Below are 72,089 nucleotides of genomic sequence, written 5' to 3' on the forward strand. Positions count from 1 at the left end.
ACATATATTGATTTCTAATCACATAGTCCAATTTCTTAAAAATGCATACGCCCTTGGAAAGCCAAGAGATCCCAGTTCCACCTCTCTTCCTTTATTACCTTATGCAAGTCCTTCAAATGTTAGTACCTTTATCTATCATTCCTGTTTCCCAGAGTACTGTGGTGAGGATCAAACAAGGAAAGACATGGGACAGCCCTTCAAAAAGTTAAAAACAAATAAATAAGGCTATAGCCCTCAACCTTTTTATCCTACCAAAACACATATAACAGACAACATTAACATATACTATTAACTCCTATGGGAATATTGATATATTTTACAAACATTCACACAGCCCTTGCTATATTCCAGACAGCATTCTCAGCAATTTGTAAATAACAACTCATTTAATCCACAGCCCCCAAAAGTAGATGTCCTTATAATTTCTATTTTACAGATGAGGAAATTTAGGCACAGAGAGATTATGTAACTTGCCTAAGGTCACACAGGCTGGTGAGTCACAGAATTAAAATATAAACCTAACACCGTAACCCCTTAATTACCACAGGAATTTGTCTCTAACGGAAAAAGTTAATCATGCTGTAGTTTTTGTTTGTTTGCTTTTGAGTTTTCAGCAGTTATACAAACAAAGTCACAGGAGGGCTAAAGTCAGCTATTTGCAGACCCCAAATGGTAATTTTCCATGGAAAAAATAAAAGGCCTATTTAAAAAAAAAATAACCCTTTTCTAAAACGTCAGTTTTTAAAATCAATTTTCCCTTCTCCCCACCTCAGGGTAATACTAATGACAATCACTTGGGAGGCAGCTGGCAAAAGGAGTAGAGAGGGAAGGTTCTGAAATTAGACTTCAGAATGACTTAGCACTGGAATCTTTGAAAGATCTTGTAATTGAGAGACATGAGGATTTCAAAGAATAAGTTTAGTGATTTTCCTCATTCAACACCTGCTGCTGAATCCTTTCCCACTGAGTCAGGACCCCCAGGCCTCTCTTTTATCTATTCTACACGGGAGGAAAAGAATGGACAGAAAGCAGAATGATGTTTTTCAGACAATAACATAACATTCCTATGGTCTTTTTTGTTTTCTTTCTAATCAGAAAGATAACGTTCAACTCATAAATAACCAAAAAGAGCTCTTTCTTCCCAAGCAGAAGATCTAGTGATAGCTGCTGGTAATGTATTTAGTGAAGTTTAGGAACAATGGATTTCCTCTTCAGCTAGAGTTGTCACGGGCAGCTGCTCCATTCTGTGAATATTTCAGAAAAGGTAATGTCTCAGAATTGATGCCTTAACAATCTTGTATCCTTAAGAGAAACAAAGACCTAGAAACACTAGAGCAAGAAGAAGAACATTGCAGTTATTATTCTACAATAACCATTCATGCTAATCAATGTCTACTATGTGGCAGGTCCTGCCTCATTAGGGGACGGCGAAATAAATCATGGGACATGTCCTAAAAGAGTCCCCACAGCAGTGCTAGAAACAGTTGTGGGAGTAAATAACAACAGGATGATGTGATTCGTGTTCTGACACCGGCATTTAAAATATTGTGGGAACACTGCGGGTGAACAGCTCCATCATCCTGGGGAATCACTGATGAAATGACCTTTAGTTTTGCCTTGAAGGGCAGTAGCATTTTAATAGGTGCAGAAGGGAAGCAGAAGGTGTCGATATTTCAAGGAGGAGGAACAGCCCGAGAAAGGGCACAGAGGTATAATAGGCAATAATTTGTTTGTGGGACTGATGATAATTCTTAGTGGCTGGAGAACAGCGCCCATGGGAGGAGGCTGGTGGGAAATGAGACTGTAGAGGAGTATGGAGATGACTTGTGAAGAACCTTGTAGGGCATTTTAAGTTTATATTTTATGTCATAGACAAACAGGAGATTTTTTTTAAGTTTAAAAGCAAGCCAAATAATACTTTTAAAAAATTGGTGATAATGTGGAGGTTAGAGTAAAAGAAGAAATTAGAGATGGGAAGACCCACTAGAGTGCTTTAATAATCCTAATGGAAGATAATAAGGGAGCAGCCAAGGAGGTTAAGACGATGATCCGGGAGCACTTTCCTGATGTACAATCAGTGGTAGCCCGTGACCATTTGGTTAGTTGAGATGAGAGAAAGGATGACTCACTGGTTCGGGGTTTGTATCATTGATAGCACTAGCTAAGCTAGGGAGTATACAAAGATATAAATGTAACTGGAAAATAAAAACTGAAAACATACCTGGAACTCAGGCTCTGCAGGAAAAGAACAATAGGGAGTAACTGAATCAGAGTCTCCGAAAGGAGTGAACGCAAAGCACAGAGAAATAGGAGGGGCTAGCAATCAGAGGTTGAGACCCCAGAATGAATGCAGGAAGAAGGTGTGTATCTGTCTGTAGAAGTTACGTGGTGGTGGAAGCTGTGGGGCATTAAACACCATGCCTCTGAGAGGAGAGTGGAGAGAGTCAACTAACAGAGGCAAGAGCAATCGAAGCAGAGATGGTCCTCTGTGGCTCAGGCGCCTACAGAGCCCCTCCAGAGCAAGGTTGCTGGCTTTCATGAGAACAGCTTCTCAAGCTTCCCCTGGACCTCAGGAGTGCTGCAGGCCAACTGCAGAACAACTATGGAGCCCAGGGATTCCTGACCACAAGGCTGTTCCCGGTCTTCTGCTCTTTCCCATGCATTCTGACAACAAACACTGATCTCCCGAGTCAGCATGAGCATGTCCTTGTTTCTTGAAAACAAACAAATGAGCAAAAGACCAAGAATACAATTTGCAGCACCTTTGAAAGTCTTGGGACAATTATCCTTTTCTTTTTTTTTAATTTCTTATTTATTTATTTATTGGAGAGAGAGAGAGACAGACAGAGAGTGCGTGCGTGAGCAGGGGAGGAGGGGCAGAGGGAGAGGAGAGAGAGAGAATCCTAAGCAGGCTCTACACTCAGCTCAGCACACAGCCTGATGCCGGGCTCCAGCTCACAACCGTGAAGTCATGAGCTGAGCTGAAACCAAGAGTCGGATGCTTAAATGACTGAGCCACCCAGGTGCCCCAACAATTATACTTTTCAAATAGGAACTTACTTATTTCCTTTTTGGTGTTTTTTTGTTTTGTTTTGTTTTTATTTTGTTTTGTTTTGTCTTAATACAATGTTACCACACACACACAGAAAGGGACAATACACTTATTATTGGCTTTAAACCCACTGCATCAGATTTTCTTATCAAGCACCTCTAGAGATTTGATACAGTAGTATATGTAATGCTATTCAAGGAATAGACCCTTCTTAGAAATTAATTTCTGAAAAAGCTCTTGCTTTTGAGTTTGAAATTTCATGATCATATGGATATGATTTTAATGCCAATGAAACTTCAGTATATAAAAGTTATCCTTCAGACACTGTACATGGCTTGCTAATTATATCTGCCTATAAATTCTAATTCCTTTGCCTCTCATGTTAGACCAGGGGTAGCTATAAGCGCCGAGGTTTTATTTGAATCAAAATTAACAAAGAACTTGCTGTAGGAAAGTACAGGAAAAATGATGTGGTTGCTTCAACAAATAAATCACAAGGAAAAAAAAGAAAGAAAGGGTATGACACCCATAGACTGAGAGGCTTAAAATCATATTTATCATAATGTATGGGCCTGATTTAAATTATTTAAATATATTCAAGTAAAAATGCAAATAAATACAGAAAACTATGACATTTATAAGACACTTGGAAATTTGAACACTAACTGGATTTTGATGGTGAGAAAGAATATTGTTAGTTATATTTATTTGTGATAATGCTTTGTAGTTATGCTTTTTTAAAAAAGAATCCTTATCTTTTAGAAACACATACTAGTATCCGAGCTTTATTTCAAATAATACAGGAGGGGGAAAGTGGGTGAGAAAATAGATGAAAAAGATCGGTTATGAGATAATTAGTAAGGCTGGGGATGGAGATTTACACTATATTATAACTTCTTTTGTATATATTTTTAAATTTCTCACCATAAAAACTTCTAAAAAATCAATAATAACATTTAGCATCTGCCCTTTCTGAGCCTTGATATTATATAACATAAGCAAGAGAATTCTGTCTCCCTCCAAATGTGTGTTTATGTGTGTAAAAATATGATTAGAAATAAAATACCAAAAGATTAATAGTGACTATATGTCATGTTATGTGCTTTATACTTAATGTATCCTTCCCCCCACCAAAATTCATATGTGGAAACCTAATCCCCAATGTGATGGTGTTTGGAGGCAGGGCCTTTGGAAGGTGACTAGGTCATGAGGGTGGAGCCTTCATGAATGGGATTAGTGTCCTTATAAAAGAGACCCCAAAGAACTCCCCTGCTTCTTCAGCCATGTGAGGACACAGCAAGACGATGGTATCTATTATGGGGAAGCAGGTCCTCAATAGACACTGAATCTAATGACACCTTGACTTGATCTTTACCTACTTCCTATATATGTAGACATTCCCAACAATGAGACTCCTAGTGTATATATATATACACACACACTAAATTTGTGGGAATTAAGACAGAAACACAAGCAACTATAAATAAAAGGCAAATATAGTGGGGAAAATAAAGGAGGGACAGATTACTTCTGGTGAGATGCTTTTGGAATCTTCATGGAGTTGATGACATTTGAGCTGGGTCTTCAAATGTGGGTGGCGTATAATAAGCAGAAATGCTTATTGTATTTATGATTATATTATTGTCTAGAAAAAACACTTCTGTGTTTTCCTTTACTCATACATTTAATACTTCTGATACCAGATGTGTGGGTTTTCCACATATCGAGCAATTCTCTACACCACCAAGTGGATGCTCTGTAATTCAATTCAATTCTGGCACTATCTATTTGAAATGAACATCACATCCCCTAAGTTAAATGCTCAGTCCCACAAGACTGCCTCCATTTCAGACACCAGTCTTAAGTCCTAGATTGTCACCTGTACTTCTGACCCATTGTCTATTATTTGGGGTTCCCATGACCCCCTCCTTGGGCTCAACACTTTGTTAGAATGGCTCACAGAACTCAGGGAAACACATTTACTTGTTTATTATAAAGGATACTATAGAGGATATGCATGAACAGTCAGATGAAAAGACATACAGGGTGAGGTCTGGAAGGGTCCCAAGCACAGGAGTTTCTGTCCCCGTGGATGTGGGATGTAGATCCAAAACCTCTTCAAACCAGTATTATTGAGATTTTTATGGAGGTTTCATCATGTAGACATGATCAATAATTAACTCAATCTCCAGCTCCTCTCCCCTTTCCAGAGGATGGGGGTCGGGGGGTCACAGTGCTGAAAGTTCCAAGTTTCTTAATCACAGCTTGGTCTTTCTGGTGACCAGCCCCCATTCAGCTCACCAGAGGTTACCTCATTAGAACAAAAGGCTCTCCTATCACCCAGGAAATTCCAAGGGATTTAGGAGTCCTGTGTCAGGAACAAGGGTCAAAGATCAAATATTAGAACAAAACATGCTCCTAGTGTTCTTATCACTTAGGAAATGACAAAAGGTTTTAGGAGCTCTGTTCCAGGAACCAGTGGCAGTGACAAATATATATTTTCTATTATTTCATACTCTCTGATCAAGGGAAAAAACGAGAAGAAGCAGTCCAGTGGCACACAGCACTCAAGAGTCATGAGAGATAAGCCTGGAGAGATGAAGTAGTCAGTCACAGGCAGCCTTGGATGCCATATTGAGACCTCAATGCAGTTTTTAAAAAATGCAACTAAAAAATTAAATTTTACTCAGATGCAGTTTTATTGGTGTCATAATGGTTTCTAAATGTAATTGTCTAGTTAATGACCATAATCAATACCATTGAAAATTTTACTCGAGTGGACCCCTCAAAAACAATTGGACCCAATGCCTTGGCTGGATCAACTTAGCTTTCCACTGACAGGCTCATTGTTGGGAACATCTACATAGTTAGGAAATAGGTAAAACAGGGGGGAAACATGGACTAATTAAAGGAATAGCCCTCAAACTTCCTTTGAGGTTTTTGCTTAAAGCTCATGCTATACCTCTCCTCTCCATCACATGTCCTCCTCCTGTGTCTTACACATACATTTCCCTGACCTCCCAGTTCACATTCCTTCAACTCGCGTGGGTTCTCTATAGTCACTGGGCACAGTGACTATAGCTTGACTCTGAACAGGCCATATTCTGACATTCTTCAATAACTAAAGTTTTGTATCTAAGCTCATATGCGAAAGAAATACTCTCCTTCTAAGGACATAATTTTAATACTACCAGTGCCCCTGACAAATATTAAATTAATGGAATTCCACCACCACACATCCCAGGTGGATAGAATAGAAAGCATTGTACATGATCCATTCTTGAATAGAGCTGATGAAAGAACAACTCAGGCTGGTCTACGTTTATTGAGCGGACGCAACTAGGGGCAGAACAGAAAAGCCCAAAGTGAGAATTTTATGATCAACAGGTTTCTAAAACAAGCAATTTTGCAAAGCAGCCTTAGGTGGCAGTGTATACAACTATGTGTAAAAACAATGGGCAGTATTAAAATAAAATCCAAATGTCAGGCATAAGAATGCATTTTCTTACCTTATTCTGAAAGAATGCACCAGGGAGAAATTCAGCAAATAAAACCTGTTGAAAATATGAGCATTCCTGCAGGCTTATTTCCAGTGGGACATTAACACAGGCTTGCAGTAATACCTCTATTAATGAAGAGAATGTGTTCCAATGACACACTTATTCATCAGATATTTCACAAGCAAGACAGAAAAAAACACAAAAGATTGAGATGTTAGCTTCAGAACTTCATGTAGGAGGGTAAAAATATGACATATAATATAAAAATATGACAAAATACTAAGGAAAATAGCATCAAATCTGCTGGGAAACATGAAATAGGACTCCTACGGTTTAGTATAGAAGTAAATGAGGAGAAATCATGCTAACAGATTTTAGGAAATAAACCCAATAGCAGCCCCGTTGTCAAGACAGGGGAAGGCGTGGGGAAAGGTTGATGAGCAAAGGTGCCCCAGGTGACCTGCTGAAGGACAAGGCGGCATAGGTTTCAGGAGGTCACAGTGATGAAGGGCACAATTTCATCTAGATGCAGCCAACTGTCTACTTGCCACTGGTGACCCAGGGAAGTGGAAGGAAGGGGAGAGATCAGGAGGGGTGGTCTAGGGAAAAAACCAAAGTATCCAACAGGTGTAACTCAACTTCACTTTCATGACCTACAGACCTGTGACCTGAGTCTCTTACATACTTGCTTCCCAAGGTCTGATAATCTTTTAAGAGGAAACCAAATCTTTCCCTTCATAATTTGAATGAATAGGTAAAAAACTTAAGTTCATAAACTGTAAGTGCTATTTCGGATAAAACTGTCATTAAATACAAGAGTCAAAACAAATGCCCACAAGGGCCAGCAGATGAAGCGGTTGGGGGCGGGGGGGGAACCTAACTGCAGAGGACACGCCCTGTTGACAGTGGACAGATGTCACTCAGCTTTAACTGAGGGTGGCCAAGGGAAAGTCTGGATGGTTACAAGCCGGTTTTGTTTTTTTTTTTAAGATTTTTTATTTATTTATTCGACAGAGGTAGAGACAGCCAGCGAGAGAGGGAACACAAGCAGGGGGAGTGGGAGAGGAAGAAACAGGCTCCTAGCAGAGGAGCCTGATGTGGGGCTCGATCCCATAACACCGGGATCACACCCTGAGCTGAAGGCAGACGCTTAACCGCTGTGCCACCCAGGCCCCCCACAAGCTGGTTTAAGAGAGATGCTTATCCCTATTTTTATGTAAAATGTTTGTATCTTCAAACATTGGTAACTAACTCATAAAAGCCAACAAAACAAAACACTGCAAGGGCAAACAAAACAGTTTTGCCCGCCAAACTCAGGACATAGATGGCCATTTTGCAACGCGCTCGTCAAAAAGTATTTAGTCATCTAGGCAAGCTTGGAGAAGTGAGAGTTACTAAAGCTTTCTCTTTGGGCAAAGCTGAGAGTAAAGAGAACAAGAAGGCACTGGTTTAAGGGGGTAAAGCAAAAAGGAGGTGAAACATATTTGGAAAGCCTCACAATTTTGCTCATTGTAGCCCTGTCTGCCTGTATTTAGATGGAACAATTGGAAGCCGTGCAGTGCCATTTGTCAAGCCTTACCACATACAAAGCTTCACTTCCCACAGTTTTAATACTGCCAATTTCATTATAAAGGAGATTAGTTCCCAGAGTTTTCACTAATCAAGGTATCACACTATATGGTTTTTGGCACAAAGCGTACTTATGAATCACATTAAGTTCCATCTACAAGGATGATTTTTCCAAGATGCCAGAGACTGAGTGTGGTTTTAGATTCTGCAGCCCAAACAAGGATCTGAGGATCCTGGCATTTTTTTTTAAGGAATTAAATTGTAATCTGCAATGCAGCAATAATTTACTACAGAGCTTTGGGCAAAAAGCCGGCTGCAAATCGTCAGTCTGAAATGTTATTAACACATCAGCTATCAAGGTCAGGAAAAGACACTATAGAAGTTTCTTTTACTGTTCTTAGATAGTGGAATATATAAATCACTTAACTGGTGCACAGAAGTTGCTTTAAGCAAATAAATTCAACATTTGCTATCAATCAATTTCAAGGAAAGCCATACGCTGGTGAATAGTTCTTAGGATAGTAAGAATCCTAAAGCTTAGATTAGATAGTAAGAATCACCCACAAGGATACCTCAAGATACACGTGTACATTTGAGTAAAAGGGAAGTATATATGTTTATGGGTATGTGCGTGAGGTATCTGTAGTATATGTGTGAGTAAAGTATTTTCCTGGAGAAACTAGAAACATTCATATGGTCTCACTATAAATTTTTTAAAGCTAGTACTGCTTGCTTACATGCTTTTTGCACTCTGCTGTAAATTTATTTTTTATATAAATAAATATTATCTCATTACCAAGCATCTCCATTAGAATCTAGCAGACCATGAAATAGGCTTTGGAAGATCAAGCAATGCACTTAGGCCCAAAAAAACATTGTTTTGCCTTCTAGCTTAAAAACTCATGGAGAAATAAAATTTTACATAACAGTTTGGAGAACATACACTATATAATCCTTCCCAGTCAAAGGTATTTCTAAAAAGGAAAGCAGATTACTCATAACTGTGAAAAATAAATGTTTCTATTTCTACCTACCTCTTCTTTGTCTACCTTTCTAACTTTTACATTGTTTTCAACAATCGATATTTAAAAGAGCATATTTTTGCTAATGCAAAATAACTTAAGGACAAAGCATCCTGAGGTTTATTTAAATCTGCTAAGTTAAACACTAGGTTAAGTGATCAATCCACTCCTTCACTCATTTTAAGCATATAACTTCCAAGGATAATGCCACTAAAAATAGTATAAAATTCAAGAGCAAGTCAGTGGCCACATTCTAGATGCCATTCTGAAATGCTGCTAAAATATCAAGTCTAGCTCATATTCCATTAATTAAGAAAAAGATGCCCAAGGCCAACCACGGCAAATCTATGCAGTTGATAAGGGTTACAGGCATTTATTTAAATCTTTATTTAAATTGCATAAATTTTAGCACCTTTCATAGAGTACACGTGCTGAGTTCAAGTTCAAAAAGAATCTTTAAGTACTCTCCCAAAGAAACAAAGAGCTATATTTTTGCCCAGATTTTAAAGTGAGTGGGAAATGTAGCAACATAAATTGTTGCAGTAAGTTCTATTGCCAGGTTTAGGAACTGGCAAAAATCCAGCAACCATGAAAGAGGCTGGCAGAGAGGGAACGGTCAGTTTTGATTGGCAGAAAGTGAGCTTTGAGAGGCACAGGGAAACACACAAAAGCACACTTGTGTTCTATGTCCTGAGAGCCCCAGAAGAGAGGGAGTGTGATGGCCCCTGGACATTTAGACAGCAAAAGCCAGCAGTTCTGCAACATAAATGAAACGAATCAATATTTTTATTTAGCACAACACATAGGAAAATTTCAAAAGACTGAACTTATACTTGAAAAAAAAATCTGTTAAATCATTGGGTCTAATATCATGTTTCTATTGCTCATTCTAAGACATTGACTTTGGGGGGCTGTATTTCAGAGTCAAAGTATTTTTCACATACTCCAAGGGATTTCTAAAATTAAGTGTGTTTAAATATGAACTTATATAGACAGCTCTATTTTTTTAAAAAAGTGATCCATCTAAAAACTCAGCTACATGGTGGTGCTAAAGCACAGAGACTATAGGTTGGATGGGAGAAATGTGGTTTTGTGGGGAGGAATCTGGCTCCTCTTTGACTCAGGGGATCAGTCTTGGCATGATGTTGGAGGGGCAGCTGTACATCATGCACTTCCTAATGGGATGTGTTAGGAGCAGGTGGCTTCATTCATAAAATGTTTGTGCCCCAAATGTTCAACCTGAATCTAATCACACCTTAAAGATCGAACTTCTGGTTTATAGAAAAACAGGAGCTGGAAGAAGGCACTAAAACAGCACCACCAGGAATCAATTAAACAAATTTAAAAAATAGGTTGTTCTACAAGACAAGTGACCCAGTCTCATCATCAAGTTAATGTCACGGAGAGGGAAGGAAGGAAGGGAAGGAGGGAGGAAAAAGTGGGTGTTGCAGATGAAAACAGGCAAGAGACATCACAAAAAAATGAACTATGTGTCCCTCTGTTAGGATCCTGGTTTGAACAACTGGCTATAAAAGACATGTTGGGAACAGGACAGGATATTTTAATATGGGCTTCATACTAGATAGTGGAAGGTAATTATTATTATACTTCTAGTTGCAATAATAGAATTGTAAGTATGTGGGAAACTCCCTTCGTTTTCTAAAAAATCCACTCTGAAGTGGAATAAAATGTCATGATGTCTATATTTTACTTTAAAAGATTTTAGAAAAAAGAGGTGAAGCAAATATGGCAAAGTTTTTATCAATTTAAAAATACAAGTAGTAGGTATATGGGTGTTTATTATATATATATATGTATATATAAAATACATACAGTATTGTCTGTACTTTTGGGTATGTTTTGAAATCATAATAATAAATGTAAATAAGCAAAACAAAGTTACTTATTTTTTAAGTTGCTTCTGTTATATCCTTTCTTAACTTTAGATATTCAAAGCAAGATAGTCTCTATATTGTATTTAATTATCTTCCCGTCCCATAAGTTCTAATAAATAATATTTGATTTCTACTTATTCATATTCTTTAATGCTTTTCAAAACAGCAGCAGCTCTCTAGGCCTTAATTCAGTAACTTATACAGAACATGTAGGAGTATATCTTATTCTACTCCTCTAGATACATATTAAAAAATATGCATTTTAAAAGATAGCAAGTCACTCAATACCATCATCCCAAAATGACCGCTGTTAATTTTAATATTTTAGTCTTTTTTAATGTAGATATATTTCAATATACTCAAGATATTATTACATACAAGTTTTTATTGTCTTTTTCATGTATTGGGATAGAACCCAGGTAAAATAGTCTTTTTCTAAATATTTAAATTGTTTTAAAGGATTCTCTAACCACAGGGTAGATTTTACAACTACAGTGCACTTAAGCATAAGAAAGAATTTTTTTTTTTCCTAGCCACAGCAATCAGACAGCAAAAAGAAATAAAAAGCATCTGGATTGGTAGGAAGAAGTGAAACTTTCACTCTTTGCAGATGACATGATACTACATGAAGAAATTCCGAAAGATTCCACCAAAAAACTTCTAGAACTGATAAACAAATTCAGTAAAGTCACAGGCTACAAACTTGCATTTCTATACACCAATAATGAAGTAGCAGAAAGAGAAATTAAGAAAACAATCCCATATACAATTGCACCAAATATAATAAGATACTTAGGAATAAACCTAACCAAAGAGGTGAAAGACCTGTACTCTGAAAACTATAAAACATGGATGAAAGAAATAGAAGACAACACAAAGAAATGGAAAGACATTCCATGCTCATGGATTGGAAGAACAAATATTGTTAAAATGTCTACACTCCCCAAAGCAATCTACACATTTAATGCAATCCCTATCAAAATACCAACAGTAGTTTTCACAGAACAAGAACAAAGGATCCTAAAATTTGTATGGAACCACAAAAGATACTGAATAGCCAAAGCAATCTTGAAAAAGAAAAGCAAAGCTGGAGGCATCACAGTTCTAGACTTTAAGTTATATTACAAAGCTGTAGTAATCAAAACAATATGGCAGTGGCACAAAAATAGACACAGATCAATGGAACAGAATAGAAAACCCAGAAATAAACCCACAACTTTGTGGTCAATTAATCTTTGACAAAGCAGGAAAGAATATCCAGCGTGAAAAAAGTGTCTTCAACAAACGATGTTGGGAAAACTAGACAGCAACATGGAGAAGAATGACACTGGACCACTAACTTATAGCACACACACAAATAAATTCAAAATGGATTAAAGACCTAAATGTGAGATATAAAACCATAAAAATCCTAGAAAGAACACAGGCAGTAATTTCTGACAGGCTGTGGCAATTTTTTTTTCTAGATAGCGCCCCTGAGCAAAGGAAACAAAAGCAAAAATAAACTATTGGAACTACAACAAAATAAAAAGTTTCTGCACAGCAAAGGAAACAATCAACAAAACTAAATAGCAACCTACAGAATAGGAGAAGGTATTTGCAAATGACATATCCAATAAAAGGTTAGTGTCCAGAATATATAAGGGACTCATAAAACTCAACACCCCCCAAACAAATATCCAATTAAAATTGGGCAGAAGACACGAACAGACATTTCTTCAAAGAAGACATACAGATGGCCAACAGACACATGAAAAGATGCTCAAGATTACTTATCAGGGAAATACAAATCAAAACTACAATGAGATATCATCTCATACCTGTCAGAATGGCTAAAATCAATGACACAAGAACCAACCTGTGTTGGTGAGGATGTGGAGAAAAAGGAACCCTCTTGCACTGTTGGTGGGAATGCAAACAGATACAGCCACTGTGGACAACAATATCGAGGTTCCTCAAAAAGTTAAAAATAGAACTACCCTACAATCTAGTAATCACCCTACTGGGTGTTTACTCAAGATTACAAAACCACTAATTCAAAGGGATACAGGCACTCCTATGTTTATAGCATCATGATTTACAATAGCCAAATTATGGAGGCAACCTAAGTGTCCTTTGATAGATGAATGGATAAAGATGTGGTGTGTGTATACAGTGTGTATTCCACTACACATATACATATGTATATGTACAGTGGAATATTATTCAGCCATAAAGAAGAATGAAATCTCACCCTTTGCAACAACATGGATGGAGCTAGAGAGTATAATACTCATGAAATAAGTCAGTCAGAGAAAGACAAATAATATATGATTTCACTCATATGTGGAACTTAAGAAACAAAACAAATGAGCAAAGGAAAAAGAGAGAGAGGCAAATCAAGAAAGAGATTGTTAACTACAGAGAACAAACTGATGGTTACCAGAGGGGAGTGGGGTGGGAGATTAGTGAAACAGGTGATGGGGGATTAAGGAATACACTTGTGATGAGCACTTGGTGATTAAAATAAAAACTAAAAAAAAGAAAAAAGAAAAAGAAAAGAAAAAAGGAAATACCACTAGGGGAAAAAAATTTTTTTTAAGTCAACATTTAATTATCATTTTCCATTAGCGAAATTCCTATCGGGGAAGCCATGACAAGAAAGAACACAGTTAGCAGATAACCGCCAGCCTACATTATGACTAAGATCATGATCCCAGTGCTCCTCACTGTTTGGGTCCTGTCGAGATGTTTCCAAAAGCTCACTCCCTTCAAAGTTGCATAATACTGACATGAAGTTGCTTAACTTTACACAACTTAAAGCAATTTACCCGGCAAATTCTCCTTTAGAAAGGAATAACTGAAATAAGGTAGTGAAAAATACATACAGAGATAGGACTTAGCTGAACCTGGAAGAAAGCATGGCATGGATACTTGGATTGAGAGGGTGAAGGTAAGAAAACAAGGGAAGGGATTGAGTTGGAGAAGGATTTGAACACGGGCATCTCTGGCAGAGACAATCTAAGCAAAGACATGGCATTGGGAAATGCTCCTAGGACAGCCAGAAACCAATCTACAGCAGAGAGTATAGTCTGAGGAGACCTAAAAGACAGTTTTTATAAGTAATATTAGACCAATGGCAAAAGACCTGGAATGACAGTCAAGTTCAATTGGATTTGAAACGTTAAGCAGTATACAGTTACTGTGAGTTCTCAAGCCAAAGAAAGCCACAATGAAAGCAGTGTTTTAGACAGATAAATCTGGCAAAAGTATGTGGTATGGTTTGAACTGGGGGTAAATAAAATCTGGGAAAGAAGTGACATGTCTATAACAACAATGAATCAGTTGAGGTTTGTAGCCATGGGACTAAGAAGCAAGAGACACTGTAAAGAAGAGTAAACAGGACTCCATGGCTAATTAAATAAGAGAGAGAATGGAAAGGAAGAAAGTGAATGCTGCATCCCTTAGCAACCAGGAGAAAGTTATGCCCCCAAATGAAAAGAGAGTGGATAATGGGGAAAAGTTTCAGATGAGAAGGAGGTTTGATTTGGGATATCTGACAATAAAGTAAGGTGAAGAGTTTCATGAGAAGTTTGTACAATCCAGCCTCTTAACGGTGTAGAATTCCTTATGTCAGCCAATAGCTTAAGTAGTCATTGAAATGAAAGTGAAAATAACTTACATTCATTCATTCATTCAACAAATACACATTTACTTTCATCATGAATGACCTATTACGTATATTCTACATCAATGACATTCTAATCCTATTCCCATTAAGAAGGTTGACAAGTAAAATTCAAAATACCTGAGGGTCAATTCAGGGTATCGAGGGAATGTGTGCTGTCCCCTTCTATGTTGGAAATTACTTGTATGTTGAAAGATCAAGGCAGACTGTTTTCATATCATGAAAAGTATCAGTGTGAGTCTATCTCCACGGTTTGATAACACATTCCAACCTTTTAAAATTACCTGTTACCAAATTTGGTCTTAAAATGTAATTGCATCTAGATTCAATGTTGCATTAAACCCACTTATAAAAAATTCCCTGCCATCATCTTTGTTATAACTGTCAATATTACTCATCTCCCATTATCCACAATGATTATGTCCCATTGAGTCTATTCCAACTCTCTTACATCAACATCTCTTATTCATGGTGTTTCTGCTTAGTCTCTAACCCAGATAAGTATGAGATCACATAACAATTCACAAACTGTCAAAAAAGAGTGAATTGAAAAGACATTAAGGTAACAGCTTAATCATTCAAAAAATGAGTGGTGGTAGCTTCGGACAGGCAAGTCAACTGCATTTTTAGTATTCTTTCCCATGGTATCAAATTACTGATTTTCTTTATCCTGTGCCATGATCTAAAGGTCTTACCATATCTTTGTTAACTTTTTCATGCATGTGTTAATAAAAGCCAACTATCAGAAATAACCATTTTTAATAGTACACTAGTTGACTGATACTAGCTGCATTCAGCTGCAACTAAAAATCTAATTTAAGCTAGTTCAGATAAAGGTATGTATTGTCTCATATACCTAGAATTCCAGGGAAGGCATAATATTTTTGAAACAAGCCAATAGCTCCAGTTCTTTTTCTCTATAATTCCCTCCACTGAGTCTTCCACTGTGAATTAATTTCATCCTAAACTTAGCTTCTGCAGAATGGAAAAAGAGCTGTGGCCGTTCTGAGCGTTTTATCTGCATCTCCGTGATGACCAGAGAAAGAGAGACTATCCCTTTTGATTGGCTCTTTTTTAACAGCAAGGAAATTTCTTTGCTTGAAACCCTCAGCAAACCTTTCCTCACGTCTCACTGGCACAAACTAATACCTCACACGCCCATTTCTGAAGCAATTGCTGGCAAAGGAGGGGGAGTATCTTAGTCAATGACACTAATCTCTCAAACTGGGAAAAAGATTTTTTACCTGAAGCCCATAGGCTGGAGGGGGAACAAGGATATAATAACAACAAAATGAGGGGAACTGTTAGAAGAGAAAAAGGAAGAAACGGATGCCGTGGTAGAGTTTGTTGATCTGCCACTGGCCACGAAGGGATTTTTGGTGTGGGGTAAAGGGGAAAATGTTAAAGAAGCCACTTGACAATTCTTATGATTATCCACTCCTTCCAATTGCCTTAATTTTTCTCTTTTCATATTTCTCCAGATACTTCGCCTGTCACTGCTCTCTATTTTTATGTCTAATTGCAAGTTTAATTTCTCAGTAAGATCAGTGACTAGGATCCAGTATACTGGGACTACTTCTTCCAAGTAATTCTTTCGTGTATGTACTTTTCTTTCTTCTATTTTGGAAATATTATTCCAGTTCCTAATATTTCCTAAAATTCATAATAATAATAATAATAATATTCCTAAATAAATATTCCTAAAATTCATCAATAAATAAAAACTTTCTGAGTATCATTTCAAATTCTTTTTCAGGGATGGCAGTATGTGTGGTATATTAAAAACAGCATCAGTTTATCTGAGGAGATCTCACATTTTCACTGCTAGAGTCAAAGATAAAATTTTAAAACACAATATGCTTGACACTAGTTGGATTCACTCTTTCCTCTGTCTCCTATATATTGCTTCTGAAAAGGGTGTAGGTTCATCTATTGCCTTTTAAGGGCCTCCAGGCTCTGGGAGCATGTCACTAATGTGCATGCCTCATTCTGCAACTGGGATGAAGCAGAAATCCCTAGGCTCCAGTAGGAAGGTAACTCAGTTACTCCTCATATCAATCCTGCAACATAAATATTATTCACTTAAATTCTTCCTGGGAAAACCGAGGCCCAGAGAAGTTAAATCTCACAAAGTTATCAGGAAAATGATTGGTAAAGATTCAAATAATGGTTTTCTGACCCAAGGGCCATGTTATTTCTAGTGTGTCAAATGGCTTCTCAACTCCAAATGCCCTCCAACATTCTTTTTTAATCAATAAACTTTATTTTTAGAGCAATTTTAGATTCATAGCAAAACTGAGCAGAAGCTGAACAGAGTACAGAATTCCCATATATCCTCTGCACCCCCATCATGAGTACCCCCAACCAGAGTGGCATATTTGTTGCAATCGATTCACTCTTGGCATTGTACACTCTATGCGTTTAGACATATGTGTTATACAAGTACCCACCACTGTGGTATCATACAGAATAGCTTCACTGCCCTAAAAATCCTCTGTGCTCTCCCTATTCAACCCTGCCACTGTCCTACTTCTGGCAACCACTGATTGTTTTACTGGCTCCATTGTTTTGCCTTTTCCAGAATGTCAGATAGCTGGAATCATATAATATGTAGCCTTTTCGTATTGTCTTCTTCCACTTAGCAATATGCTTTTTAGGTTCCTCAATGTCTTTTCATTGCTTGATAGCTCATTTCTTTTTAGGACCAAATAATATTCCATTGCTTGGATGTAGCACAGTCTATTTATCCGTTCACCTACTGAAAGACATCTTGGTCACTTCCAAGTTTTGACAAATATGAATAAAGTTGCTATAGACATCCATGTACAGGCTTTTCCGTAGACATAAGTTTTCAAACCAACCAACAATTTTCAGTCACTTCCAGCCCCAACAAATCCTTGTCACAAAGATATACTGCAGGCTTGTCCTCTGAGTGGAGTTTCCCAGGGACGTAAAGAATTCTCTAAATAAAATGAAAATGTTTTAGAAATATAGACTAGCAGTTAATATTTTATGAGAGAGTTTATATATCCTGATACTATAAAAATTCAATTTGAAGAACATTAGATTACTTTAGATTAGTTTTCACTGTTCTTCAATCGATAGAAAAAAAAGTCTTAATGCCAAATGAAAATGACAAAGAGGAATTATTTTCCAGGAATTATATATTCATGTACCATCCACCCTTGGTGCATATTTTAGAGTAAACGTATGAAGGAAGAGAAGGAGGCTGTACAAACAAACACAAGAACCTTATCCTCAGAGGCCTTAGATCCTGTGCTCTCATGTGGCAGGTGAAGGGTGTGATGTCTGCAGAGAGCAAAACAATTAATTCCATATCATAAATTCCACTGAGGGCTTAATGCCCAACATGGGCCTAGAAAATCATGTTAAAACAAGGACACATAGGATAAATTCCATTTTCTGTACAATTTTAGGATTTCAAATCCATTTGAATCTGATGAATTATGTTTAATACAAATTTTTACTTGTAGAGGTCATGTTATTGTAGACCATTCTTGTTATTATAACTGCTAGAGATAAAAATGGTTTATAGGAAAAGAAGTATTGAATCAAGCCCTCAAACCAATAATTTCAAAGTCACTGTGGAGACTGTGTAGCTATGCAGGGCAACCAAGAGGGATCCCGTGTGAAAGTTGAGTCTGGGGGAAGGGTGAGAACGGAGGGGAAGAGAACGGACTCTACCCTAAATAATGTGAAACACAAACTTGACATTGACTGAAGTAGCCTGGCAAATAGAAATAACTTTATATCTCCTTTTGAACTTAGGACAGAGAACCATCAGGTAACTCACATTCCTTCAAGGACCAGGAAGGGACCAAGTAAGGACTGAAGAAAACTGGAAAATTCATGCCAAATCTAAGATGGCAACTGCTATTCAACTCCAGATAACTGTTAACAGGTAGGAATGAGGACCCAGTGTGGTTAGATTTTATTACTTGGCGGATTGTCTTTTCAAATCCTTTGCCCATTTTAAAATTGAGTTGCTTGTTTTCTTAGAAAGTATTGAGAACTTTTATATATTCTAGATGTAAAGTCCTTTATCAGATGTGTGCTGTGCAAATATTTTCCCTGAGTCTATGGCTTGTCTTCTCACTCTCTTGACAGTGACTTTTGAAGAGTAAAAATGTTTGCATTTGGTGAAGTGTAAATTATCAGTCTGCTCTTTTATGGATTGCACTTTTGGGTTTACAGTAGTCCTCCCTTATCTGGAAGAGATATGTGCCAAGACTCCCAGTGGATGGCTGAAACCAGGATAGTATTGAACCCTATATATGCCATGTTTTTTCCTCTGCATATATATCTATGATAAAGTTTAATATATAAATTAGGTACAGTAAGAGATTAACAACAATAAAGTAGAACAAATTTATGTGAATGCAGTCTCCCTCTCAAAATCTCTTATTGTGCTGTATTTACCTTTCTTGTTGTGATGATGTGAGATAATAAAATGCCCAAATGATGAGATAAAGTGAGGTGAAAGATTGTGATCTAGGGTTTTGTGATCTAGGGTTAGGCTACTATTGACCTTCTGACGATGTATCAGAAGGACGAACATGTGCTTCTGGACCATGGTTGACAGTGAGTAACCGAAACCTCAGAAAGCAAAACCACAAATAAAGGGGGGCTATTGTATCTATGAGCTCTTCCCTTAACCTAAGACCACAAAGATTTTTTCCTATGCATTCTTCTAGAAGTTTTATAGTTTTAAGGTTTACACTTAAAACTCCATTTCAAGTTAATTTTATTATATTGCATGGTTATGAATCAAGTCCATTTTTTTGCATGTGATTTCTAACTGTTCCAGCAACATTTGTTGAAAAGACTCTTCTTTCTCCAGTGAATCACCTTTGCAATTTGTCAACAATCAGCTGTCCAGACTTTTGCTACTAAAAAAATAGAGCTAATGTACTTTTAGGGAAAAATACATTTCTCCCTTGAAGTACAACTAAAGACTCTGAACATTGTATATAAAACAAACATAAGAAGACTCTGAGGGATGGACAGAAAAAGGCAGACTGGCTAGTGAACTTGGGACATGAGGAAAACAAAGTGGTGGGTTCTGTGGGTTTTCTTTTTGTCTCATATAGCCCAGGCTTGGAGCTGAAGAAGCCAGTGATCCAGAAATGCCAATGGATGCAGACAATAAAAAGCCCAACAAAGCCTGCTCCCTCGCTCTATCCAAAGGACCAGGAAAAGAACAAGGTGGAAAACAGAACCCCTTAGACATGATCACTATACTCTGGCCAAACATCACAGAAAAAAGCAAAGCCACATCCCCATGCTGGCTTGGATTCTATAATAGAATAAGTAACTCTTAATTGCATTATTTAATTTTAATTTCCCCCAGAATAGAGTATAAATAGTAGATTCATAATACAGGGAGAAGAAACTATGGCGAAAAACCACAAGTTTTACTAAAGTTAGACTCATTTGTTTAGTCTGAGATTGCTGAAACTCAACATTGAGGTGCAATGTTTCCTGGCTGTGCAAAAGCAAGTTTGTTCTTAGAGCATAACAATTAAGTATATGACTATTGCTGGGGTGCCTGGGTGGCTCAGTCAGTTAAGCATCTAATTTTTGGTTTTGGCTCAGGTCATGATCTTGGGATCCTGAGATCGAGCCCCTCCGTGCTCTGTGCAGTCTGTTTGATATTCTTTCCCCCTCCCTCTCCCTTTTCCTCTGCTCCTCCCCTGCTTGCACACCTGCTCTCTCTTAAATAAATAAATAAATAAAATCTTAGAAAGAAAGAAAGAAAGAAAGAAAGAAAGAAAGAAAGAAAGAAAGAAAGAACCATTGCAGAAAAAAAAAATGATTTTCAGGGTATAATAAAGGCCAACTTACAACACATTTTTAATGTGGTGTTACCCAAATCTTCCATTGGAGTTGAAGTTCTAGTGAAAAAGTTAATGCTTGTGACCGACCAGCTTCTCTGCCTTTTTCCAAACATTACCCCAACTTCTTTTTCAGAGAAACTCATCCTGTTTAAGTGGACATATATCTTAGATCCTCATGAAATTCATTCCTCAGGAAGACAGCCAAAAAGGAAGAGGAAGGAAAGAAAACTATATGCTTAAATTACATTGTTTGATTCCTATAAAGAACCAAAGACCTTGGTAAACTTTATGAGAAAATTATGAGGTCCTAACACTAATATTTAGGCTTTACTGTAGATATCCTACTTTTCCATAAAATCTAATTCAAGTCTTTCAAATGTATAGAGATGATTTAAAATAAATTCTTGCTTCATTAACCAAAAAATAAAAAATCTCTATTAGAAACCCAGTCTGGAAAATAGCTACAGTCCCTTCTTCCCTTCTCAAAAATTCTATTTGTCTTCAGTTGAATCTGAGAGAGTGGAAATAGCCATGAAAGAATAACCTGTGAGTGATGGCTGAACACTTCCTCACAGAGTGTAGAGGTGTCTGATGTGCCCCAGACCCCTTTATACTTTGAGCACATAATCATCTGTCCTGTGCTAGGGTTGGACTCAAACCAGCTGGTAAGTCTTGATTTTCCAACCTTACTGAAGCATAGGTATAACAAGTACTTTAAGGCCCCCAATGACATGGGAAGGCAGATCCTGCCTCTGATAGGACCAGAAAGACCTTCCCTCTGCTCCAGAACATCGAAGTCCTATATAATCTCCTAGCTCCTAGTGCCACATACTGCTCTTAGCTCCAATTCTATAGTAGCAATCTATGCTCCTAGTCATTTATCCAACAAGGTGTTTATTGTGCACCTGTTACGTGCTAGGCATTGGGCCAGATGATAGAGACACAAAGAAGAACAAGTCAGAAAAGGCCTATGATGTCACAAAAAGCAGAGTGAGAACAGACAATAGATTAGTATAGAAATAAGATAATATCAGAAAAATAAGCTCTTTAAAGGAGACAAATCAAGGTAATTTTAAGAGTACTTTAAATGTGGTGTGGAGGTTTCTTTAAATAGAATGGTCAGGGTAGACCTCTCTGGGTGGTGACATTTGGGCTAAGATGGAATGCAAGCCACACAAGGATGTCAGATAAAAGCATTCTCCCAATTAAAATGGCAGGAAGGGCAAGGTAAAGCCCTATAAGACCTGAGCCAAGCCGCTAGTCCTTTTCTGGAGCCTTTATCTCCTGGACATCAGGTCTTATGAACACTGAATTTCTGCCCTGTGTTACTATGACATACCTGTTCTACCCCCAATCTCCTCCCATGTTGAGTGCAAGCCCTAAGGATTCCCATCTCTATCAGAAGAGTCACATCCCAGGTCCAACCTTCTGCTAAGGACCAACACTCCATCCACCACAGTAACTTTATCTTTCAAGTCTATGTAGAAATGATCTTTGTGTGTCTTCCCAGCCAGGAGTTAGACTTGTGCTCAAAGCACACTTAGAGAAAGAAGCAGAGAAAAGAAATGGGGAAAAACTGACATTTTTCAGTCCTTGGATTCACTCCCTTCCTAAAGCCTGGCCACATTCATGTTGTTGGAGTATGAGACACATATATCATATCATATATCATATCATATCATATCATATCATATCATATCATATCATATATTTCACATCTGCTAGCTTGAGTTAGTCTCTGTTACTTACAAAGAGTATTAATCATAGCACTCTCTCCACTTCTCCCTCTACCGTGTAAATATTTCCCTTTAACATCAGTTCTGAGCTATGTACCCAGTGATTTAATATAATGATGAATGACCACATTTGGTCGGCTTTCCCATGTACTTTCTTCCTGATGGCAGAGAAGTTTCACGAGACAGTCTGCTATTTTTTAAATGCTAGTGGCTTGTGCTCTTTTCCAAATATAATACTGGAAGTATCTAGCCTTCAAATTGCCCAGCTGCTTTTTATATCATATTTTTCATCTGCTGGCTGTGCCCTTTGATAATATAATGTGTTCATTTTCCTGATCCTGTCATGTTTGTGTTTTTCTTAATGTTCACTTTGACATTAGAGTCTTATTTTTCCCTCTATAAATACTTTAACAAGCCTTCTTATAACATTGCCTTCATATCATTGAAAGTTTCTGAGTTCTATTGGAGCAAAATACCCATACTCTATTCTTTGATCAGTAATAATGTGTAAAAGAAATGTCACATTTTCCTTCCACTTGTTAATTTAGTTCAGTATATTTGGTAGGTATTATAGGCTGTGTCAATTTTAATCTCATGTACAAATACATAGTGAAAGCAAAATCAGGAGTAGATGCTAAAACTTTGCAGGGAAAGAGGCACTAGAAACTATTTCACAAAAAATAAGTTAGAATCTGTTCCTGGTAAGGACAAGGTTTCCTGAGGACACAAATTCTCTTTTTTATGATAGCCATTATCATTCCTGCTTATAAGGAACAATTTCAACAGAAGAAAAAATTGTTGAAAACAAACAATTGTTGGAAAGATTCAAACTTCTAAGTCACTTTCCATCTTAGTATGAAAGAATGATCCTTAGTTACCATTTCTAAGATGATTTCAGCAATCCATCTACATTTGACTTAATTAATTATGCCAATAAATATTCTTAATTCAAAATATAAATCTCATTTACACAAGTGATATCTCATGGAAACTCCAATTTCAAGTCCATAAAGAAAGACATTAAAGATGTGATATGCTCATACTTGGTGTTTGAAGTTCATAATGGGTGTGTAATGGAATAATCTAGTAATCTAGTATAGATATAGATACAGATATATCTAAATGGGATTGCCTATTTTCAAAATATTAGACCCACTCATTAGTCATTTACCCTATTCTCTTTCAAATGCCTCCCTGACACACTGAGCCGAGTTTCTGGCAGCCATTTTTGCCAGTGGCAATAAAAAAATGAATTGAAATACATAGTACATAGAGGATAAAAAGTGCCATGGAGAAAAATAAGCCAAGGAAGGGGCATAGTCATATTCAGTGAATCTGTTCCAGAGGAAAACATTCATGTTCTGTTTCAAATGTGAGAATAATTTTATCTTACAAATATTTGAGAGAAATTTGATGAGAATCTTAGTGAGTTTAGGATCTAGTACAATGCATAGCTATTTAGAGGCAGAATAATGTGCAAAGGAAACACAATTTTATAATGCTTTAAAAACAGTTCCTATAAATAAAAAGGGTTTACCAAATCCTACAAAATGGCACTTACTTAGCAATGTGGTCATCCTCCACACTGATCTCCATCAACACCACACGTCCCTCAACAAAGAACACACCACACACCTACACATATGTGTATGGAAGCAAATAAATTTCATTTAGGTACTAAAATCCCTTACAGGAAAAGTAAGGAAAAATAGGTCTAAGAAAACTTTATCCCTTGGTCTTACTGTCTGCATCAACATGTTTCTCACACAAAGTGTGCTATGACCCACCACAGCTTACAGAACATATCTAATCTTCCAGTAAGCTTTTAATACAAGTCATCTTGCTTCACACTACAGTTATAAATGTTCACCTCCTATCGTGCTGACAGACGTCCAGTTCCTTAAAGGTACAGATATTTATTGAAAGAATATTTAAAAATATTTAACAACTCTTCAATAATTTGTTCATTATGACTTATTCAATGGCATAGTATTTGTTATTTTAGAATATAGTTATTGTTTTAGAACATCAATTTTTGAGAATTCTTAAAATATGGTGTTTAAGTGTATTCCTAAAACCCCAATAAATTTGTATCAACTTGAAACTATAGGAAGCTGCAGCTGAAAATGTCCCTAGGAATAATTTCATCCTACTTCCTTTAAAGGAGAGAATGTTGAAAACCAAATAAACAAAGTGATTTTCCCATGATTATTCAGCCCACTAGTGGTAAAGAGAGGCCTCAGTCATGAAGTATCCTGGCATCTAAATCATATCTCCTTTCTCTAAAACTTAGTAAATTCTCTCGATCTTAAAATTTTATACTCTGAATTATTTAGCAAACTGAATCTTTTTAAAGAATTGGATAAAATACCCTTAAAACACTTAAATATACTCTGAGAATGTATATCTTTAAATCTATCCATAGGAACCACTAGTTTTATCATAGCAAAATAGCAGCATTTAAATCTTCTCTGGCAAATCATGTTTAACAGAAGTAAACACAGCCTTTGCCTTGAGGTTGCAGCCATCCTGACCTTGTCGCACCATTGTCTAAGATGAAGACATTTAGGTAGACATTGTAGTGGCTCTCAGCAAAGAACATCTATTCCGAAATCCACAGAGCAAATTCAACCTTAAGGATGAGGTATGTTCTCATGTTATTCTTCTCTAGGCTTGACCCAGCCTCAAAGATGAAGAGAGATTATTCATGGTGACTCAGCTCTAGAGTGGCAGCAAAGGAACTAAAAGATAGGTGCAGATGGAATTTAAATCTGAAACATTGTAAGACAGAAGATTAGAAAGAGTTCTTTTAAGACCCTGGAGTCCATATGGAAATCACATTGGAGACTTGTCAAGGACCGCCCCCTTGCATCTTGCAGTGTAAAGCACACAACTGGAATTTTTTGTTTCTGAGTAGAGATCGAAGAAATGTCCTAAATGTCCTCTTTCCTTCAGCCAACCCCTCTACTGACCAGGCATGACATTTATTTACAAGGCAGCTGCTCAGAGGAATAATGGGGAAACCCAGAATTTTCCCAAACTTTTAACTTATAATAAACTAATGGAAGAATGATTAACTGTGATAAACAGCCCAAAGTGATGTAATTTTAACTCTCTTTAAAGTGGTAAAAATAAAGTTGCTTTCCTAAAGACTTCAGTCAAAAACAGAAAAAAATTAATGAATGTATCTCATTTTTTCAGAGTAGGCTTTTACCCTCCTTTAAGAATGATTTTTCAATAGTCTCTGATTTGGGAACAGTCTAAAAACTGTTAGAGCATTTCTTCTTGGTCTTGTTGGAGACAAGAGGCGAATAGATGAAGGATAAATTCCTGTGGCCACAACTCTTCTTCTTTATCTAGTATCTCATTTATATAACTCCAGGTACATTCATCCACAAATAGAAATGCCCTCCAAAGAAAGGACAACCTCTCAAAGTGTGGCAACACGGATGAGCATATATTTTGTTCAGCTCAAGGCCTGGTACAAACTAACTTTTTAGTGTCAGAAAATAAAATGGTGCAAGGCAAGTATTGAAGATCACATCACAGACATATATTTTTTAAAGCATCAAGTTGTCAGAAACTTGCCAAAAGGAAACAGATATCACACACACTGAAAAATCTTGCCAAAAACGAACAAAGTTGAAAGATCTGCAGACCCATAAATTTTTTTCACCAGACGCACTAAATATAACCAGAGATGGCATGTAAACTCAAAAGCTAATCTCATCTGATGGGTCATTTCCTAACATGTGACTTAAGAGTATCTTAAAAGGAAAAACAAAACAGATATGGATACTTTTAACAGTGGTCAATACCTAGATTTAGAATTTTTATTAAAACCATACATGAAGGGTAAATAAAACTCATGGCTTGAATTCATAGTTTAAAAAAAAAAAATCACTTTTTATCCCTAGAGAATGCACAAAAAATGCAGTAAGTAAATGTTTCTTAGTTAAAACAGTTTAATGCTAGTTAGTAAAAACTCTTATGGAGAAAGAATTACTGGGAATTTCAAGTGGGATCCAAACTATTGAACTGTTTTTTTTTTAAAGTTTTCTTCATGCAAAGGTATGACATAAATAAATGCCTCTTCAGGGACCAAATTACCTAGATATGTTTTTGACAGCCTGGACAGCCTGTCAGAATAACAAAAGCATTGCTAAAGATCTAGAGAAGTTAACATTTTTCCCCATGATTGCCAAGATTCCTCTAGATTTTAGAAATGTTAACAGCATACTTATAATTTAGAATTTAGTTTTATGAATTCAGTTAAGGGTGAACAAATCATTTTCTCAAAATCAAAACTGAAAAATCTGTACTTGAGAAAAGTATGCATCACAAGAAGAAAATTAGGATCAAATGAGAAATTTAAAAATGCTTCTCATAGATTAGAAATTACCAGGCCTGAGGAAAGAGGAAATGGAGAGTTATTACTTAATGGGTAGAGTTTTGTTTGGGGTGATGAAACATTTTGGAAATGATGGTCGTGATATTTGCACAACATTATGAATGTAATTAATACCACTGAATTGTGCACTTAAAAATAGTGAAATGAGGGTGCATGGGTGGCTCAGTTGGTAAAGCTTCTCTTTCTGCCCCACCCTTCCCCCTCATGCTCTCTCTCAAATAAATAAATATAATCCTAAAAAAAAATCAAAATCCAAAAAAAAAAATAGTGAAATGACGAATTTTGTTGCATATATTTTACCACAAAACATGAAATGGAAAAAAAAAAGACTCATGACACACAGGAAAAAAGCACTCTAAATCATCAATTATAACAAACATTTCTTCGAATTTTAACATATCTCAAGTCATCATTTGTCATACAATCAGTGGTTTCTTACATTTGCTGTCTGCCAGGCAGTAGTTGTGAAGTGGAGACATTGCCTGCACACGTTCCAATTTCGTTGTTATTCACATTATTATTGGAAAGATGCAACCCCTTAACACTTCACTCAACACACTATTCAAGAACCATTTCAGGAGGAAAATGTGAGTCCTGTTTTTCTTTGTGTCTTGTTTTTATCTGAAACTTTATTACATCTACTGATAAGCTCAAGAAAGTACCAGCATCAAAACTTACAGAATTGGTGGTATGGCTTGAAAAAAAATTCAAAGACAGTAATGAAGAAATATGGCTCTGAGAAATATGGCTGCACCAATGTATTTGACGACACAGAGGATGATATATAGTGTGGAAAACCATGGATGGCAAGGGCTCTGAACAGAAAAACTGACAAGAGAGTGGGTGAACTCTGAATATAAAACATTTCGTTAATAACTTAGCCAATCTATTTTGTTTATATTTTCCCTTTTAGTATATATACCAAAAAAAGTCTAAGCAAGTTATTTCAATTAATATAAATTCTAAGTTACTTAACAGTTTTTTTTTAACCTCCCTCCCTTTAGGAGTATATAAAATAATGGTGTCTCATAAGCAATGGCATTTTAGATTTTAATAAATACAGTAATTTCAACACATAACCAAAGACTAATATCTTTAATAAGAGTGGAGCACTCCTACAAAGCTGTAGAAAAATGTGAACAAATCAGCTTTTAGAAATGGGCAAGGGATAAGAATAAGCAGTTCACAAACTAAATGGCTATCTAACTCATTGGAGAGATGGTCAGCCTCCCTAAGGCTGGAGCTGGAGTGTTGGGGGAAGACACTGACTTCCTACTCATATCTCCTGGTGGAAGGACCACCTAACAGTGGCACTCCTGATCTGTCTTCCTCCCTTCCCCAGTACCCATCTAGCTGGGAAGTTTGGGAAAGGGAATGGGTCATGTGTCGTTCAGCCACTTTCTCTCTTTCCTTTTGGGATATGACTGTCTTATGAATCACAAATTCTGTTTCTTCATGATGTTTTCCGAGGAGAGACTGCTAATGGCAGGTCTGTTATTTTCTAACATTGCCTGTGATAAAAGTGGGGAAGATTAATTCTAGGATATAGTATTTGGAGAACTATTTTTATCACAGATACAGGCCAAGTTGTCCAACGGCTTTATCAATAGCACAGGTGATACTCTATATTTTCATTCCTACATCTGTCTTTTAGTTTATTCTAAATCAGGTGGGAAGGTAAAGGGGTATTATTAGTTCTCTCAAGCCTTACCAGTGAATTATTATTATTTTTTAAGATATTATTTGTCAGAGAGAGAGAGAGAGAGAGAGCACAAGCAGGGGGGAGCAGCAGGCGGAGTGAGAATCAGGCTCCCCGCTGAGCAAGGAGCCCAACACGGGACTTGATCCCAGACTCATGGGATCATGTCCTGAGCCAAAGCCAGATGCTTAACTGACTGAGCCACCCAGGGGTCCCTTACCAGCGAATTATTAAGCAGTTGTAAGTAAAAACCAAGAAATAGTATTTTTGCACATAATACTGGTAAAAATTTTTTAAAAATAATAGGGTTGGCAGGTGTTAAGAAGTCCATTTTCATATGGTTTTAGGGAGTATATGCTGGTAAAGGCCTTTGGAGAATTTAGAAGCTATAGTTACATTTAAATACACACATCTTTGACCTGTCAATTTCACTTCCTACAGAAGTACTCATACACTAACAGGATTATTTGTATAAGGATATTCATAACAGTAGTGTTTAATAGTGAAAACCTGGACATAATTAACTAGAGAAATAGTTAAAGTATGACGGTTTTTATGCGGAAATACTATGTAATAATTTAGAACAGCTTGGCCAACTGCAACCCATGGGCCAAACTTGGATTGTTTTTGCAAATAAAGCTTTATTGAAACACAACCATGCTTATGAATCTGTAAGTTGTCTATGGCTGCTTTTGTGCTATACAATGGCAGTATAGTAACTGCTACAAAGACTACATTGCCGCCAAATCTGAAATATTTACATATATTATCTGATCTTTAAAGAAAACGTTTGCCATCTCAATTTAGAATGAAATAGATTCATTTAGACTGATAGGCTGTGAGGCCAATCATGAAAAACAAAACAAAAACAAAAACGGCTGAAGACTCACATAATCCCTATTTTATAGTAAGCATGATCTCCATTATACAAGTAATTTGTAGGTATGCTTTACCCAAATGCAATCCAACACAAACAGCATTAACAGCAATTACTTATTTGAGGTAAAGAAGGTCTTGGTGTAGGGANNNGGGGCTGATTTTAATGTACATATATTCATGTACTCCTTTTGGACAGTTTTGTTTAGTTATAGATGTCAAAAAGGGCAAAAAAAGGGGGGGGGGAGAGGAGCAAAGAAAATGTCTGGATCTGTCCAGGAATTTCTCTTTGCCTCCTAGCATTCCCCTGTCTCTCCACTAAATCCTTAATTAAGACTCATGTTCTGCCAAGCCAAGAAGAAAATGCTATCTGACTCTATCACTTTTACTGGTACTGTCACCTTCCAATGAGGAGGGTTGAGATGAAGTGGTTTATTATTAGTAGTAAGCTTGCATCTTTTGCCATGTCTCTCTCCACTGTGTTTCCTTTTTTGAGAATTCTCAGTAACACTTAAGTTATAGAAACTGGCTCCATTTAATTTTGATCAGATAAACTAAAGAAAATTTTAAATGAAACCATAAGCTGAAAACAAGTAGCCATACCTAAAGCATCATGGTAACTGACATTCTTCCTTACTTTTGAAGATGACAAGCTTCAAGAATGAGAATTAACAGTTCCCCTTCTCCAAGCCTGTGAATTTTTTGCCTGCTGATTATAAATTGTTATCCAATGAAGCACAAGAAACTGGAACCCTTTATAGTTATCATGCTGAATCACATCTTTGACAATTTCGCCTAAACACAAAAAATTTTCCAAAAGTATCTGTGGCCTCTCCTCCTGCTAAAACTATTGAATCTTAGTTATAAAGAGCACTGACAGCTAGCAAGAAGCCAATTACTTAATTCTTGAATGAAGTTCCTTCTCTCTCTGGGCAACCATTAATGTTTATTCCAATAAACTTGTACAGTACTTTGCAGCTGTGAAGTGTTTTCCTATACATAACTCTATCTGTCCAGTAAACTTGCAATAGAGTCAAAGAAGAAATTCTGAGTTTCTTTGATGCGAACACTATCTCATAGATGTTAAATAATTTGTCTAGGGTAAAAACTGGTAACTGGTAAGAGAGATTCAGACTCTCCCTCTCAGAAACATCTAAGTATACATTTTTAATGGTTTAAAGAGGTCTATCTTTCTGCACTTTTTAATTGCCTTTTCTCAAATGACTTAAGAGAAACATTTTTCCATGGGAGATGAGTGTTGTTGAGTGTTGGAGATTCCTATTTATGGCTTTAACAATAGCAAGTGCCTTTTTTTTTTTTTATGAGAAAGAGAACATGAGCAGGGGGGATGGGGTGTGGGGTTGCTTCGAGGGAGAAGCAGACTCCCAGTTGAACATGGAGCCCAACGCAGGACTCAATCCCAGGACCTTGGGATCATGACTTGAGCAGAAGGCAGACACTTAACTGACTGAACCACCCAGCCCAGAGAGAGAGAGAGAGAGAGAGAGAGAGGATCTTAAGCAGACTCCACGTGCAGCATGAAGCCTGTCATTGGGCTTGATCTCATGATCCTGAGATCAAGACGCAGATGCTTAACCAACTGAGCCATCCAGGCGCCCTGCAAGTGACTTTTTTTTTTAAGACTTTATTTATTTATTTGAGGGGGGAGGGGCAGAGGGGGAGAGAGAGGGACAAGTAGACTCCAACTGTGTGTAAACCCCAATGTGGGGCTGGATTCCATGACCTCGAGATCATGACCTGAGCTGAAACCAAGAGTTGGCCACCCAACTGCCTAAGCCACCCAGGTCCCCTACAAATGACTCTTTAAAAGAATAACAGATCCTTAAAACTTCATCACATCTAAGAGTGTACCAATTATCATTAACTAGTCCATTAAGACCAAAATCTGCTTGTAACTCAATTCTTACCTTATCCTAGTTTTCCAAACGCTTGAAAATAAATTGTTTGAAAATCATTACATAAAAGGACCACACACACACACACATACTATATATATATATATGTAGTGTCCCAGCAAAAGTGAGAAAATCAAAGAAACTCGACCCATGGTATTACTGTAAAAATACAGGCATTGCTTTAAAATAAACTCTAAAAGGTTGCTATTTAGAGTTGCTGATGGCAGCTAAAAACACATCTTTTAAAGCAAATCTCAGAAAATGTTTAATTTGGGCTAGGTGTGTTTTCCTTACTACTCCTTCCCCACCAACCAAATATTACTGATTATTCAAAAAATGGAAAGATAACCTCCATAAAAGTTCTTAGGATAATGCAAGTATAATGAAGTAATTAAGGTAGCTAAAAAAAATGAAGACATATTACAGGAAACTAAAATCAATAACAATGTCTTTAAATACAGGAGGAAAAGAAATTAGGGAGACCACTTAATGACATTGGAGGGCCAATGTCTGTTTCAGAATTAAAATGAAATACTGAAAGACCATTGTTTTCACTAGTCCTGTCTTCAGCTAAATAGCCCATAAGAGACTACTTTAAATATTTAATTATCTAACCATGTGAGATATACATAGAAAAGGAAAGCTAAAATTAACAGAACACCATGTCTGACTGAATAACTGTTGAGCTTAGTTTTTAATGTCACCTTACAAGGCCGACTTTCTTACGAGTTCATATTCTTAGAACTTAGGGTATAGGACATGGCCTACAGTTTCAACAATATGGGATAAAAAAAGGTGAAAGTAAACAAATTTTAAAAGGTTGGTAGACCCCTAGAAACAGATACTAGTAAACTCATGATGGGAATAGTAATCTAACTCTATACAGATTTAAGAGAAGCCTAAAAAGCTTTAAGGTCAAAGGGAAAAAGATCTTACCTTTTATGAGATTTTCTTTCTCTTGTTTTCAAACCCTTTTTCTCAGGTCTCTCTTAACCCTGACTTCCTCTTCTTTTTTACCTTGTTTGTATCTCACTCAGGATTTCTCTACATCTCGTTGCCCTCACAGATCTTCATGTCCCCTAAGTTATAACAATTGAGAAAATGCATATCAATGTTTTTCACGAATATATATTCTTTCTTTCAACTATATGCTTCTGGTTCTCAGGAGTTGCAACATGGTATAGTAGAAAGAATGTTGAAGTCAATCAGAAAACCCCTGCTGAGGCCCAGGTCAGCCACTACCTTTTTATGTGACCATGGGCAAATAACTTTTCAAAAGAAAAAGAACTAAAATATTCTTATTCATTCAAAATTGTAGCTAACTTTGTATAGAATGAACTAAAACCCAGTATAGAATAAGTACTTTTATGGTTTTTCCACATATTAAAGTAAGTGCAAAATTAGTGAATGAGGTTACCCAAGACCTTGTTTAGTTGTTCAAATCTGTTTCCAGTTTTAAAGTTGATTGGTTCAAATCAAGATACAAAGGTGACATTTGCATTTACTCTATGTGTCACTTAAGATTCTTTTAATGTTAAAAGTCTCCCTCCTTTTCTTTGCAATTTGTTAAAAAAAAAAAAAAAGTCATTTATCCTGTAGAATTGCCCATGTTCCAGATTTTGTTGACCCACGGTATCTTTTAACACATTTCCTTGTGTCATGAATTTCCCATTAATAGATCTAGGGGCTTGATCAGATTTTTTTTTTTTCCTTTTCTTGTGGTGCTACATACTTTTTGAGTCATGGAATAAGGCATATCATTAAGACTGACCAATGATTTCAGGTCTTATCATCTTGATCTATCCATACAAAGTTCCTCATCACCTTTTTAATTAATGGCTTCAGTAGCGATTGATGACAATTGCCTAGCCCTCATTTCATTAGGATTTATGAAATGGTGATATTCTAACATTCCTTCTGCTTATTAACTGGAATAATTCTACATATTTTATAAATTCTTCCACTCAATTATTTGATTACCCTGGGGTAATAATGAGGAGGATGAATGCTTCCTGGTCTCCAAGTTACCAGTTTCCAGAATAATTCCCTAATATCCTTCCAGAGGTGACTGAATTGGTTTGTCTTTGTTGGCTATTAACATTTTGAATGCATAATTTACATAGTTATGATTTTTTGGTCCATTTTAGTTATTATCCTTATTCATCATCAAATTAACTCCATGTAGGTAGCCAGCAGTTTAGAACCCTTGCAGCTAGATATTGAGCTTTTGAGAAAAGACAGTGGTATTTTAGAGCTTTCCTGCTTTGGTGATACTGAAGTATTACTGTTAATTTTTAGATGTGAAATGGTATTATGATTTTGTTGGAAGAGAACTGTGTGCTTCTGAATCAAATAATGTCTCTCAGATTTGCTCCAAATAACCTGGGGTCAAGTAGGTTGGGACATAGATGAAATAAGTTTGGCCACATGTTGCTAACTTTTGAAATTAGTATAACCATAGTTAACTATTGTACATTATATTATTCTCTTGTATACATTTGAAAAATTCCATCATTTTTTTAAAACTCCCATGTCAGCAGTAAAAGTTATCTACTATAGAGAAAAGTTTACTACAGAAAAACAAAACACACAAACCTTAAGTCCAGCACACAGCCAACCAGATAGTTTCTGAAAATGATATCAAAATATATGCAAGAGGAAAAAAAATAACTTATCTACACAACCTCACTTTCCATTCAAAAAAATGTAGATATTTGAAGTTAAGAGATAGTCTGAAAAGTGTGATTCTTAAAGTATTCTTTATTAAGATCATTAAAAGTTGTAGAAACAACTTTATATTATAAAGGCACAGGGAGACAGTTCTGATAAAATATTCAAATTAAACAGTAACTTACAGTACAAAAGACAATTTTAATGCACATACAAACCCCAAATGTCTGATTCAAAAATATTTTACTGTGTCTATTAATGGGCAATGATTAAAAATATAAATTGCTGCTGTATAATAAATATCTGATAGTGAACATCTTGATAGCAAAGTGAACAAAATATTTATTGCTTTTCACATACATATTTTTCCCTGTAATTTAAAATTCCTAATTCTTTTACTATCTTCTCAACTTTTTCCAGAGATAAAAGAAATTCCACATAATCTCATGGGGGAAATGGTAGTTGTAACCAACTACCTCCAGTAGCAATCACTGCTGGCAGTGTTTTCTCACTTCCTGTTCCACAATCACAATCACTTTTCCAAAGTAAGATAAATGTTTGCTAAGCCACATAAAGACAACCCTCTGTGACTGGCATTCTAAAGTTTGTAATGAACACTTATCAAATATAAAAGGTGCTCTGTTTTGAAAATGTGTATTTTACTTGAAGTTCTAAGTGGTGAATGTTTGACAAATAATTTTACCTGCTCCCCTCAAAAGTTTTCCGAAGTTGTACAAAGTCAGCTTAGTAAAATTTCTAGCACTTAAATGTTTCTTTGAGGGCTAGTTGATATCTGTAATATATGGATGTATAAAAATTAACATAATGCAATCTATTTTTATAATGGAGAGACCTTATCCTTCTCCTCCCAGTTTTTATACTGGGATTAACATTATTGATTTCATCATGCTTTTTTTGTAGCAACCCAGTTACAGATGGTACAAGTAGAATTTCTATCACAACAGTTAAATAACATGAATGCACCTCACAACAGTAAAATAACATGAATGAACCATCCTAACTCAATGCTATCTCAAGAAATACCTACATTAAAGTATTTGATAATCATTGTAAAGTTACTTAACCATATGTCACGCTTAGACAGTGTGTAGCAGCTAGTAATGTGCCTGGCACAGAGTTGATGCTCAATAAATAGTTGCTGAATGAATGAAAGAGAAAAGAAAAACCTGGCTTTGGTTGTGCATATTTTAATCACTTTCTGATTTAGAATAAGGTCAGTCTAGAACTAAACACTGCGCACTACACCAAACTTTGCTGTAAGCTAAAGCAATAATTAAAAAAATATATATACATATCACCTATGTTAGTGATAGTCAATTTATATATTGTAACTTTTAAAAATAGCCCACAAATTTCACACATTCGTTAATTTTTATCCACATACTTAAATTTGATGTTTTGATGCTTAACAATGGAGTAATGAAGACCAAGTTGGGCATACTGGCTAAACTATGCTTTTCAATAAAAATTACTAGTCCATCAATAAATAAAAAGTTTTGATGCCCAATTAAACTCAAATGATGACTATACCATGTTAATTTCTCCAAAATGGATATAAGGTAGGATATCTTTAAGTCACGTATGCCTGGAAGCAGCTTACCTTTGCAACATAAAAGAATAACCAGGAAGATCTGAATGTAATCACAAAGTTATAGTACTGGAAGCGTGATAATAAGAATACGTAGGTGACCAATTTTAAAATCTAATCATGACACTAGATCTAACATTTCTTTGGCATATGCATTACTATCTTGGACTAGTTAGCATTTAAAAAATACTGTGTTGTTTTTTTCTCAATCAACATCAACACAAAGGTGGAGATTGCTAGTATACTCTTCTTAAAGCCTTTAAAAGGACAAGATGACATTTTGTAACATATGCCAAACTTCGTGTTTAGTGTACACTTATAATTATAAGCATAGAGGGATATAACTGTTAAATAACCTTGAATGATTTCATGCAATGGTGAAACCACAGAAAGAGGGGAGAAAAGTATTTACATAATAAAATATTCAGCTCTCTGAAAATACAGTAAACCTGGGAATCTTGCCCTAACAGTAAATGTGTACCGCATAGCACTGAACAAAAACTAGTTCAAATTTAAATAAACACCTAGAATAACCTGAATGTGTAAAATTTAATAAAAAACATAAAAATGAGGGGAGAAAAACACCTATACTTTAGAAGGAAAAAGTGGCCTATAAAACAGGCCATCTAACTTGACATTCAAAGTAAATGCAAGAGATTCACAAAATCATGATAGTAAAGCAAACTAAGTCAAATACCAAGTACCCTTTGATACACAAGCCAATGTAACTATCAGACTCATTTCCAATAGCTTCACAATATTCATTAATCCACTCAGGCATTCGGGGGAGCAAAGCAGTCAATGATGATAGCTCAAGTCTCCAAAGTGTAAGAACAAACTTATTTGCAGAAGCATCATGAGATTTTTGAAGTAATGTCTTATTCTGATGTTAACATAAGATATATCAGTGCAAGTTTATCATCTCCTGAATGTTATTATTTCCAAATTTCATTTTTCCAGATAGTTTTTGGTGGTTTAGTTTTAGCCAGTGCTATTTAAATGGAGAAAAGAAAAATTCACCATAGACTACCTCACATTGTTACTTAATTGTGCTAAGTATTCACGCAGTTCTTTTGCAGCCTGGAATCTGCCATAGCGCTTCTTTGGGTTGGCACATTCGTCGAGCAAGGCCTCTAGTCGGCCATCTTTGGCAATTTCACTTGGTGGATCATGAAGAAGTCCTCCAGAAGTGCCACGCCAGGTGGCATGTCTGGATAAGAGGTTCTGACAAACAGCATAGTAATTGTGGTCCACAGTTGCACGAGCACAAAGAATTTCTTTTGAAAAGGATAAGCAAGCCTCCTTATCACAGTCATCAAATTTGCTTTCATACCATACATCCCAATTTTCAGGTTTATCTGTAAAAGGGGGAAGAGCAAAAAAGAAAAATACATTTTAAAAGAGTTCTCATTTGTTCCCAAAATACAACAGTTTACTAATTAACACAATATTATTTGTTCCTAAATTGTATTATAATTTCAAACATTGAAATTTATTGATTTATATATAAACACTTAGTGGGAGCTCACCAATGCCAGGCGAAAGATCAGACAAGGTCTGTAACTACTGAAGGGTTCAGTCTAGATGGAAACTTTCCATCGCATAAAGAAAGTGCCATACAGAGGACTCAATGCTACAAGAGTACAGAGGAAGCAGTATTTCTGCTTGGGGCTGTAGAAAGCTGCATAGAGAACATCTGATTTAGGTCTTAAATAATAAGCAAGTGTGAAAAGAAATGTGGGAAAACAGTATGCTAGGCCCAGTATAAGTATGTGCAAAAGTATGTACTTAAGGGCTTTTTCCAACTGATTCGGGAGCCAATAAGTTCATGGAGGCTAAAGTGTGAGACAGCTACCCAGGGAGAAGGTACAAATGAGCCTAGAGAAATAGGTTGAACCTCATGTGGTCATGAACATGATTTGTTTTATAGAAAGATAACTGTGTGAAGACTGGAGGGACTAAGATGACAATAGTAACTAATGGTCAGGAAAAAAAAGCCAAACTGTAGAAGTTTTGAGTAAAGTTTAAGGTTCTAATTGGATGACAAGGCAGATATTATTTACATAATAGTGTTAACATTTTATATACAAATATAGAGTAAATATAAAGTAACTACAAGGTATTCAGGTGGGTATATCACAATGCAACTAGAAACAGACTTGAAACTTAGGACTTTGAAGTCAGAGGTACAGTATACATAGAACACATCAATATACAAGTGCTTAATGGAGCCAAGAGAAGAGCTGAATTATATTGGAAAGCATGTTGAAAGGAAAGAAAGAAACAAAGACAGGACAGAATCTTGGAACTTAAGGCACTGGCAGAGGAGAGGTTAGTAGAAAAAAACTCATTCATTCAGCAAATAATTATTTGAATGCTTACTCTATGCAGGCAAGGGTATATACTGGTAAACAAATAATAGGTGGTTCCTGCCCTCACTAGCTTACTATCAAGTATGTGAAACAGACATTAAATAAATAAACATTATCATAAATAGTGGGAAATGCTACAAAGGAAATAAACAATAGATAGGTTTATGAAAGAAACAACCTTCCCTAGCAGTAGATATAGTGGTCAAGTGTAACATTTAAGCTAAGGTTCAAAGGACAAGTAGCTAGCTGTATATGGAAGACAGATGAGGCATTTTAGGCAGAGGAAACAGCATACGGAAAAGCCCAGGAGCAAAAAGGTTCATTCGAGAACCAAAAGGCCATTGTGGCTGAAGCATCAAGGGCAGTAGACAGAGGGATATTAAAACTGAAGCAGGCTGGGCCCTGATAAAGAAGGTTTTTTTTTTTCTTTTTTCTTTTTTCTTTCTCTTTAATGTTTCTTTTGTACACAGAGAACATTACTTAGTCTACTTTTGCTTGAAACATTCACATTCAAATATGTTACAAAATTTTTAAAAATTGGCTCGCCTTAAGCTCTTACTTTTTAAAATTGAAATATAATTAACATATAACATTGTTAGTTTCAGATACACAACAAATTGATTTGACAATTCTATACATTATTCAATGCTCACCACCATATGTAGTCACTAGCTGTCACCATACATTATTACATTATTGACAATATTCCTCATGCCGTACTTCCATCTTTTCGATGTATTTAGTAACTCTAAATTTGTATCTCTTAATCCCCTTTATCTATTTTGCTCATCTTCTGTCTGGCAACCATCAATTTGTTCTCTGTATTTAAGAGTCTGGTTTTTGTTTGTTTTTTCTTTCTTTCTTTTTTTTTTTTTTTTACGTTTCACATAAGTGAAATCATGGTATTTGTCTTTCTCTTCCTGATTTATTTCATTTAGCATAATGCCTTCAAGGTCTATCCATGTTGTTGCAAACGGCAAGATCTCATCCTTTTTTATGCCTAAACCTCCATTATGTATGTGTATATAAATATATACACATACATATACACACCACTTCCTCTTTTATCCATTCATCTTGAGTTGCTTCCATATCTCGGCTATTGTAAATAATGCTATAGCAAACACAGGGGTGCATATATCTTTTCAAATTAATGTTTTTGCTTTCTTTTAGTGAAGAGGAGCTTCAGCATTTGAATGATGTAACAGAAAACAACCTGATTCTGTTCTAAGGACTGCTCCTGCAAACCCGTTTGAAGGGTAAATTCTTTCCTAGTCTCTTGGATACAATCTGGGATGGGACCTATGACATTTCAGGCTTCTCTGAGATAATTAAAGCACCCCAATGTTCATAGCAGCATTGTCCACAATAGCTAAATTGTGGAAGGAGCCTAGATGCCCTTCAACAGATGACTGGATTAAGAAGATGTGGTCCATATATATAATGGAATATTACTCAGCCATCAGAAAGAACGATTACCCAACATTTGCAGCAACATGGACGGGACTGGAGGAGATTATGTTAAGTGAAATAAGTCAAGCAGAGAAAGACAATTATCATATGGTTTCACTCATTTATGGAACATAAGAAGTAGGAAGATCGGTAGGAGAAGAAAGGGAAGAAGGAAGCGGGAGTAAACAGAAGGGGTAATGAACCATAAGAGACTATGGACTCTGGGAAACAAACTGAGGGCTTTAGAGGGGAGGGGGGGTGGGGGATCAAGATAGGCTGGTGATGGGTATTAAGGAGGGCACGTATTGCGTGGTGCACTGGGTGTTACACGCAAGTAATGAATCATGGAACTTTACATCAAAAACTTGGGATGTACTGTATGGTGACTAATATAACATAATAAAAAATTTTTATAAAAAAAACATCAGATTTATGTTTTAAGAAAGAAACTATGTGAGTAGAAGGAAACCAAAGGATGGAAGAATTTCAGGAAGTTGTTACTAATCAGTCACTTCATAAATTTTGCAATTAGGTAGTTACTAATGGTAATGCAGAATTCTCAGTCAGGTTCTAATGGGTGGAGAAATGAATGGAGGCTGAGAGTAGAAAAAGGCAGAGTAAGCAACACTTCTAACAACAGCTGAAAAGCATGGGAAAGCAGAAAAAGCCTTAGACACACTTGTTTATGGGGAAGGAAGAGAAACTGGATTTTGAGGAGGGAGTGGGAAGTTGAAGATAACTAATGCAACAAATTCCCAGAGAAGGATCTACTCTGTCTGAAATAGAGGCATGAATGTGTATTCTTTTTACTAGTTTAGATAATAAAGGGAAGGACCCTGAGGGAGTTGCCACAGCAAAATCTCAGTTTCCCTGTGAAGGAGAAAATAAAGATCATTTACTACAAAGAGTTCAGAAAAGAGTGTGAATAAATAAACATGGGGTTTTGCAAAGTAGATATTTATACAACTCTACCATGAGACATTTGAAAAGAACTGGTCACAGCTAAAGTATCACTGGGGCAATGCTCACTGTATGAATATATTTGTGTAGTTGTATTAATCTAAGATTAGGAAATAGTTGTTATAAAACTGTGACATGTATTCCAAGAATGTCTGCATTAAAAAATTACAAGAAATTATTTTTACAAACACTGAAATGAAAATTTTAAAAGTTTAAGCAAGTTGCACAACTTTGTGAGTATACTAAAAACCACTGAACTGTACACTGTAACAAAGAAAAGGATGGTGTAAGCTGCTGCAACATTCACAATTGTAGGAAGAAGTAAGTGGAGAATAAAGCACTCCGGCAGGGTGTCTATTCCCTGTGGGAGGATCTATGTGGCAAGTCAAGAAATAATAAGAAAGTAGTTTGGTGAGTATGGAATCAAAACAAGGTACTGGGAAAAATCAAGTATTTAACAGGATCAAAATAAGATCAGGCAAAACCTAAGTGTCAACCTAATAAATTGCTGCTACTTTCACTGTATTCCCCAGGTGCCACACATTTTTGGTCCCAGTTCATCAAAAGATCCTCATATGACAGGAGAAGAGGGGATTAAAAATATAAGACCCTCACCATAGAACAACCACTTCAGTTTCTTTTATTAAGTAAATTAGTTATACAGTTACAGGCTTTGTCCCTGACACTTTAAAATGCCTGTGGCATTTAATTTTCAAAACACTTCAGACAGTCTGCCCACTTATTCCATGACAAGCTCACAAATAAATGGAGAGCAAAGTTTTGGTAAGATGTAATAATGTCAAGTCAAAGTAGGGATCTGCGTGCTAGAAATCATCTAAATGGTTAAAAGAAAAAAAAATCACCATAGGGACTCCACAGAACAATGGAACACAGAACATCACTGTAAGTGATCCCACACAAATAAGACCTCCATGAGAGCAGAAAGTTTCTCTGGTAGTCTGTAACTACATAAAAACAACTCTGCATTGCACTCCTAAACCACAGAATGTAGCGGACTGTAAGAAAAAGACATGTGTACACACACACACACACACACACACACACACACAGTATATCTGTGTCCATTTGAGTCCAAAGGATATTTTACTAAATACAGAGAAATTGTGATTAAGAGTACAAGCATAATGAACTGGTTTGCATTTACTGATACAGGTCAAATAAAACAAAGAGTAAGGCTTCCATCTAAGAAGGAAATTAAAGGTTTGACATAAAAAATGTGTACAAGAAGCAAATGTAAGGTTTGACATAAAAAATGTGTACAAGAAGCAAATGTAAGTTATATACTTACTTTGTCTAATTAACCTTTTGTCAGCAACCAAAACATTTTCAGCATCCACAATGATTACCTTCCCATCTCTAGGACCAACTGCAAAATTGTCAAAGCTGACATCCAGGAGGTAGAGTGCAAATTCAAAGTCATTGTTTGTAAGCTGCTCTGCTATTTCCATTAATTGCCAAGCGAGGTCAACTCGTTTCTCCCATGGTGCATTAAAGTAACTCCACAATTCTTCTCCAACATAATTTACAGCCACCATTCTTCCACAAGCTCCAAGATATTTTGCAAATGGCCAACCTTCATCAGATGGAAAACTCTACAAAAGAATTATCTTAATATTATAAGAGATTCTGATGAAGATATTCTAGGTCTACCCCCAGATCCTCTCAGCGAAGATTATTACTAGACACGTGCTTGGATTTCTTGTTATATTTAGGAGTTGGAGAGAGATAAATTTGATTTATTTTCTAATTCATACCATTACTATGGACCTGAAAAAAAATTTAAATACGTAACTATATTATAAAGCTAAAACAGAATAAGTCCTGCTTATCATAAATTTCAGAACCAAACTGATCAACGAACCATAAGTCACCCTCCTTCTTACCAAATCTGGAAGATTTACATTTTCCTTATCTTTTTGACTTGGTGTAAATACAGTCAACCATCCTTCCTTTTGAATGAACAGCACTGCAAGCCTATTAGCCAGCAAGTATTTACCAGGCACCATGCACTGTGCTGTGCTGGCAATTAAGAGGGAACTAAACAGAGGGTCTCTAAAATAAAAATTTTAGAAGAGAAGACACATACTAAGCAAATAATTTTGAGTATAGTAAGCGTTAGTTACTAGGAAGTGGTGTGGGTCCTAAGAGAGTGTTTAATAGAGACCTTACTTAGTCACAAGCAGGCAAGGATACAATTCAGAGAGGGATTTATAGAAGTGTTTCAAAGAGCAATCTGATATCCTATTGGTGCAACCTGCACTCAAGTACCTTTGGTCCCAAGTCAGTCCTGTTTTCCTTTCTACTACCACTGTATTTCTCTTCATCTTTAGCTCAACTTTAAAATTATTTATTCTCCTAATCTTAGCAAGCTTTCCTAATGGATTTTATAACCACTGGGAAAATTAACATCCTAAAACAAAAGTCTTTCATGTTGATGAACAAGTCACTTTAAATTTAAATGTCAGGCTTTATCTAAGATACTTTAGAGTGCCAAAGTGCCCACCTACAAAACGAGCATTGTGGTACAAAAGGATGGGAAGTAATGTTTTAAACAACTTCTTGGAAGATAACATGACTAGAGGAAAACTAGAGGAAGTATAGAGGAAGCCATTTCCTTAAAATGGGGGGGATTATAAAATGATATTTACATAAACACTGTAGGGGAAACAGAGCAAAACACGGCAGAATATAAATACAGATTACTTCTATTGCTTAAAATTGAACAATCTACACACATTTCTTTTTGGAAGATTTTATTAGAGAGACAGAGAAAGTGAGAGAGATCACAGAGGAAGAGGGAGAAGCAAACTTGCTGCTGAGCAGAGAATCCAATGCAAGGCTTGATCCCAGAACCCTGGGATCATGACCTGAGACAAAGGCAGATGCCTAACCAACTGAGCCACCTAGGCACCCTAATCTACATACATTTAAAGAGCTAGAGATGAGGTTCTTCTTAGACCGCTTATGCAAATAAATGTTTAGTAGCTGAACTTTCATAAAATTGAAAAAATTCAATAATATCCTTAATATTAACACATTTATCAACTTTAAAACAAAATGTTCTTAAAACTAAACTTGATCCATAATCACCTACTTTCATCTGTGCTTCCTTTCAACTATGACTATAAAATGCACAGTAACTGTAGTTGTTTTTTTGTATGTGTAACTTTCTTTTAAATTTTAATATCTGCAGTTTTGCGATAAAACACTAATTATATAAATTAAAAATTTAGATATGATAGTTTGAATCTTTAAATATAGTAAATGAATTGATTCAATTTTAATTCAAAGGCAACATCTTGATTCTTTAGCAAGAAGGAAGAGGGAAGCACATTTTTCATCTTATACCTGAGAATTTTTTATTTCTTTTGGGTACTGAGAAAAGTGAAACTGCTCATGTCCAATGTGAACTGCAAAAACCTGTTTGCTAATCATCTTATTTTCAACTTTTTCTCCCAATTTTAAAATACCTCCTCAACCTTGAAAATTTACACAAATAATTACAAAAGATTTAACTATTTCCCAGAAGTATTCATGTACAAAGTCCATGACATTAAAAGAAAAAAAAAGGGAAAGCACTAAAAATTGGTAATATATGAAATTATATAATTTTGTCCCACAAAAAGTAAAACAAAAAATTCCTCCATACATTATTGGTATATTATTCACATGCCATACTGTAGAACAGATACAAACATATCTTTGTGAAAATAAAATGGTCTTTAACAACAGGAGAAAAGGGAACCCTGCCAACATCTGCACATGTACAAATGCCTCCTTGTTTTTGGAGCCTTTCCAACTGGCAAATGACAGTCAAATATACACTTCATTACCCAAGTCCCTCATAGAAAAGGATAAAATATATGAACAAATGTCACACTGAGCAATTTTATATTCATACAGTGATTTCTGACAATGTTAACTGAAATCCCGTTATGCCTCATTTTAGGAAGAGCACTATAATTCTTTCATATAGCTTGCTACTTAATCTTTTGGAAGAACTTTAATAAATGAATCCATACTACTAGCTCAGATGACAAGAATTTTTCATAGTATAATCAAAATAGTCAGATTTCATTAATGGGAAAATAATTCTATTGAACACACTACAGTACAAAGAAAATGCTCAAAGGAAGCCAACACATAATTTTTATTTAAAACAATTCTGGCTTGGAACCAAATTACCATGGTCAAGCAGAGCTTGACAAAATTTTAAGATGTTACAGCGTGGACTTGTTAAATTTATCAAGCAATGAGAAACACAACTTACTTTCTGCTTACCAAACTCCACCAGGGCAAAAAAACAAACAAAACAAACAACAACAAAAAACACCCAAAAAACCCCAGGGTAACTAGGATAATAAGTTTATTGCAGAGAGTCACAATTTTTATTTAAAAACAAATATTAAAATCAGATTTTTAAAAAGATTTTATTTATTTATTTGACACAGAGACAGCCAGTGAGAGAGACAGCCAGAGAGAGAGACAAGCAGGGGGAGTAGGAGAGGAAGAAGCAGGCTCCCAGCAGAGGAGCCTGATGTGGGGCTTGATCCCAGAACGCTGGGATCACGCCCTGAGCCAAAGGCAGACGCTTAATGACTGAGCCACCCAGGCGCCCCCTAAAATCAGATTTTCAAATTGCCTACAACAATAGGCACATAGTTTAAAGTAATTGGACATAAAATGTGTGTATTTTAATGAGTTATTTACAATTGAAAAGATATGTACAAATACTTTTTCATTTGAAGGATGGAGTCTTTAAATTCAGAATGGTTTAAATTCTAACTTTACTGGAGGTACTCCAATTATTTGTTAAGGGTTTTACATCAGGCTGAATGTACATTGAAGTATAATAGGTAAAGTTTTAAAACTAAATTATTAGTTTAAAATTGTACAAAGGTACAAAACAGTTATAAAATTATGTATTTCCTTTCCATCACTGGAATTTAAAAAAAAAAATTAAATTGGTGAGCACCCAAAGAAAAATTCTATGACTATTACTACCAATGTAAAAATTAAAAATGGAAATTTAAGAATTAAGATAAACATGGTTACCTGGTAATATTTAAAGAAATATTAAATGCCTTCAGTTAATTTATAAAATAAAAACTATTTTGAATATGAAACCTAAGATAAATCACTATGTCTCTCTCTCTCTTTTTTTTTTTTTTTGTAACAGAAAACTGCAAGCTACCTCTTGGATACCATAAAACTCAAGTAATACTAATAATATTACAGGCATTGACAGTACCTTAAAGTCAAAGTTTCAGAAATAAGTAAACAAAACCACTAAGGTCATCCTCCATTTTAAGAGAAAATGAAATGAAGGTGACATAAAATGTACACACTCAATATTAACGGTCAGAAAATTTAAATAATTCTATTCTTTATGGTATATAACATTTTATAAAATTTGTATATTTAAAAGACAATAGAATATACAAGTAAATAATGGACTTGAAATCACAAGGATAGCTTGAAGGTTCACCCTCACTCTGCATCTCATGAGAATAAAACTTTAGAGCTTAGTCTTTTCCTCTGTAAAACTGGAATAATATTTGTACCAAATAATATATAATATTTGTATATATTCATCAAGACAATCCAAGAACCAAGAATATGAAATGTACTTTGCAGATTTATACTACTTTATAAAGAATTGCTTACCAAAACATTTTATACTTCCTATTTAAATCCACTAAATAAGAAGTCCAGATATTCATCAAGAGTTATGTTTATTTTCATATCACTTACTGAAAGTCATCTACAAATAACAAACATCTTCCAAATATAGTCAAGAACCACCTAAAAGCATCATCACTGTCCTCTAGTAGTTTCTAATTTACAGTGTAATACATAAATTAGCTACAAACTTTAAGAAGGCTTAATGCTATGAAAAATGTATAGGGCATCCATGAGCATTAAAAATACAAAAAAATTAAAACTTGATAATATGTATACACATAAACTCAACATCGTAATTTGCTTTTCATTTATAATAGTTAAGCACCACAAAATAAACTCTAAATGCTGAAGTAATCTATCATCTATTTATTGATCAAAACCAACCATCATGATAGTTTATGTGGTTTATAACAGGGATGTGAAATCTAAGAATTCTAGAGTTCGTGGAACTACATGAGTTGTAAATCTAGTTCAATCTTTCTAGCACAGTTTAAGTGATCTGCCTAAAGTCACACAGATAAAGAGGTAAACTCAGGCTAGCACAATCCCTCAATCCAATATCTTCCTGTTTCAGAAGTTTCCAAATTTTGGAAAGGCAACTGCATATATTGCATACTCATATTATTGAGAATCTGGGACATATTATACTGTGAAAATAACGTAAGCTTATACATCCTAGATGGGATAAAGCATATAAGTCTCATGTTTTCATATTTTTTTAAATTTGACAAACCCTAGTTTCTACAGGTTTTTAAATTCGGAATTGCAGATAAGAGATTATAGGTTAACCTCCATTTCACTGACTACTATAAGCAGGTGGAATTAAGGGAGTGAGCGAGTCACTGTGGAATGAAGAGAACACAAATTTTGTATTAAAAAATTCTAGACACCATCATGAAATGCTAAGTAAACAGTTGTAAATAAAACAGTCCCTATTCTCAGGAAGTTTTTTCAGCCTGAGTTGGGAGAATGATTATTAAATACATATAAATTATAAATTACATAACTTGTTACAAATTATGAAGTAGAGTATGCTGAGAAAGAGAAGTAGGGACCTATTTCAGATTGTGTGGTAAAGGACAACCTCTCTAAGGAAGTGCTACTTAGGCTGAGATCAAAAAGATGAGTATAATATTAGACAGACTGGGGAGGGGGCAGTAAAAATGTTCCAGGCCATAGAAGAGTTAGAAGCAGTCTTCTCAGTCCTGAAGAAAAGGCCACAGTAGCTTCACAAAAATGAATGAGGAGGAAATGGCTTGAGGTAATAGAGTCTGTAAAGGGAGGTAGGGACCAGATCATGCTGGGACTTACAGAATAAAACACAAACTCAACATGGTATACATTCTTTGAAAAAAACAAACAAAAAGTCTTAACATTCAGAAACATTGCACATACTGGAATTAACAAATATCCTGTGATATATAATGTTATCCTTTAAAAAAAAAAACTACAAGCTTTTATAATATCACAATATCCTTTGATCAATAACCACTATCCTACCAGATTAATAAGGTCATTTTATTCTATTATGTCAGAACACAGTCATTTTAAAAGACATACAATGTAGGAGGTCAACTCTAGAACTTGTGACTTACTCTTTTTTTCCCTCCCTACATGACCAAAAGTAGGGTTTGCATGCTAAATTTAGAAGATTAGGACACCTAGGTGACACAGTGGATTAAGTGTCAAACTCTTGATTTTGGCTCAGTTTGGGATCCCAGGGTTGTGAGATCGAGCCCGTGTTGGGCTTCCCACTCAGCTCAGAGTCTGCTTAGAAATATCTCCCCCTCTGCCTCCCCGACCCATGGTTACTCCTGCCCTCTCTCATGCTCTAAATAATCTCTAAAATAAATAAATAAATCTTTTAAAAAAGTAAAAGATCATACTTCCTTTAATACAGGAAATAAAATTTTTTATAGCCATGTACTACCTCACAACATTCCATTAAAAGGAACATAACTTTGTAGCTTGCTTAAAAAGATGTATTACAAGACTAATTTTTTAAAGGAGGACATTCCTAGAAAAAAGAAGCTGACCTGAAAAAAACTCTTTAATAATCAAAACATAAATCTAAAATCTGGTTATAGGTTTTCTACAGAACTGGCATTTCTGAACACACACTACTTTAAACTTGAGAATACTTATTGAAAGTTAATGTTATCAAAGAATAGAAAATGCTTAAAAGTTCAATTTAAGTTTCAAATTATTTTTAAAAGCCCAAATCTGAACAAAATCCCATTGTAGTAACGCATGTTATAACAGCTGTTCACAGAGATTAGTCAACTGTACTGGTGACAGACTAATGTGTTCACAGTTTTGTGAACTGTCTGGACGGGGAATATAGTAAAATTATTGGGATGATTTAATAGTTACCTAATTTTTGCTAAAATTTCTCTAAGACTTTAGCTTCTTGATTTATATGGCTAAATAGTGGCCAAAATCTATTGTAAACACTGTAGAATCTTAACAATCTCAAGATTTTCAAGTTACAGGACATGTTCCATTTATTTCATTAAATAATTTTCTGAATGCCATTTTCCACCCACCTAGAATTCCAACAATATTAAGCAATGCCTTGAAAATAGCAAGGTTATGTTTTTTTACTGAATATCATGTCCAACAGCTGTTTCTAAAATTGGAAATTAATGTCAAAACACATCAACAACAAAAAAAATCTACATAAGTTTGGTAGAAATTAATAACCTTTTAGAATAAATAGCTTAAGAAATGCACTTCCCCCACCAAAAAAAAAAAAAAATCACTTGGCCACAAGTTTTAAATATGCATAAATCTATTTGTCTCAACTGGTGCTTTCTTACCTACAATCACATCAGCAAGTGTGGTCCACATCTCTAAACTGAAATACATATCTACAAACACCATACTCAAATATTTACTTCCAATAAGACAAAATTTCAAAGAAAGAAAAAGAATATAACATAATAAACTTCTTCTGGACCCAATAACCCAAGAATACTACCTCGCTTTCTTTAGTCAAGACTTAATTTCTTTCAAGTCTGACAAGTAGAATGGTAAGTACTAACTTATTCCCTGGTTCCTTTAAAACATAAACTGAATTAACATCACCCTTCCGAAAAAGACCAAACTATTCTCTAGTAGCACAGTATCTCTCTCTGTTAAACCTGATGCCTTGTTTTAGATTTGTATTCCTGTTGTTGCCTTCAATTCGCTATAGATAAAACAAAACTCTTGGTTCCCCTACCCCAAAGCCATTCCTTCTCTGGGCTTCCACAGCATAATAATTATTTAGTAGTTGCTCAGACCAAAACCCCCAGCAGATAACCTGTGTTTTTCCCTTTCCATCATACCTTTGCCCATCAGCAAGTCTTGTCAACTATTTTCCCAAAATATATTGGTTCTGTCCACTTTTTATAACCTTCATTGTAATCATCTTAATCCAAACCACTATACTCTCCTACAATCTTGTGCAAAAGCTTTTAAGATACACCTTACAATCCATTCTCCCAAATCAAGCCCTACTAAAAACACTTCTATTGTTTCACATTGCCCTGAAAAAAAAAAATCCTAAACTCTTTAAGCATGGTTACAAAGCTGTACAGGATATGATCCTTGTCTACCTCTATGATCTTATATTCTACCAGGCTTCCCTACTTCTGTGCTCCCTACTCCTCTGGATTTGCCATATCTCTTGTTCAAAAACACTCTGCCCTCAGTTCTTCACACCATTGGCTGTATCTCTCATTATTTACACCTCAGCTGAAATGTTACTCTTCCTGATCCCCAATTTAGAGTATTCTATCCCCAATCCAATTCTCCATTAGAGGAGTCGGCCTTGTTATTTTTATAGTACGTAAAATCTGAAATTACCTTGTTTTTTGTTTGCTACCCACACCTAGTGTCCCAGAACACAAAGGCAGCACAAACTGTGTCCTGGCCTGCCATCTTCTCTGTATCCTAAGGGTATCTAGATCAGTTCCTGGAATGACTGAGCAATGCCACACAAGTCTTGCCAGATCTTTTCACTTCATAGTTAAAACTCCAAATGTGCACTAGAAAGGCAAAATATGAAGACCCGGAAGCATCATACCTAGCTCAGATGACCTGTCTTTTAAGATTGTGTCTTCAGCCTAAGAAATTAGAACAGAACTCATCATTTTTTTTAAATTCTCACTTGTTACTGTACTAATTAGAATTATTAAACTATAATAACTTAGAGAAAAATTGAATTATTTGCTTTGTATTACTGAATCTTTATCTAAACTTTATTTCCTACAATATCCTTTTTATTCAAAGTACTTCATATGGGACAAATCCCTAACCCTCCTTTTAATTACTATTCAAAAAACCTATAACCTGAAGCAGCAACTACATAGGTATTTATGGTGTATATACATGTAAATAAGGTAACATTTGAAGGTTTGTCATAGGAAGAGTAAAATGCATATATTTCTATTTTTTTTAGTATTTATTTATTTGACAGAGAAAGTGAGCACAAGCAGGGGAAGCGGCAGGCAGAGGAAGAGGGAGAAGCAGGCTCCCCGCTGAGCAGACAGCCAGACATGCGGTTCAATCCCAGGACCCTGGGATCATGACGCGAGCTGAAGGCACACACCCAACGTAAGGTACTAAAGAACTTTTCAACTACAACTATCTAAAAACGAAACAAGCTGATTTGCAAAGTAGTAACATATTGTAAAAAAAAACCTACAATGAAAGAGATTTTGTGTATATTATCCAAAAAACCCTATCTCCTTTACTCTTTAAAACAATCTTGTTATAGGTAACTATTATAATTCCTATTTTATTAAAAAACTAAGACTCTAAAACATTAAGTGACCATTCAACAACTTTGAGTTAGTACAGAATGCTATCTCAATACTGCCCCCACCACTCAACCTGTCCCCCCTGGCCCCAGCCAAGGTCAAAATCCCATTTATCCTTCAGAATTCACTTCGCAGGGCGCCTGGGTGGCTCAATCCTTAAGCTCTGCCTTCGGCTCAGGGCGTGATCCCACCGTTCTGGGATCGAGCCCCACATCAGGCTCCTCCCCTGGGAGCCTGCTTCTTCCTCCCCCACTCCCCCAGCTTGTGTTCCCTCTCACTGGCTCTCTCTCAGCGAAATAAATAAATAAAATCTAAAAAAAAAAAAAAATTCACTTCGCCTTCAGAACTCAATGAAATCCTCCTTGGTATCCACACCTATAAAGATACACTCATGTCTCTCCCTAAGTGAATCATTTGACAGAGTGCAGGTATCTGTTTTTTTTATAGGGCTTATTATGCTATACTGATTATAATTATTTATTTCTATACCCACCTCCTACACAGCACACTACTTGCTGCCTAGACAGATCCTTTGAATCCAATCGCCTTATAACAAACTATTTACCAAATGAACAAATAAAGTCCAGTTCTTCTGATTCTAAATCCAAGGTTACAGGTTCAAAGGTATTTCAGGTAACTTCCTATTAAGAATCTATTTTAATAAAGACATACAAATTGGATTGAAGGTTTGATTACATAATTTAAAACCTTTCAGGGTCTATGACCAGGATGAATAACTATCCACATCTTATACTAGTAATTTACAATTATTTACTAAAGTTCATTGTATGGTAGGGAAAATGCAGGGCCTATATCCTAAGGTCATATTAGTTCAATATATGCATAATGAATGAAAAGCGAAGACAGAAAAAAATGTCAGCAATTCTGTGAAGTTAGCAGCAATGACTGCAATACAGGAAGTAGGCCAGAAACCATAAACCAGAAAAACAGAAAATAAAAACCAGTCTGATGATCCTGAGAAACTGACTAACCATGTCTAGAAAGCAAATCCCCAAAAAGTAAGCTTTTTATTCCCTACCAACATGTGTGAGGAATATGTGCTGATCTGTGTGGTGGAAATATGAAGAAAATAGTTTGTAGATTAGACAAAGTACAGAAGGAACCTCAGAATTAATAATGGTGAGAAGACATGAATAAATCCAGAAAATAGGCCAGTAGAGCAAAATTATTTTGCTCCACTGATCTGCAAGTGGTGCTATCCTAAGGGTGATTGCCTGTTTCTATAATCTTTCCAAAATAAAAGTCTCTGGATGTGAGGTACACAGAATTATTTTATTATTTTTGTTCTTTCATGAAGTACATTCAAGTGTCTATAAAACCTCTGATTTAAAGAAAAACCAGAAAAACGCTAAAACCCCTAGATTTAAGGTATGAATTAGATAAAAAGTGCTCTACTTAGAACAACCTACTCAGAACCATCTCTGAAAATCTGGGAATGCAGTTACACAGTAGCATCCAGTGGGAGAGAAGTAGGTGGCTCCCTAAGCGGGTGCTTGCGAAGAAACTCCTGAGACAAAGTCTGGAACATCCTTTCAAAATGCCATTGCCCCCCACGATACTTGGCTACACTGAGCGCCATATTTTTTTCCTTTAAAGGCAATCTCTGTTTTTTTTTTTTTTTTTTCGTTTTGTTTTCATCTGATTTAGTGTGTGTAAAAATTTGGGAGGAAGACAAGCCTGAAAACAGCGTTATCTATCCTGGCCTCCTCCCCATACCTTCTAGCAGGGACCAAGTACCAAAACCCCCACTCCCCTTTTAGAAGTTTAAACCTACCAGTTAAAGTCAAATCAGAAGAGAAGTAGAAAAAAATCATTTCTCGAATCGAAGGTTTGAGACTGACAGGATATTGGAGATAAAAAGGAAAGGACCTAATCTAATAGTCTCATTTTATAGATAAGCAGTCCCATAAAAAAGTTTATCAACTTGTCCAAAGTAAGACAGCTAAATGGCCATAGTCTTTCATTTACTTGAAAAACCATATCTTGGGCAGTACACCTTAAAAATATTATCTCCTTTAGGAAGTATTTTTAAGGACAAAACAACAACATTCACTCAACATTTTCTGTAAAAAATTCATCATGTAATATAGGGATGGACTAAATCAATGTAACTAAAGGTATGGCTCATAGTTTGAATCGTAACTATTTTTAAGGTGTATCCATATTCCAAACAAGCTTCAAAACAGGTGATTAACTAGTAGATGGTTAAAGTTACTTTTACCTTATTTAATGTCTAACACTTACTGAGTGCTTAACAGGGATTTGGCACCATATAACGTGTTTTCCATGTACTATATTATTTACAAGAATTGAAGTAAAAGCTAAAAATCTATAGCGTAATAACAGTTACATACTGTAAAAATTAAGGAACTCCTATTTAAACCATGATTCAGAAAATTTAAGACAAATAAAGTTCTACAAATGTAGTGAAACAAATCCCCAAATTCTCCATCCTAAACAAACAAGAGCTTTCTTTGTTTCTATAAATAAGATCATCGTCATTATCTCTAGGTCATCAAGTCAGAGATAGTTTGGGCTTCAGAATTCAAACAGTATTTTTCTCTAATACACACAACTTCTATAAATTCAAGAATAGGTAACTACAAATATTGGTAGAAAATTTACCAATAACCTTGACATTTTGACAACACTTCAACACCTTGATTTTCCAATATTTCAAGTATGCTATTACACAATAAAAAATTAACAAAGTCCCTCTCTCCAATTTTCTTCATAGGATTATGGCATACTTATAATTAAAACATACTTCCTGGTGAAGTAAAACTGTGAAGAAATAAAGTATCAGTGTAGAAAATAAAGGTTCTAGCATTATTTTGTTGCTTGATGTTTATAAATTTTTTTTAGAAGATAATTCTATGGCCAAACAACTTTCCTTTGAACTAGATAAGCTACTGTAAGCTAATAAAACTATTCAATGATGGGAAGAGAGTTGTATTTTCATTCCATTTCATTCTGGCCAAGTCTGTATTACAGACCGATACAGCCTTACATAGATAAGGTATGCATACAATAGGTCTTACAGACACTTAGTACCTTCCATGTCTTCTTTCGAGGCATAACAGAAAATTCAATTTGTTATTGTTTCTTAAAATCAGAAGAGGCAAGTTTAATGGGCAAAATTTATATACATTTTCTGTTCTTTCTTTAGTACCTATCAAAGGAGATTTTTAAATATTTATTTTGGAAGCAAGTTTACCACATTGGAACTTTTGTTAAGAATAGTTTGATGAAGTCAGTTCAAAAGACTTTTTTTTCCCCCAAAGTAGTTAATTTTTGGACAATATAAAAAAAAATCTAATTTGTCACCAACTGTCCAAAAATTCAATAAGTAGCTCCCTCTCCTGGAAAAAAAAAATGTTGAGTTCCTCTTTAAGCTGTAAAATACATGCCTGGATCTTTAAAAATATTTTTTAAGGTCCATGAACCAAAATGCACAAATAGCCAAATCTGAGTGAGGTTTTCTATTATTAATTAATAGCGCACACCACCATAAATAGCTATTAACAGTTTTACAGAAACCCATATAAATACCAAACTTGTACTCATTTGTCTAGTTAGCAGAAATAACAAACATCATGATTTGACTTAGTAACAATCTTTGTACCTGATCACAGGATTCTAAGATTCCTTTCAGTTTAGTGGTTTTATTCCATCATCAAACCTCAATTGCATTGTTCATACTTAACTCACTAATTTTCCCACAGGTGAAGTGGTTCTATAAAGAAAGTAGCAGCTCTGTGAAAATTTATTTAAATATAAGTCTCATTCAACTTGCTTGTTCATCATGTAAAAAATTAAACATACCAATATGACTGACTGGTATTAAAGACCTCAAATTTATATTTCACACAGCACTTACTAGTTACAGGACTGGGTTGCTTAAATTCAAATGCAGTATACAAAAGTCAAAATTAACCATGCTAACATATATTTCCTCACATACTAAAAACAAACTCTTATCCTATATCCCATCTATGCACCCACTCAGAGCAATGTTGTCCCTAAGTTTAAATTACAAGAATACAACTGATTTCTTAAAAAGTTGTTTATCACTAAAGATGAAAACAAAATTTGAGGGAAGAGTTAATCAGAAAACAAGATACAAGCACACTTAACTATCTCAACTAGAAAGTAAATTGAAAATGTCAAGACAACTTCAAACTTCAAAAATTTAATATAAAAGCTTCCCAAATAAAGCAAATTTTCCTCAGTGCAAATCAAATGCTAAGATGTCTTTATAAGAACTGGATATACAGTGTTCTTAAAATATTAGTCCTAGCTGTTGTTTCTAATACAACCAATACTCAGAATTACCTGATAAAAAATCTTTCAATAGGCACCAACTATTATGAGTGCAGAGAATATGTGACTACTCAGATCCTTACTAAATTTTTGGGTCCCAGAGAATTTGACAGATTATCTGCAAATACACTGCTAAAGCTTTCTATAGCGACCAACCTCCCTAATACAAACATCTATTTCTCAAAGATAAAAGATAGTTTAAATGAAAAAAAAAAGTTTTCAAGCCAAATGTATATCACAAATATGGACTTAAGCTTTATACACTAACTAGTTTTATTGAAACTAGTTAATAAAATAATTTCTTAGAGGGAAGTTTAACCAGTTTTATACACCACTCACTGTTAGAGCAGTGTTTAACATATAATCTGTACTTTAAATGTAACCAGTTAGGTACATCCTATGGTAGCTTACAATTTACTAAGACCCACACTAAAGTTTTGAGGCAAAGTATTTATTTTGTGTTAAAATTATTTGGTCGAACTCAATCAAACCAAGCTGGTTTCTCTGAGCTAAACTGGGCAGCGGAGAACTTGAGAAAAGAAAGCAATATAAATGAATACCATACATTCCTATTCATGCACTTCAGATTAAAAAAAAAAAAACCCAAAATCCTGTACAACCACACCCCCCCACTAGTAACATTCTCAGCAGCACAGAAAGATCATGAAGTATACCAAAGTTAGTTATTAATTTTAACTCATGCCCCCCTCTTGTATTTGATAAACAGCAAAACTGATATGGAAAAGGAGCAAGGTAACCTTCCTGCAGTTACAGGAAGGGTCACAACCCCACAGCTGGAACCACTATGCAAGGACGCCACACTAAAGCCGGGTAGGAATGTGCAGAAACTCCGTTTCTACTCCAAAGGTCAAGTTTCTTGGGTTTTCTTTTTTTGCTGTCACCACTAAAAAGATGCCAACCTACTCTCCTAAAAGATGTGTTTGTTTTCAAAATAAAGTCCCGAGAAAGCCAATAACTCAACTAGACAAGAGTTAAGAATCTCCTTCCCCTATTCCTCACCCTGGCCTAACATTTCATCTCCTTCCTGCAGCCAAATTACTAGATGAATACAGCAGGTCACAGAATGAGGATGAAAACGTCCGTGTTGGCCTCAAATCCTCCCAGCCCCAAGTCCAACGATGCCTTACTTTTTTCCTCTTCCTAATCCCACTTAAAGCACGGCTCGGCTCAACAGATTAACCTGGCCACAGTCTCAATTCCCCAGCTTGTCCCCAAATTAGCTGCCTCAATGATCCGCCAAGTAAGGGAGCTAAAGAATAAAACTAAGATTTGGGGGCCGAAGTTAGGCCAGGCACGAAGAGTACCAAAGGGGACAACAAACGCGTTATAGAAACATTTGAGAAGAACTAAGAAAGGTCCAAGGGCTCCTGAACAGACCGCGCTGTGGAAGTCCAAACCCCGGCGGATAGAAGCAGAAAGGCAGGGAGACGAGCCCAAGGAAACTCACTGGAGAGACATTTTGGGAACGTACAAGACGCGCTCCCTCTGGTGTTAAAGGATCCGCAGTCAAATCCGAGATGCGCCCCTGTCCAGGTGCCAAGAACAGACTCTCCACCAGCCGGGTCGCCCTCCGCAATCTGACACAGCGCCCAAGGGTCCCCCAGTGCCGCCCCCTTCTCACGCCCGCAGGCTGGCCCAACCCGGCCAGTTCCAAACCCGGCAACGGGCGCCAGCGGAGCCACTTCTCCGACTCCCGTTACCCCGCGCGGCCCCTCCCGGCAGGACGCCCCCCTCCGGGGCTCCGCGCCTACCTGTAGCACCAGCGGCTCGGGGTTGAAGGCCAGGGTCAGCAGCAGTTGCATGCGCTCCGAGTCCTTGAGATTGCGCAGGAGGAAGCTGCCCGAGTCCTTGGTCTCGGCATAGCGGCGCACCAGGCGATCTAGCAGGCGCTGCGAGGGGCAGTGCACCAAGTCCGACCAGCCCTCCACCGCCTCGGGCGTGAGCAGCCGCACGTCGCCGTTGAGGCGCGCGAACTCGGTGCGGGGCATGGCCTGGAGCAGGTCGCAGCGAGGTCGGCCGGTGGCCCGTTTGCAGATGCTCTGGTCGAGCTGCGCCAGCTCGCGCTGCGAGCCGAGGCGCTTGAGCACCACGCGGCGGCGGCCGCCCTCGCGGGGCTCGCCGTACTGCGCGAAGTAGACGTTCTTCACGTTGAGGAAGTCCAGTAGGCGCAAGCGGCCCCACGCCTCGAACACCACCTGTCCGTTGAGGAAGCGGCGGCACCAGCTCGTGCCGAAGCACGCTGGGCACTTATTGAGCTGCAGGAAGCGCCGGTCGGCCAGCTCGTTGCGCTGCCAGGAGGCGAGCAGCGACGGCGAGTGCAGCACCATCAGCACCAACAGGCTGCCCAGTGCCGCCAGCTTCAGCGAGCGGGACAGGCGGCCCAGCTTCGGGGGCACCAGGCGCCACATCCCGCCCGCCGCCCGTCCACACGCACCCGGAGGGCGAGGGCACCCCGTGGGCGCCCCCGCCGCGCCGAAACCCGGAGAGCGACCGGAAGGGGTCCCCGGGCGAGAGAAGGAGCGAGGTCGCGGGCTGGGGCGGGAGGCGGAGTAGGTGTGTAAGAGAGAAAGACGGGGAGCGGGAAGGAGCAGACCAAAGCAGGCTGCGACTTCTCCCAGTCACTAGTCTCCACAACTCTCGAGCTCCCTCCTCCGAGCTCCCCGCCCTCCGACTCCGGCGGCGCCTCCCGCACGCCAACCAAGTTATAGAGGAGCGGGAGGGGGGGAGGAAGCGCGGGGACCCGACGGCCGCGCGGCCGCGCGCGCGCGCGCACGCGCGCGCACGCGCACTGCTCGCTCGGGGCGCGAGAGCTGCAGAGGCGGCGGCCGCCTGTGGGGCGAGCGGGGTCTCTGAGGAGAGAGAAAGAGGGACTCACGGAAGGGGAAGAGAAGCTGGAATGTCTCACACCGAAAAGTAGCAACAGTGTAGGAAGGTGGGAAGGATGAGGTGCCCGCGTGTCCCTGACGCCTCACGCCCCGATTCGTACGCGGTGGCTCTCCAGAGAGAGGGAGAGGGGGCCAGGGGGCGGGGCTCGTGGGGCGGAGCGAACGCGTCGCGCGCCGCCCGGAAAGCGTAAGCGCGAGCCCGCGGGGGTGGCTTTCGGGGCCGGCTTCGCGGGGGCGGAGCTTGAGCTGTTGGGGGAGGGATAAACTGGCGAGATTTGGTAGTGAAATGACTTTTAGTTGACAGTTAATCTTTTATGATTGTTGAGTTTTACTGGGGCCTCTCTTTTGCTATCGTGGAGACGGTCCTGTAAGGGGGGGAAAGAAAGAAATGAATTGAGAAATTGCCACTCCTTCATTCCCGACGGCTTTCGCCTGGGCAGGGGGGCGGGGCAACGTGGTCCTCACCCCTCACCCGGGTGGGGCGCGCGCCTGGGGGCGGGGCGAGGCGGGGCACGCCTGGCGGGAGTTCGAGTCTCCCAGGGCCCACGCGCCTCTAGGCCAGGGGCGGGCCTGCGGTGAAAACGTGGGAAAGGCGTGAGTTGTTGGCTGACCGGCTGGGGGCCGCGTCTTTGGCGTCTGTTATTATCTGTGGAGGCATCTTAAATTTCCTGAGCGGGTACGGAAAAAGCGAAGCTAAATGGAAAGTGTCATGAAGAGAGAACCGACGCGGCCTGGTGTAGCCGGGATTCTGTCCTAACCGCTGCGAAGAAGAAGGGATGAGCAGTTGGCAGGTTTGCTCTGCTCCCCGCCTGTTTTTTCACAGCGCGGCCCTGAAGCCGTTTGCTTCTGCTCGAAGAGAATTTCCCGGCGCGGTCCGTGAGGAGCGGGCTAGTGTTTCCAGGCCCACCCACCCCCAACTCCGCCTCGCGGCGCCCCGGGGCTGGCTTCTGCCCCGCGGGCCAGGACGCGTTGCTGTGGCGGTAGCCATGGGGACCCGGGGCTGTCTGGCGCTCCACACAGGCACGTTGGCTCAGATTCACGCCACGACTGCAAAAATAACTTGGAAATGCTGAACTATAGCGCCTTGTTTTGGTGTAAGTTTTAGGGGACCCGGACTCTAGCAGTAGCTGAGAACATATGCTGCTTTTTAGTCTAGCGCTCGAATAGTTAAAATGAGGAGTAGTTCTGAGAAAAAGGTGGTTCCTGATAATGGTATTAAAAATCAGAGTCCTGAGATAGCTTTAGGGATTGAACAATGATTTTTTAGAAGGCACTAGTAACTGCCGTGAATAGATCAACTCTACGGGGGCATAATGAGAGACATAGCTTCTCTATATTGTTCTCAAGTTATTTGATTGTAAAAAGCGCAGCCATCCTTTTGGGAAGTACTGTTGAGTTAATATTTTGTCCTTACTGATACAAGAATTCAAACTTAAACATCTTTCGACAGTTAAGTATATTCAACAAAGAAGTGATTTTTAAATGATACTACATTGAATACAGACAAATTGGAAGATTTAGTCTTTAGAGTCATGTATAAAGTGATTAAGAAGTTTGGTTGCTACAGCTAAGGACTTTCTGCCACCTTTGCAGTAATTTTATTTAACTTGACTTCAAGCATCACAAAACTCCATACAATGTGAAATTATGAGCAAAATATCAAATGAGGATTTCCTGAGAAAAACGTTTGGTGTGATTCCTCTGGAGATGTCAACTCTGCTGCTGCTACTACTACTGAATTGTGAATTAGGCAAGTCATTACTAAACTGCAAATTTCCCATCCCTAATATTTTCTTACCTGTCCTGTAGATGTGTTTGATTAATACCAAATAATTTATGTGGAAATGCTTTAAAACAATAAAAGCACTACATACATTTTTATATTTATAGCCAGAATGAATGATTCCATTAGCAATCGTGACGGTAAACTGATTAAGCTGAGAGAATTGGAGCATAGTTAGAGACTATTTAGGTGACTAGGAACGGGATTTAAGAGGTACTGCTTCTATGTATGGAAAAGAACTTTGGAGTTCTAAAACTATTCTCAGCCTCCAAATTCTTGGATTTCTATAAGGCATCATCTGAAGAATGGATGTAGAAAAGTACTAGTCTATACAAGTTGAATTTTGAAAAATATTTGCTTTGTCTCTAAATATTTTGCATTTGTTTAAAAGCCCTGATACTTTCAGTTTTCTGGACTTTTATCAAGAAAGGTAGTCTTAAAAAATTAATACATTTTAAAATATATTTTTAAAAAAAGCTTACAGCTGTAAGAGAAACTCACAGTGTTCTAAGTACTATATTAGGGTTTGGAGAAAGATCAGTAAGTGAATGTTAAAGTACATTGCCCACCTGTCCTATAAATTACAGAATGCTTTTGGCTAATGGATTATGAACTAACATCCAAAGCTCTTCCCCATAAGTTTAAATAATGGCAAATAATGCAATTTCCAGTGCATCATAAAATGTTATTTTACAATAACAGTCACTCTTAAATGTGCACCACGGAATTAAATATAGTTTCTGGATACCCATGGTCCATTTTTAAAAAGTGAACTAACACTTTGATTGTCAAAGTATTACATTGTATTGCCGTTCTATCCTTTACAGTAGTGGTTTTCAGGTACTACTACCTCCCTCCAGGGGACATTTGACCATATCTGGACACATTTTTGGTGTCCTAGCTAGTAGTAGGGGCTATTAGGTAGCTAGTGGGAGGAGGCCAGGAATATTGCAAAACATCCCACATTGCACAAAGCAACCCTCAACAACAAAAATTAATGAGCCCAAAATGTTAGTAGTGGTATGCTACTGAGAAACCCCGACCTACAGAATTCTATTCTTACATAGGATTGTTTAGGCAAAAAGTCTTATTGATTATCATTCTTTGCTGCAGCAAAAAAGGTACGTGTATTAATATTGACTGCCTATCTTATAGTCATAATGTTCTAAATGTTAAGTCAATCCAGGGAAATTTTTTTAAATCATTATGACTGTTATTAATATACAGCTGATCAACATAAAATATTATAATTTTGAATAATTATAAAAAGTAATACTTCATTGAAATGTATTTCTTGGTGAGATTGGGCTTTTTATCATTTAGCTTAAGTTTTCATGGATAAATATTATTTATTGCTAGCATCTGACAGAGTTCAACATCTTTTTCTTTTCATTTTCAGATATATAAAGGCCAAAACATCTTGTTCTTTTAAGTTGAGAGGAATAAAAAGAATGTTAATATAGCAGTGTTGTTCAATTCCTTTTATTCCTGTTGAGTTATGCCAAGAATCATGGCATATCATGATTCTGGTGGCCTCTCAGAATATTCTCAATGACATATCAATTAGGTTCTTCAATTTAGTTTGATTTAGAATGAGAGCATTAAGATCCCAACTTGGAAAACGATACCTTAACTAGTCATTAATTTTCTCAATATTGACGTTTAGGTGCCCTGGGCAGTTATGTCCTGGAACAATATACCATAATGAAGTTCAGGATAGATAGAGGTGTTTATTTCTTTTGTAAAGGCCGAAAGGGCAATTCTCTGTGTACTGAAGTACCCCAAACAGTATCTAATTAAATGGTGGTTTATTAGTAGTTATTAGATGGGTGGATGAATAAACAATTGAAGGAACACTTTAGGACTAAATATTATTGTAATAATCCAAACTAGAAATGATGGTTGATGGCAAGGAGGCTGGTAGGAACACTCTGGATATAACATCATTTACTCAAGGTTTGGATGAGAGAGAAGGAGAAACATCAGCTATCACTGTATTATTTTTATCCTAAACTAGACGGTTTACTCTTTGCTGAGATGGGGGATACTGAGAAGAAAAGAATGAGGCAGCTAGAAATATACTTCCCCCTGTCTATTTTCTTTAGTGCCACATTTGTGTTTCTAAGCTTAAGGTAGCTGTTGAAACCTGTAGTTATCCATCAAAATATAAACAATATTATATATTACTCTCAGTCCAATTAAGATATCCCACAAAATGATGGAATCTTTTCCTTTGTTTCTAACTCCGTTGCCTAAAATTCAAACACCTGACAATTTTAACTCTTTACTAAGTAATGTTAATAATCTGATTTGTGTATACTAGATTACCTTGAGGACAGCTTTTGTAGTTGAAAGCTGTTCAGTGTTTTTATTTATTTTTTTATTTTAAACACATTGTATTTTAAATCAATAACTCTGCATAGGTATTTTTAGAACAGGTTCAGTATCAAACAGTTGGCTTCATTGGATGTAAAAAACTCATAAACACCCAAATTATGATTTTGTTGTGATGATTATATAGTTTTCTGACTTGTGCAGAACAATGCAACTTAGCTCAAATGCAACTGCAACCTGTAATTCATGATTTATATTAATTCAAGTTAACATGCAGTGTTATTGGCTAGGCTAACCCAGAGAGGCACATTTTTCTCTTAGTAAATTTTTAATACTTATTTTTTTTCCAGTTTGTTTCAGCAAAGAAAACAATACATGCAAAAACAGAAAAATTAACACCATTTCAATGACAGATTACTTTCGTACTCAGTTAAGATCTTTTGAAAAGTCAACCCAAAATGTGTACACCTGTGTAAATTAACATTATTATTACCTATTTTATGGGTTGGCATACATACAGAAAGTGCTCCTTACTCAGTTTTACCCAAGTTCAAGAGTCTGAGGGTGTGGGTTCACAGAGTCCAGTGGATGAGACAAATAGATACATACCAGTTTTATTACATGTTTGTGATAAATGTCGAAGTATAAGCAAATATTGAAGGAGCATAAACAAGTTAGAAATTCCTGTAGTTACCAGCGTTATATTTGTATTGATAGCTCTCAGGAGAGGAAGTTGTATGCACTAGGATAATTTTGCTTCTTTCTCCTTTGACAGCCTGTATTCTTCTTAAGCCTTGCATCCTATGTGTCTTGCCTCTTCAAATCTACTGCCTCTTCAAATCCACCTCTGGTGGATGATGACAGCTGCAGCCCACTGCTCTGGCTAAGCAAGCATGCCAGAAAGCTTGGAGAACCTCAGCTGCCCTTTACAGAGCAAAAGCGTCCTCTTGAGTAGCTAAAGCTCGGACTTCTAAGTAAGGTATCTTTACCAAGATCCCCTTATGGAAACCACATGTAAAAGACTTGCCGTAGTCTTCAGCCTTATGGCTATGCCACTTGTAAAGATGAGCCACAGCTGAAGAAGGCTATTTATGTTTTATACTTGGGTATCAAACATAATATGTATTTAGTGTTCAAAATTATATGGTTCAGTTAAGGTTTTTTTGTTTGTTTTTTCCTTACAAAAGGGCTTATAAGAATTCCCATTTGGGGGAACTAAAGATTCTGGCCACCAGTTCTAACATGTAGGATATATGTGTGTCTATGTGTGGGTGGAGGGATGGTTCCCCACATTAGCAAGCAGTTCTCCCAACACTAGCTGGGTATCTGACAATTTAACTCAATTCTGACATTATCTACCTGGAGATAGTATCAGATTCCACAGGTTAAGGGCTTAGTCCCCTAAGACTGCCCTCTATTTTCGATATCAGTTGCAATTCCAGGTGGTTACCTGTGCTTCTGAATGACCAGCTATAAATCAGAAGTTCCCATGACCCCCCTCTTTGGATTACAGGTTAGGGGTTACAGGTTAAAGGTTCAGTCCTACAAGACTGTTTCTTCTCCCACTTCAGATGCCAGTAGCAAGTCCAGGTTATCATCTATACTTCTCTCACACACTCCTTCTTCAGGTTTGATTAATTTGTTAGAATGACTCACAGAACTCAGAGAAAACATTTTATTCACTAGATTACTGATTTATTATAAAAAGATAGAACTCAGGAACAGTCAGTCAGATGGAAGAGATGCATTGGGCAAGGTATGGGAAAAGGGCTAGAGCTTCTATGCCCTCCCCAAGTGTGCCACTCTCCCTTGACCATGTATTCACCAACCTGGAAATTCTCTGAACATCTTTTTGGGGTTTTATAGACGCTTCATTACATAGTTGTGATTGATTCAATCATTGACCATTAGTGACTGACTCAGCCTCCAGCCATTCTCCTTTCCTTCTCTCTTTTCATCAGGGGGTGGGACTAAAAGTTCCAACCCTCTATTCCTGGTTGGTTCCCTTGGCAACCAGCCTCAATCCTGTGCTTTTTAGAAGTCATCCATTAACATAAACTCAGTTGTGGTGGAAAGAGGTTTGTTATGGATAACAAGACACTAATTTTACCTTTATGGCTTTGAAGTGCTTTCAGGAACTGAGGACAAAAGACAAAATATAACAAAAGATGCTCAAAAATTCCAAGGTTTTTGGGGATCTGTGAGCAAGGAACCATATATTTATTATAAATCACAGTATCACAGGAACTAATTGTAGAGTTGTCCTGTCATCCAGTGTAATCTAACTACAGAGTGTGGTCCATTGAACTATGAGTTCACAACAGATTTACTATCTTTGAAATATTACTGATTCACTAGCTTTGACAGACCATCTACTACTTTCTATCCTTGTGTTTCCATGTACTTACTGTACAAAGTAGACTGCTACATGGGCCTTTTCCTCCCGCCCCCCACCCCGAGGAAATAGTAAAGCTTTAGTTATTTTTTTAAGAAGCCAGGAATTAAGAATTGAAATCACAAAACTGATACATGTCTTTATTATAAGTTTCCTTGAAGATTTGCCTGATACTTAGAAAGTAGAACTTGAATATTTATAGATAAATAAAAAATATTGTGTGCTGATCTAATCACATAACAAGACCATTATTAGAACTTGTTGACAAACTGAAAATAGCAACTTAGTAGATTAACCTGGAATTTCATAATAATTTATATTTTTATAGATTCATATCATTCTAAGGTAAAGTTGCATCTAATTGCAGTTATGAGTTTGCAGACTCAGGAGTAAGTACAGTAATTGAAATTCTATAACTTATTTAAAAACAAGCTTTAAACTCTACATAAGGGTAGGTTTTAATTTTTTTATTAGGTTTTGATTCTCAAGTCTTTAAGACACTAGTACTTAATTTTGAACTGTATGTAATGAAAGACAATTGAAAAAAAAACAGTTATGTACTCTCCAATATCAGGAAAGAAAAGAAAGTTCAGTAAAATCTCAAATACCAAAGAGATGACCAATAGTAAATAGTAAAAACTTTCCTATAAAAATCATTAAATTATAACATGTCTTGTTTATTCATTTTTTGGAATATATGTTTCTACCAAAATGACTACCAATGAATTACATCTCTTGTTTTTCTCTTGAAATGAAATAACTCCAAAGGAAATTTTCAGGGAAAATATTTTAAAAATTTTATTTTAAAAATTTCAAATTCCACAGATCTTTTTAAAAGCCATATTTAAAGAGAAATCTAATAAAAGATTACCCTGTCTTTTTTATATTTGTTGCTTGTGTATAGAAATATTTTTGCTTATTGTCTTTATATTGGCAACAATACTACATTTCTTATTAATTCTGATAGTTTGTAGATTCTTTGGATATTTTACACACATCAATTATAAGAATTACAGTAGAATCCTTTAAAAAATAATTTTTAGGAATAAATCTAAAGAAAATAAGATGGACAACAACTCTATACTGAAAATTACAAATCACTGAGAGACAAAGAAGATCTAAATAAATGGATATAGTGATATACCATGTTCAAAGACTAGTAGATTTAATATTGTAAAGATGTCAGATGTAAAGATGTTAATTTAAAATTCAACATAATCCCCATCAAAATTTCAAAAGGTTTTTAAAATTAAATTGACAAGCTGAAAACTCATACAGATACAAAGAGCCAGGAATAACCAAGTTATTCTTGATGAACAAAAAGCCGGAGGACTCAGTAAATAAAAAGAGTAAAAACACACACACAGGTGGTCAGCTGATGTATTACAACTTGACCTGTGTTTTCACATGCCAAATACCAAAATCAGTTCTAAAGGAATTAAAAACTGAATGTGAATGATAAAATACTAAAGTTTTCAAAGGAAACAGGAGAATATCTATATGATCTTTCATAGGCTATGATTCAGGAAATCCCTAAGACCATCCCCAGGTTCAGTAATTCACTAGAAGAACAGAACTCAGCAAAGCTGGTACACTTACGGTTACAGTTAACTGTAGTGAAAGAATACAGATTAAAATCAGCAACAGGAAAAGGTACATAGGGCAGGGTGCAGGAGAGACCAGGCACAGAGAACTTCCAGTTCTCTTCCAGTGGCATTATGTGAACAATGCTTGCTTCTCCCAACAGTGATGTGTGGCAATGCACACAGAGTGTTGTCAACCAGGGGAGCTCAACCAAGCCTTGGTGTCCAGGGTTTTTATTGGGGGTCAGTCACATAGTCATGGCTCTCTTCTCACATTGCTAATCTTAGTCTCCAGCTCTTGCAAAAGTCAATGTGATACCATATGGGCCAGGGCCCCCACCATAAATCACATTGTTAGTATAGACTGTTTGGCATGGCTTAAGGCCCCAGGTGAACAAAGAACACCTTTTTGAGGCAGGACATTCCAAGGGTTTACAGGTTACCTCCCAGGAGCCAGGGATAAAGGCCATACCTTTCTTTGGACAACATTAATCTTTTGCTACACATAGATAAACAGTTCTTAAACAGGAAATACCAAAAACTCTAGACATAAAGATAAAATGATAAATTGGTCTGTATTAAGAACTTTTATTCATTCAGAGAATGATTAAGTAACTCAGAGTAGGAGAAAGTACCTCCAATACATATATTTGACAAAGACGTTATCTAGATTGTATAAAGAACTTGTAGAAATCAATAAGAAAAAAAACCCAGTGATGATAGGGTGTAGGGGGACAACAAGCAAAAGACTTAAGAAGATACTTTAAAAAAGATAAACCTCACCTTTATTATCAGCCTAACAAATTAAAGTCATAATATGACACCATTATGTACCTAGACAAAATGAATAAAATGAAGGAGATAGTCAATATTAGACTTGGTAAACATGTGGAACAATCATAACTCATACAGTGCTGGTGGGAATGTCAATCGGTACTTTGGAAAACTGTTTGTCAGTATCTACTAAAGGTGAACATATGCATACCCTATGAAGTTGCAGTTTTATTTCTAAGTGTATACCCAAGGGAAAATTCATGTATTCATTCATCGACAGACATACACTAGAATATTCATTGCAACACTGTAATAGCAAAAAACTGAAAAATATTCAAATGCCTGTTAACAAAGAATAGATAAATTGTGGTATATTCACATGGTGGAGTATGACATAGCAGTGAGAATTAACAATCTATATGCAAAACAATATGGATGAATTTCACAAAATGTTGAAGAAAAAATGCATTCTGTATTATTGCACTTATATGAAATACAAAATCAGAAATTAGGAATCAGTTTATTAGTTATTCTTAGGTAATACAAAAGGCATATAGTGACTGGAAGGTGCACAAGAAAGGTTCCAACAACTGTTCAAGGAAAAAGTACAACAATAATATACATGGCAATGCAAATCCAAAGAGAAAAAGAGACTTTTTCAAGGAAGCCAGAAAATCTGCAGAAACCTGATACCTAGATACGTTTCAATTTACAAAACAAAATGCTTAGCTTCTCTGTCTAAGGTACTTACATTCAAGATTCCTACATTCAAGATATCTGAAGTTTTCCCAGGAATAAGTAGATACTTGATTTGCATTTGCTTTACACGCCATTCTTAAAGAGACAATCTGCTTTAAAGGTAATTAACTTCTTTAAAATGCAGACATAACTTTTGAATGATTTTTTTATGATCTGTGCTCATCAAGGTTTCAAATCAATATACCACCTTTTTGCACAAATATGTTATGATAAAATATTTTGTCATTGTCCCTGGTTCCTGACACAAAGCTCCTAAAACGTTTGGAGTTTCCTTAGTGATAAGGCAGGCCTCTAGTAGCTTCAGGATGGAGGCTGGTTACCAGAAAGACTAAACCATGGTTAAAAGCTGGGAATTTTCAGTCTCACTCCTAAATTCCAGAAAGGGAAGAGGGACTGGAGATTGAGTTAATCACCAATGATGGAATAATTTATTTTATTTTTTATTTTTTTAAAGATTTTATTTATTTGAGACAGAGTGAGGGGGTAAAGCAGGGGGAGTGGCAGGCAGAGGGAGAGGGAGAAGCAGGCTCCCCGCTGAGCAAGGACTCCATCCCAGGACTCTGGGATCATGACCCAAGCCAAAGGCAGATGCTTAACCCACTGACCCACCCAGGAGTCTCTACCAGTGACAGAATAACTTAATCAGCCATGTCTATGTAATAATATTTCCATTAAATACCCTTAATTGATGGGGTTCGGAGTTTCCCAATGAGCTCATGTAAGGTGCTGAGTGGGTAGTGCACTCAGGGATGGGTGGAAGCTCTACACCACCATAAGCCACCTCTATACCTTGCCCTATGCATCTCTTCCATTTGACTGTTCCTGAGTTATGTCTTTATATTAAGCCAGTGATCACAAGTAAAATGCTTTCTTGAGTTCTGTGAGTTGTTCTAGTCAGTTATTAAACCTAGAGAGGCAGTCAGAGGAATTCATGAATAATTTAGTGTGCTGAGCAGAAATGTAGGTACCCTTGGCACTGTATGTCCTTAGTTTCTGAAGTGGGTGTAGTCTTGAGGGACTAAGCTCTGAAACTTGACTAGCCTGATGCTAACTTTTAAGAGTTGCTGCCAGAATTGAACTGAATTGAATTGTTAGACACCTAGTTGGTATAAGAATTAGCTGATGTGAAATAAAAATCTCTCAACAAATCTCTCTTTTTACAATGACAACTCTTATGGTCTGAATTGTGACTCCCCCCCAAATTCATATGTTGAAATCCTTACTCCTAGCACTTCAGAATGTAACCATATTTGGAGGTAAGTTCTTTAGAGAGATGATTAAGCTAAAATGAGACTATTAGGGTGGATCCTAATCCAATCTGACTGGTATCCTCATAAAAAGAGGAAATTTGGATGTATAAGCAGAGACCAAAGCTGTGTACACACGGAGAAAAGACCATGTGAAGAGGCAGCAAATGTACAGCCATCTACAAGCCAAGGAAAAAGGCCTCAGAGGAAATCAACACTGCTGGCACATTAATCTTAGACTTCAGCCTCCAGAACTTTAAGAAAATAAATTTCTGCTGTTTAAGCCACCCAGTCTGTGGTATTTTGTTATGGCAGCCCTAGCAAACTAACACAACAATTTATTTTTCTCTGATTTTATATGCTTATTTCAGACCAGATTCATTTCCACTGATTTTATATGCTTATTTCAGACCAGAGCTTTAGCCTGGGAATTTTAGGACTGCATTAACTATTATCCCTATCTCACACTATCCCAACCTGAGGATTTGAATCATGATTTTCATACTTAAAAAACAACACATGAATCATACATCAGCAGTAGTAACATGAAAGATCAAGTGGAGGAATATCTCAAAGCACAGAACGAAAGCACAAACAGATGGAAAGTATAAAAGAAAAGGTCAGAGAACTGAAGGACACACAGAAGACTCAATAGTGAGTAACACAGGAGTTCCAAAAGGAGGAAGAATAAAGATGGGATAACATCAATAATAAAACATTTTATAGCAAAAACTTATCTTGAACTGGAGAAAGAAATTTGTCTACAGAATAAAAGAGCTCAGGCAGGATTGATAAAGAAAAACGCTGTTGTGGAAAATAAGACCATAGGCTCAAAACTTAAAATAAGACTTTGTTATTTACTAAGAATGACATGGCAGGAAAGGAGGGAAGTTCCCATCAGCTATTGCAGAGCAATCACAACCGGTTTCTTAATACATCAAAATTATGGTTTGCTTCTACACAATAGTGCAGTCAAACTCCACTTCCAAGATTTACATTATAGTCAACAGGGAAAACAGGACCTCAGTGACTGTTAACGAGAAAGGAAATACCAGCAGTCCCAAATCAATACAATGAAAAGGTGTCATGGAAACTATTAATAATATCTCAAGGACCTATCATTCTGTTGAGATTTCAACTTTTTCCACATACTGACTTAATACTATCTTGTTATGGACATGTTAGAAATAATCTAGTTAAATATCTGAGTCCAGAGGATAAAGAAAAAAAAAAAGTTAAGTTAGCTAATGGAGGAAGAATAATTATGAAAGAAAAAGAATCAGACAGGAACCAACTCTTTACTTACAATATTATAAGTTAGAAAGTTTAATATAATTTATATTGAGAGAAAGGACTATATGATCCATTGACTATAATACAACCAAGATAACATTTAATTGTCAGTGTCAAAGAAAGTTGTTTGTAAATATGTGCTAGAATGTATCACACAGCACAACTGAGGAAATAGTACAGGAAAGGACTGTAATCAAACAGCAAAAAAAAAAAAAAAAAAAGAAAGAAATACCTCAAGACATGGGAAGATAGAGTAAATGAAAGAATGATGAGCTCTGACACATCTGTTACCTAAGAAGATAACAGATGCAGAGAGACTGAGTATGTGTAATAAAAAGACTAACTGGTGCTTCTTGAAATAAAAGTGACATACTACATAGGAATCCTGATAATAGACTCTAAAGGCAATTAAAATACATCAACAAATCCTAGGAGTTTGTGGGTGGGGAGAGAAGTAAAAGTATTTGAAAGGGCCCATCCAGAGAAGGAACAGAGCACCCAGCAAACAGAGATAGTTGATATGGCATATAGCCCTTACTTTCATGTGGATTTCATTTTGAATATATGAAAATCACCAGTTGCATGAAAAAGTGCAATAGAATTTCATAGTTAAAAAGAGGGAAAGATAAGTAATGGTAATGATCAAACAGGAAAACTAAGTAAGGGAAATACTTAAGGAAATGTTTTTAAAAATGCAAACAAAGTCGGATGAAAGGAATAAAACATGAATGATTCATTTCCCCAATGTATAAAACAGCTCCTCAGATTGGGTTGAAAAAAAATAAAACCTATCAATATACTCTTTAAAAAAAAGTATTTAAACAAAGTTTAACAAAGAAATGTTGAAAATTTTAGAATAGCATGAGAGATAAGCAATTGAATACAAAAAAATGGAAGAAAGACAACATTAATATCGGATAAAATGAATTAAGGTTAAAAATTCTAAATAAGATAAAGAGTATGCAATGACAAAAGGCACAGTTTACAAAGAGCATATAATAGTTATAAGCCAGCTTTTAAGGTATTATCTCTCAGCTTCAAATTTACTGTTCTATATTTTGCTTTAATGCTGGAATTAGAACTCTGAAAATTGCATTTCTCATTTGTCAGTTTGCTCCCTGTTTAGCTCTGGCAATAGGGAGCAAAAAAGGGTTATCACAAGATGGAATATGAAAGAAACTGTTCTTTTTCTTGCCATTTGTATCTTGTTCCTATTAGCATCACCCTAATAAAGCTTTACTCTGCGGTGACATTCCCTTACAGTAGCAGTAGTTGACTCTAATTTGCAGTTTTCTGAACACCATGCTTGCTGTGCCACTTCAGGTAAACCAACATCAGTGGTCTTCCAGCTTCCCAATTCCTAGGAGTCCACTCATCTGTACTCAGAAATGCCAGCATTAGCCAAGCAGTATACCCTTCTTTGGCATCTCAGCTCTAGATATTGTTGTTGCTCCCCGCAGTTTCTAGCTCTGTGATATTCAAGGGTTCTTGTCAAGCCTTTGGTTCTTTAATATCTAATCAACTTTTTTATATTAAATTATCTCATTTGAATAACATTTTTGAGAAGATGGTCATGAAGATGATACCATAGGTATGAGATTTTTTGAATTCCCACATAAAAACAGGCATTACAATTATCATATTATAAAGCCAGCAACAAACAATATTTACAAACAAGACAACAATGTATCCTCACAGTCTTCAAAATACAAGCAGATGGAGAGAAGCCATCAGTAGTCACAAGACCTATATCTTCTGGGTGTCTATGCAGGGAAAAACAGAAGTAATGGGGTATTTGATGGACCTGAGGACAGAAGAGCCCCACATAAACTAAAAAGTATTCGCTGGAAATCATGGCAATTCAATTTGAGAACAGTAGCTAAAACTGGAAGAGGT

The 72,089-nt window shown here is 36.7% G+C and overlaps 1 protein-coding gene across 2 annotated transcripts; it reads right to left on the reverse strand.

Moving 5' to 3' along the window:
- Positions 1-33,943: 33,943 nt before the first annotated feature.
- On the reverse strand, positions 33,944-57,812 carry DIPK2A (divergent protein kinase domain 2A). Of its 2 annotated transcripts, XM_008711121.2 has the most exons (3): positions 56,892-57,812; positions 41,574-41,877; positions 33,944-36,838 (listed from the first exon to the last, which is right to left on the reverse strand). In XM_008711121.2, the coding sequence occupies exons 1-3, from the start codon at positions 57,546-57,548 to the stop codon at positions 36,507-36,509; spliced, it is 1,293 nt and encodes a 430-aa protein (XP_008709343.2). In that variant the 5' UTR covers positions 57,549-57,812; the 3' UTR covers positions 33,944-36,506. The 2 variants fall into 2 exon arrangements, with proteins under 2 accessions (XP_008709343.2, XP_040492643.1); XM_040636709.1 differs by lacking the exon at positions 33,944-36,838 and having other exon boundaries at positions 39,634-41,877.
- Between the last annotated feature and the right edge of the window lie 14,277 nt (positions 57,813-72,089).

The sequence above is a fragment of the Ursus maritimus genome, unplaced genomic scaffold (assembly GCF_017311325.1).
Source record: "Ursus maritimus isolate PB19 unplaced genomic scaffold, ASM1731132v1 scaffold_20, whole genome shotgun sequence".
NCBI lineage: Eukaryota > Metazoa > Chordata > Mammalia > Carnivora > Ursidae > Ursus > Ursus maritimus.

Coding starts and splice junctions, on each gene's coding strand:
- DIPK2A (XM_040636709.1), bottom strand. CDS start 57,548: ATGTGGCGCCTGGTGCCCCCGAAGCTGGGCCGCCTGTCCCGCTCGCTG. Junction 41,878..56,891: donor CCGAGCCGCTGGTGCTACAG/GTAGGCGCGGAG, acceptor ATTCTTTTGTAG/AGTTTTCCATCTGATGAAGG.